This window comes from Dama dama, chromosome X, assembly GCF_033118175.1.
Source record: "Dama dama isolate Ldn47 chromosome X, ASM3311817v1, whole genome shotgun sequence".
Taxonomy (NCBI): domain Eukaryota; kingdom Metazoa; phylum Chordata; class Mammalia; order Artiodactyla; family Cervidae; genus Dama; species Dama dama.
Window position 1 is genome coordinate 109,250,886 of NC_083714.1, and position 72,089 is coordinate 109,322,974.

Consider the following 72,089-nt stretch of genomic DNA (forward strand, 5'->3'; position numbering starts at 1 on the left):
AGTAGGTGCTCATCTGTGGAACAAACGAATTAGTAAAAGAGTGAATAGCCTTCACATTCATTTCGTCAGCTACAAGATCTGTGTGAATGATCACATGTGTGTCCATGAGTGTGGTGGAGACCCCCAAGAAACAGGTCATGTTCAACCCCAAATTAATGGAGTGTGGGAAAGCTGAGAAACCTATATATTATCCAAGGCATTGCAGATTTATGGGAGGAGTGATAGGGCAGAAGACTAGAGAGCAGGTTTAAAGTCAATCTGTAAACTGTTTGGGCAAGTTATTTAACTCCCTGGGCTCCAGTTGTATCATCTTTAAAATGTGAAGTTCAGAATAAAGAATCACAGAGAAAAAGCATATAGCATGTTATGGTTAAAAACATTTTTTTTTTCACATGTATTATCTCTGAATTCTGTGAGGCAGCCAAGGAAGGTAGATAGATGTGAGAGAACACAAAACATTTTTATAGTTTTAATTGAAATCTGTCTCTGGACCCTAAGGAGAGGGGAATCCAATAAACAGAGGATCCTTTGCTGAATATATGATGGGGGATAAGTTTGGACTTTTGAGAGGGTTAAATTTCTTTAGTAAGAACCAACTGAACACAACTTTCTATTTCTTTTCGTGTGTGTATGGGATGATATATATTCACTAAATTTATTATGATATTCATTTCATGATGTATGTAAGTCAAATCATTATGCTGTACACCTTAAACTTATACAATGCTGTATGTCAATTATATCTCAATAAAACTGGAAGAAGAGAAAAAAGAAAAAGAATCAGCTGAGATATTAAGGACGGGGCAAGAACCTGGAGCAGAAGGCTGGAGAAACAGAAGAAAGGAGATGATAGAACCCTGCTGGGGGAGGTCAGGATGGGGTGATCTTGTGGTGAGGTGAACCAGTGGGGCATGGAAGTGAGGCGTAGCAAGATGGATTGAATTTGCTCTGCTGGGCATGATGTAATCCCTTTCTACATCTACCTCAGAAAATCCAAGTTGCTTCCGAATGCTTTAGCCCAACTGAATTATCTCAGGAGAACAGAAATTGGCATGGAACTCATGTGGAGGTTGCCAGAAAGGAGGTGACAACCAACATTTTGGCCACATGATGGTGAAAGGAGAGCTCAGACTCACTGGAGCAGGGCTGTGGTTCAGAAAGGATGACTACCATGGGCAGACCCTCCTGTTCTTGTACTGACTTCTGAAGATATGATATTACCAATTTCCCCCTGAATGTCATATAAAGTAAACATACAAACTAAAGATCATGGCATCTGGTCCCATCACTTCATGGCAAATAGATTGGGAAACAGTGGAAACAGTGACAGACTTTATTTTGGGGGGCTCCAAAAACACTGCAGATGGTGAGTACAGCCATGTAATTAAAAGATGCTTGCTTGGAAGAAAAGTTATGACCAAACTAGACAGCATATTAAAAAGCAGACACATTAATTTACCAACAAAGTTCTGTTTAGTCAAAGCTATGGTTTTTCCAGTAGTCATGTATGGATGTGAGAGCTGGACTATAAAGAAAGCTGAGTGCTGAAGAATTGATGCTTTTGAACTGTGGTGTTGGAGAAGACTCTTGAGAGTCCCTTGGACTGCAAGGAGATCCAACCAGTCCATCCTAAAGGAAATCAGGCCTGAATATTCATTGGAAGGACTGATGTTGAAGATGAAACTCCAATACTTTGGTCACCTGATTTGAAGCACTGACTCATTTGAAATGCCCCTGATGCTGGGAAAGACTGAAGGTGGGAGGAGAAGGGGATGACAGAGGATGAGATGGTTGGATGGCATCACCGACTCAATGGACATGAGTTTGAGTAAGCTCCAGGAGTTGGTGATGGACAGGGAGGCCTGGCATGCTGTGATTCATGGGGTCGCAAAGAATCGGACACGACTTGAGTGACTGAACTGACTGACAAACTGAATGTTTGTGTCCTCTCCAAGTTCATATGTTGCAACTTAACCCCTAAGGTGATGATATTAGGAGGTGGGGCTTTGGGGAAGTGATTAGGTCATGAGGGTGAAGCCCTCATGAATGGAATTAGTGCCCTTATAAAGAGACCCCAGGGCGTTTCCTGGACCCATCCACCATGTGAGGACACAGCAAGAAGATGGCTGCATATAAATCAGGAAGTGGGTTCTCACCAGACAGTGAATCTGCTGGCACCTTGATCTTGGACTTCCCAGCCTCCGAAACTGTGAGAAATAAATTTCTGTTATTTATAAGCCACACAGTCTATGGTATTCTGTGATAGCAGCCCAAACAGACTAAGACAGGGTCTTACTTGTTATTTTAATCTCTCATCAGTTTATTATGATGAGGCACTCTACTGCCTTGAGCTTGGTAATTGCTTTAAGCAGTAGAGCCTTCCTTGGCCTGATAAAATAGTCATCATGTTAAGAGTCATTAGGGTTGGAATCAAAGAAATCTAAAGCCTTTGCTTAACACTTTGACTTTGCAATTAAGTTTTTGATTTTGCACACTTAGGTAAATGGAAAAGCACTTTGAACTCACTTTTGGATAATTAGCACAAAGAGAAAATGGTTTTGCAAGTCACAATGTGGCATGGTTCAAACTGCGCAAATGAGAACAAAAATCAACACTTTGATATTCATACAAACCTGCCACAAAGAATTTTCATTTAATTTTGTGATAAATCTGGGAAATTATGTGATATGATTATTCATAAAACTGTTAATCAAACATATATACTTTGTAGCATCTTATATGTAGCATTGCAATTGGAATATTTTAGGAAAATATATTATCTGAATTTTAAAACAGTATTCTGTTGTAACTGCTTATCAGCAAAAATGGAAAAATGTATCTTGGCCAGTTCAGTTTAGTCCATTATTGCAATAAAAAGTGTTAGATGTATCCAAGAAATACAGTAATAAATAATACTGTGTGTATCTGCTTCCAATGTGTACTACTTGATAAACATCCAATATAAATAAAGAAATATAAATTGGGTCTAGAATGGATAGTGTGTGCATATGTGTGTGTGTGTCTGTGTGTGTATGTGTGCAACTCAATTATGTCTGATTCTTTGCGACCCCATGCTGTAGCCCGCCAAGCTCCTCTGTCCATGGGATTTTCCAGGCAAGAATACTGGAGTGGGTGCCATTCTCTTCTCCAGAGAGAATGGAAAGTAAAAATGCTTTAAAAGTAAAAGTTTGTCATGGACAGATACATAAAAACTTCTTTCTCCACTTTTGTTATTTTGTTAAATCTGTATGAAACTACTTCTTGAATACTTTTACTAGCCATGTCTTATTCAGACTTTTCCCATCTGACATAAGAAAGTATAAACAAAACCAAAATAAAAACAGAGATTTTGAAAGTGATATAAAAATCTGGATGTGTTCTAAATTGTATGACATGATAGCCTGTGCTGGTATGTTTGGAAGAATCTACAGACTGACTTTTAGACACTAAGCTTTGCTTATACTCAACTTCATTAAATGAAATTAATTCTCATGTGACTTAGGGGCATGTTTCAAAAGAATCTTCTTTTTTCAGTAGCATAGGAGCATTCATTTGCCTCACTTGGATTAGCCATATTCTTTCTCAGCTCAGCAGCTTCCAGCTCACTTTAGAAAGTCATTTCATCCTTGGGTGGAAGTGCGTTTCCAGATATATTGGGCACTTTTGATCCCTCTTGATTCAGAGGCTCTCTTTGAAGATCACAGTCAGTGAAAACATTTTTTTTCCTGTGAATGACAACAATTGAGAGAATTATGGGTAACTCTTAGAACCAGTGAAATAAGCAGTTCATTTTCAACTGGCATGGTTCTCTTGCAGATTAGCAGGTGGGTTGCCAATCAAGATTAAAGGAGAATATTGAGGATGGAAAGAAACAGAAACTTAATAACCTTCATTCTCCTTTCAATAGACACTTAGATTGTAATTTTTCAATATTACAAATAATGTTGCAATATTTATAGATATTAATATTTATAGACATTATTATGGATAATATTATTAATGTCTATAATATTTATAGATACTCAAGTATTTATAGATACTTGAGCCTATGTAGAAGATTTTCTCTAGAATATATTCCCATGAGTAGAATTGCTGGGCCAAAAGGTATATACATCTTCAAATTACTAGATATTATTACATTGCTCTACAAAATGCCTGAACCAATTTACACCCCCATCAGCAAGACATGAGAGTTTCTTTTTTTTAAATTTAATTAGTTAATTTCGTTTTCACCGTGCCAGGTCTTTGGTGCTGTGTGAGGGCTTTCTCTCGTTGCAGTGCATGAGTTTCTCATTGCAATGGCTTCTCTTGTTGTGGAACACAGCCTCTAGAGTACAGGCTCAGCAGTTGTGGCACACAGGCTTAGTTGCCCTGTGGCAGGTGGGATCTTCCTAGACCAGGGATCAAACCCATGTCCCCTGCATTGGCAGGGGGACTCTTAACCAACATGAGAGCTTCTGTTACTCTACATCCTCACCAAAACTCAGGAGTATCTGGAGTTTTAATTTTGTTGGTTCATTGGAGGTAAAATTGCCCTTCATTACTGTTTGTATTTCTCTGATCAGTAGCCATGTTGGACATCTTTTCACATATTTATTAGCTTTTAAGCTTTCTCTTATGTGAGTTATCAATTCATATTCTGTTGGCTTGTTTCCTGTTTTTCTCTGTTGATTTGTTTTTCCCTGAGTTTCTTTTTAAAATATGATTTGCAATTTTATGTCTTGCAAATGGCATCTCCTAGTCCATGAATTTTCTTTACACTGCATCTTTTGGTACATTTTATAGTTCAGAAGTTTGTCATTTTGGTATAGTTGAATTTATTAATCTTGCCTTTGGTATGTTAAGACATCCTTCCCTGTACTGTGGTCACAAATGTATTTTTCTGAATTTGGTTAAAAATTTGTAGAGTTTTATTTTTCACGACTGGAATTTATTTATTTTTTGATTGTGCACTTTCATTCTCTACTGCCATGTGATAAATTACATAGCAGTTTACAACAGCACAGATTTATCAGTTCACAGTACTGTAGGTCAAAAGCCTTGTACAAAGTAGCTGACTTCTTTACTGAGAATCTTACAAGGTTGAAATCTAGGTGTGGACTGTCCATGTGGTCATCTGGAACTTGGACTCCTCTTGAAAGATAACATGGTTGTGGCAGAATTTTGTCCCTTGCAGCTGTAGGACTGAGGGCTCCGTTTCTTTGCTGGCTGTCAGCCAGAGGCTGCTCTCAGCTCCTCTCAAAGCCATCTTCAAAGAATCTCCCTTGTTTGGAATCTTTCTCATGAGTCAAATCTCTCTTACTAAGAATTTCTTCTTCAGGAAGAGTCTTTTCAATCCCTCACCTGACCAGGTCAGGCCCACCCAGGAAAATCTTCTCCTTCCATCCCTCCCCCTTATCCCTGGTCCACACTATGCAGCTTGCAGGATCTTAGTTCCCCAACCAGGGATTGAACTCCAGGCCCTGGCACTGAGAGCACTGAGTCCTAACCACTGGATCACCAGGAAATTCCCAATCTCCCTATCTTAAGGTCAACTGATGTGGGATCTTAGTTACATCTGCAAATGCCCTAAACAGTACTACCTCCATTTGTGTTTGAATAAATAACTAGGAAAAGGTGTGTGTGTACCATGAGCATATAATCTTGGAAGACGTCTTAGAAATCTACCTACCATATCATATAAAGTAAAGATCCATAAAGTAAGGATTCATATCCATAAATCACTACTTATTTTCATTTTGGAAAGTTAAAAACATATACAAAAGAAGAAAAAATAATTTCATGAACCCCAGTACCCAGCTTCTGTGATTCCACATGGCTAGTCTTGTTCCACCTATCTTGTGATTTCCTCCTCCCCACTCTCCCAGACTATTTTTCAGTAAATCCATGACATACTAATTCATCTGTATATATTTCCTTATGTATCTTTAAAGACAAGAACTTCTTTTCTTTCTAACTGGCCTTCTGACACCAACTATGAGTTCAGTGTTTTCTCAAAACCATCCTCAGGTATGATAATTTGCTAGAAGGACACACAGAACTCATAGAAACCTATTATATTCACATTCACTTTTATTACAGGAAAAGGATACAAATTAGAAGAAATAGATAGGGCAGACTCTTGAATGGGGAAGGTTCCAAATGTAAAGTTCTCATGTCCACAGGGATGAGTTACCTTCTTGGCATTGTTATGTGGCAACATGTGCAAGGAGTATTGCCAACCCAGGATGCTCACCCAGGCTTTGATGTTCAGACTTTTATTGGGATTTCATTATGTAGGCATGATTGATTGAATCATCACCCATGTGGCTGAACTTGATCTCCAGCCCCCTTCTGGTCCCAGAGCTCAGGCTGAAACCATGAAACTCATAGTTGGTCTTTCTGGTGTGACCAGTCCCTACCCTGAGTCATCTCTTTGACACAAACTATCAGTCAGGGTCTAAAGGACCCGCCATGAATAATGAAGACATTCCTGTCACTTAGGAAACATCAAGGATTTAGAGGTTACTTCCCAGGAACTGGCAATAAAAGCCAGCCACATTCTTCCTTCCTCCCTTCCTTCTCTTCCTCCGTCCTTTCCTTCCTAACCACAATATCATTGTCACACCTAAAAATTAGAACAATTCCTCTTTTCATCAAATATTCAATAAATGGTCTAATTTTTCCCATTGTCTCATTAAAAAAGGTTGATTTCTACAAATTAGTATCCTAACAAGCTTCACACATTGCACTCAGTTGATATGTATCTTAAGTTTCTTTTAGTTTAGAGGTTTCCCTTCCCTCTTTTTCCTTCCCTGTAATGTGTCTGGTGGTGAAAATAAAGTCCAATGCTGTAAAAAAACAATATTGCATAGGAACCTGGAATGTTAGGTCCATGAATCAAGGTAAATTGGATGTTGTTAAGTAGGAGATGACAAGAGTGAACATCAACATCTTAAGAATCAGTGAACTAAAATGAACAAGAATGGGCAAATTTAATTCAGATGACCATTATATCTACTACTGTTGGCAAGAATCCCTTAGAAGAAATGGAGTAGCCCTCAGAGTCAACAAAAAGTCCGAAATGCAGTACTTGGGTGCAGTCTCAAAAACGACAAAATTATCTTGATTTGCTTCCAAGGCAAACCATTCAACATCACAGTAATCCAAGTCAATGCCCCAACCACTGATGCCGAAGAAGCTGAAGTTGAACAGTTCTATGAAGACCTACAAGAACTTCTAGAACTAACATCAAAAAAGATGTCCTTTTCATCATAAGGGATTGGAATGCAAAAGTAGGAAGTCAAGAGATACCTGGAGTAACAGGCAAGTTTGGCCTTGAAGTGCAAAATGAAGCAGGGCAAAGGCTTACAGAATTTTGCTAAGAGAATGCACCGGTCATAGTAAACACTCTCTTCCAACAACACAATAGATGACTCTACACATGAACATCACCATATGGTCAACACTGAAATCAGATTGGTTATATTCTTTGTAGCCAAGGATGGAGAAGCTATATAAAGTCAGCAAAAACAAGACCGGGAGGTGACTGTGGCTCAGATCATCAGCTCCTTATTACAAAATTCAGACTTAAATTGAAGAAAGTAGGGAAAACCACTAGGCCATTCAAGTATGACCTAAATCAAATCCCTTATGATTATGCAGTGGAAGTGACAAATAGATTCAAGGGATTAGATCTGGTAGACAGAGTACCTGAAGAACTATGGATGGAGGTTCATAACATTATGAAAGAGAAAGATATACCCAACTGTATGCAGAGTTCCAAAGAATATCAAGAGGAGATAAGAAAGCCTTCTTAAGTGAACAATGCAAAGAAATAGAGGAAAACAATAGGATGGGAAAGACTAGAGATCTCTTCAAGAAACTTGGAGATACCAAGGGAACATTTCATGCAAAGATGAGCCCAATAAAGATTAGAAATGGCAAGGACCTAACAGAAGCAGAAGAGATTAAGAAGAGGTGGCAAGAATACACAGAAGAACTGTACAAAAAAGGTCTTAGTGACCCAGATAATCACGGTGGTGTGGTCACTCACCTAGAGCCAGACATCCTGGAGTGTGAAGTCAAGTGGGCCTTAAGAAGCATCACTATGAACAAAGCTAGTAGAGGTAATGGAATTCCAGCTGAACTATTTCAAATCCTAAAAGATGCTGCTGCTAAAGTGCTTGCATTCAATGTCAGCAAGTTTGGAAGACTCAGCAGTGGCCACAGGATTGGAAAAGGTCAGTTTTCATTCCAATCCCAAAGAAAGGCAAAAATGCCAAAGAATATTCAAACTACTGTACAATTGCACTCATTTCACATGCTAGCAAGGTAATGCTCAAAATCCTTCAAGCTGGGCTTCAACAGTACATGAACCAAGAACTTCCAGATGTACAACTGAATTTAGAAAAGGCAGAGGAACCAGAGATCAAATTGCCAACATCCATTGGATCATAGAAAAAGCAAGAGAATTCCAGGAAAACATCTACTTCTGCTACATTGACTATGCCAAAGCCTTTGACTGTGTGGATCACAATAAACTGTGGATAATTCTTAAAGAAATGGGAATATCAGACCCCCTTATCTGTCTCCTGAGAAACAAGAAGCAACAATTAGAACCAGACATGGAACAACTGACTGGTTCCAAATAGCGAAAGGAGTATGTCATTGCTGTATATTGTTACCTTGCTTATTTAACTTATATACAGACTACATCATGTGAAATACCAGGCTGGATGAAGTACAAGCTGGAATCAAGATTGCTGGGAGAAATATCAATAACCTCAGATGTGCAGATGATACCTCCCTTATGACAGAAAGTGAAGAGGAACTGAAGAGCCTCTTGATGAAGGTGAAAGAGGAGAGTGAATAAGTTAGCTTAAAACTCAACATTCAAAAAACTAAAATCATGGCATCTGGTCCATTCAGTTCAGTTCAGTTCAGTCGCTCAATCATGTCTGACTTTGCTATCCCATGGACTGCAGCGTGCCAGGCTTCCCTGTCAATCACCAACTCCTGGAGTTTACTCAAACTCATGTCCTTTGAGTCGGTGATGCCATCCAACCATCTCATCCTCTGTTGTCCCCTTCTCCCACCTTCAGTCTTTCCCAGCATCAGAGTCTTTTCAAATGAGTCAGTTCTTCAAATCAGGTGGCCAAAGTATTGGAGTTTCAACTTCAGCATCAGTCCTTCCAATGAATATTCAGGCCTGATTTCCTTTAGGACTCTCAATAGTTGTCTCCAACATCACAGTTCAAATGCATCAATTCTTCGGCACTCAGCTTTCTTTACAGTCCAACTCTCACATCCATACATGACTACTGGAAAAACCATAGCTTTGACTAGACGGACCTTTGTTGGCAAAGTAATGTCTCTGCTTTTTAATATGTTGTCTATGTTGGTCATAACTTTTCCTTCAAGGAGCAAGCATCTTTTAATTTCATGGCTGCAATCACCATCTGCAGTGATTTTGGAGCCCCCCAAAATAAAGTCTGTCACTGTTTCCACTGTTTCCCCATCTATTTCCCATGAAGTGGTGGGACTGGATGGCATGATCTTAGTTTTCTGAATGTTGAGTCTTAAGCCAACTTTTTCACTCTCCTCTTTCACTTTCATCAAGAGGCTTTTTAGTTCCTCTTCACTTTCTGCCATAAGGGTGGTGTTATCTGCATATCTGAAGTTATTGATATATCTCCCAGCAATCTTGATTCCAGCTTGTGCTTCATCCAGCCCAGCGTTTCTCATGATGTACTGTGCATATAAGTTAAATAAGTAGGGTGACAATATACAGCCTTGACGTACTCCTTTCCCTATTTGGAACCAGTCTGTTGTTCCATGTCCAGTTCTAACTGTTGTTTCCTGACCTGCATACAGATTTCTCAAGAGGCAGGCTCTAAGGTGGTCTGGTATTCCTATTTCTATAAGAATTTTCCACAGTTTGTGATGATCCATACAGTCAAAGTCTTTGGCATAGTCAATAAAGCAGAAATAGATGTCCCATCACTTCATTGCAAATAGATGGGGAAACAGTGGAAACAGTGACGACTTTATTTTCTTGGGCTCCAAAATCATTGCCAATGGTGACTGCAGCCATGAAATTAAAAGACTCTTGCTCCTTGGAAGAAAAGTTATGACCAACCTAGACAGCGTATTAAAAAGCAGAGACATTACTTTGATGACAAAGGTGCACTAGTCAAAGCTATGGTTTTTCCAAGAGTCACGTACAGATGTGAGCTGCTGCTGCTGCTAAGTCACATCAGTCATGTCCAACTCTGTGTGACCCCATAGACGGCAGCCCACCACGCTCTTGTCCCTGGGATTCTCCAGGCAAGAGTACTGGAGTGGGTTGCCATTGCTTTCTCCAACAGATGTGACAGGTGGCCATAAAGAAGGCTGAGAGACAAAGTATTGATCCTTTTGAACTGTGGTGCTAGATAAGACTCTTGAGAGTTCCTTGGACAGCAAGGAGATCAAATCAGTCAATCCGAGAGGAAATCAACTCTGAATATTCCTTGGAAGGATTGATGCTTAAGCTGAAGTTCCAATACTTTGGCTACCTGATGTGAAGAGCTGGCTAATTGGAAAATACCCTGATGCTGGGAAAGTTGAGGGCAGGAGAAGGGGACAACAGAGAATGAGATGGTTGGATGACATCACGAACTCCATGGGCTTGAATTTGAGCAAATTACAGGAGATAGAAAAGGGAAGCCTGGCGTGCTGCAGTCCATGGGGTTGCAAAGAGCTGGACTTGGCAACTGAACAAAATAACTTATTTGTGGAAGAAAATGAGTCAGTTGTTCTATAGAGGCTACCATATTAAGGATTTTGCATAAATTACATAACGATAAAATTCACCCAGATACAGTTTACACTTGACATATTTGAATTCAGTTAGCTAGAGCAGACTGTTCAAACTTATCTTGTGCTACACATTTCACAGGTACAAATAAACACTCTAAAGGCCTTTGTGAAACAGTCACGAGTTTAGTGAACAGCTTTGTGGCTTGGGAAGTCTGCAATAGTTATCTGTCCTTGATCAGTCCTTCAAGCTTAATGCATGTTACCCTTATGTTTACATATCCTCCAGTGCTTGGAGAACTCCAGGACTTCAAGGCTTATTTCTATCTGACAGATACTTCATAAAGTTCTGTTACTATAGCCCCACCCAAGAGGATTTCTAAGAATAAAACAAACTGGGGTATCTATCTGTGGCTTGAATGAACTCTTCATGCGTTTGTTCATGCTCAGTTGCTCAGTCGTGTCCAACTCTTTGGGACCCTATGGACTGCAGCCCTCCAGGCTCCTCTGTCCATGGGATTCTCCAGGCAAGAATACTGGAGTGGGTTGCCATGCCCTCCTCCAGAGGATCTTCCTGACCCAGGGATTGAACCCACGTCTTCATCTCCTGCATTTGCAGGTGGATTCTTTACCACTGAGTCACTTGACCTCTGCCCATAAAGAGATGAAGATTTGACCAACAAGGGCTTTGTAGCCCGGGGGTTCACTTGTATAAACTCTGGGGGGAAAATAACTGGCACTCTGGCCAGGTTTGGAATAAATTTTTCTGGAATACATGTAAATCCATGGCTGATTCATGTCAATGTATGACAAAACCCACTACAATATTGTGAAGTAATTAGCCTCCAACTAATAAAAATAAATGAAAAAAAAAAGATAATCTTTTAAGTCAAGATTGCACAAATTTACAGAATAACTAAAAAGCTCAACTCAGTAAAACTGGCTTGTCTCAAAAACAGACATGTCTTTTTAAAAAGGTCTTTGAGAAGTGCTCAGAGGACTGAAATGGAGGATGTGAGTTATGTAATTTTTCTTCACTCTAAAGGCACTGAAATTATGTCTTCCCATAAGGTGACATGCCATGAACAGTCCTATTCTGTCCAATGCATTTAATGGTAATGGTAAAAGCTGAACCCAACATAAGTGTCTTTAAAAGACCTATCACAATTGTCTTGCAATTGATGGATCTACCGGTCTCTAGAAGAGCTTCATTGTCAGGTTCAGAGGAGAAACTGGCCTCCTACAATTAGTATGTATTAAATAGCCCATAATATATTTTCAGAGACAAAACTACTTCTCTCAGTTGTGGCTTTAGGCCAGGTTTTTGTCCTGTTGAACACAGCATCTGAGGATGAGATGGATACCATGACCATCCCGTGAATCCTCTTGTGGCTAGAAGGAGCCCTTGGCCTATGGGACTACATAAGCTACTCTGACCAAATGCCAAGATGTTTAGCAGATTTAAAATGTAGTTGTACCAACTGATCTGCCATAGTGAGGGAACTCAGAACCACATATGCCACTCCAAACTCAGAATTCTCTCCATCCCAGGATCTGTCTTTCCATGAACTATCTAGCAACATGCATAACATATGAAGTTCAGAGCACCAGGAAACTTCCTTTTGAGGAGTACATGTTTCAGGGACAAGGTCAGTAGCTTTGTTCCTCCCTAGCTCCCATCACTAAAATCTCCATTTGGACCCCCAAGGCCAGCTTCCACGGGCTTTCCCTGGTGGCTCAGATGGTTAGGAATCTGCCTGCAATGCAGGAGACCTGGTTTGATCCTTGAGTCAGGAAGATCCCCTGGAGGAGGAAATAGCAACCCACTCCAGTAGTCTTGCCTGGAGAATTCCATGGACACAGGAGCCTGGTGGACTACAGTCCATGGGGTCATAAAGAGTTGGACATGACTGAGCAGCTAACACACTTGGCCATCTTCTACGGAACTGAGGATTGTTCACTGTGGACTTGGGACATGTCCATTGGCAGACTATGCCATGCAGGGAGGATGTATTCATGGGAACAAGTTGTTGGGAAGAAGGGGAGCTCTGGATTGTTGTTCTTCCATAGGACAGCTGCTAGAAGAAACTTTGTGTTGGCAGCTACAGCCAGCGAGGGGAGATGTGTAAGGTAGCCCTGAAGAGCTGGTGGACTGACATTTTGCCATGTGGCTCAGGGAAGCGTAGGATAAAGCTGGGTTCTTAGGCGAACTGCTGCTGGGGATGGAAGTGCCTCCTAAAGAGGTTGCTGTGGAAGAATGGATGCTGAAGGAGGAAGAAGATTTGGGGAGGCTGTTGACAAATGGAGCTAGGCGAGGTATGGCGTGAAGCTTCGCAGTGCGCGGGGACTGCATGCAAGATTGACTTGGGCCTGGGTTCTAGGGTGCTGCCATTTAGACCACTGTTCTAGAAACCTTTGCAGAGGGGAGCCTGGCAAGAGAGTGCTTTGTAGCTAGAACTCTTGGGGTTTTCCTCCTCAAATTGCTTCAGTACCATGGTCCATTCAGCTGGAGAATTGAGGGGGTGATTACAGAGTGCTAGAGAGTGGTGGTCTGGAAAACTGGGTTTTGGAAAATTTCTTTTTTACTTTTGTATGTACCTGTGAGTTTTACACAAAGCAATGGGGCTGCCCATTCTGTCTGATAAAATGAGAACCTTTCCACTGCTTTTTTAAAACCTTGTTCTGGTTCTTTATTTATTTATTTGGCTACCCCAGGGTCCTAGTTGTGGCATGTGGGATCTAGTTCCCTGACCAGGGATTGGACCCAGGGTCCCCACACTGGGAGCCTGGAGTCTCAGCCACTGGACCACCAGGGAAGCCCTGAATGAGAACTTTTTAGGAGGCTTAGTTTATGTTTCCTTCACCCTGACTTTGTTCTATTTATTTATTTGGCTGCACCGGGTCTTCATTGCAGCATGTCAGAACTTTAGTTGCAGTGTGTGAGATGCAGTTCCCTAACCAGGGTTTGAACCTGGGCCCACTGCATTGGGAGTACAGAGTCTTAGCCCCTGGACCACCAGGGAAACCCCACCTTTGCCTTAACTGTGTAGGAGCCTTTACTTTCTTCTCGGTCAGTATGGATGTCAGGGATCCGCGGTATGGTCCTTTCTCCTTACACAGAGACCTGGTGTGCACCCAGCCTTGGGGCCAGAGAGTTTGGACTTCAACATCCAAACCATTCATGCAGAAAAACATTCATGCAGTTCTCCCTAGACTGGCTCTCCTCTCATTCCAGATCATAATCCTCTGGTCCCATCTTTCCCACTTGAAAGAGTACCTTCCTGATGCCAGCATTCCACTGACCTTTCTTCTGGGCTCTGCTCCTCTTTTCTTCTTCGTTTCCAGGACAAATCTGTTCTCTCTGCTCCTTGTCTTTTTCCTCTTGCAGCATCTCTGCAGTCTTTGCTTGTGTGTGTACCTGGCATTCATCCTGGTACTGGGCCATCTGCTATGCCATTGCCCTGCCAATAGCTTCTTTAAATTTCTGTAGAGGCTCCTCCAGATGCGCCCCCACCAACAGGTTCCCAGAGATGAAGTCTTGGGGCAAGTGTGACCAGGCTGTCCTTTTGCTTCAGCGCAGGGATGAAGTCACGTGGCCACGTGCCTCAGAACAGATCTGCCTGCTCAGGTACCAGGTTTGTACCTCTGCGCCCAGTTGGATCCCATTGATATCTTGGGTGAAGCACTGCCTTTTGCACTGTCCCTCAGCTTCTGGCAGCGTGAACCGGCTCCTCAAGGCACTTCTCCAGGGACACTGGCAGGCTTTTGAAAAGAAAAGAAAACTGAATTCTCCATCCAATCCCACCCCTTGGGAATCTCTCTCATCATCCATATCACAGAAGGGGCTTCCTTCTGGAGACTCACTGAGCAGCTGCTTCAGGTCCAAATCAGACAGACCATAGCAGTGACCTACGGGAACAAACCACTGTCAGAGGCTGAGCAGAAGATTAACAGTGAGGGGTGCTACCCTGTTCCCACAGCCTTATGATCCTCATGCGTGTTTTTCCTGGGCCAATTTCTCATTTTGAAATGTTTTTACATTTCTTTATCACTTTGAGCCTCACGAACACATCTTCTTTTCCTTACCATCATGAAGAGCTGTGAAGCCCATTTGGGAAAAGCTGGGCTTTGTTCATTTCTTCTGCCACACCCAAGCAGAGCCCCCAGGAGCAAAGGACCAGCCCCAGGCGCATTACATGGGCCTCTTGACCTTAAGGGAGAGGGAAGCGGGGTCTCAGGAGGTGGGGCAGTGCTGACTGGTCAGAAGCCCAGGGAGGGGGAAAGGAGTCCTGCTCTCTTTGAATGAATGTTATGCCTTCACTGGTCTCCTGGCACATCCCTAACATAATTATTTTCAAGTATTTTTTTTTTATTCCATAGCATTGACTTCACCTATATTGAATTAATATCCAATTATTTTGTTAAATGTTTTTTTTCTGTAGCATGAGATTTCTTCTTGCACTCTAGGATTTTTTGTTTGCACATTCATTTGGAGTGCCTTTTCCTTTGTTTTATTTTCACTTACATCCTGACTTCGTTGAGTGGTTTAGCAATTGCCTCCACTCGGTATCCATTTTGCAGCAGGAAATTGAATACAAGTGGCACCCACGCCCTCCGTTTCCTAAGCTTGTAATTCCCTATACTATTGAAGGGACTTCCCAGATGGTGCTGGTGGAAAGAATCCACCTGCCAATGCAGAAGACATAAGAGATGAGAGTTTGATCCCTTTATTGGGAAGGTGGAAACAGCAACCCACTCCAGTATTCGTGCCTGAAGAATCCAATGGACAGAGGAGCTACAGTCTGTAGGATCACAAAGAGTTGGACATGACTGAGGCAACTTAGCATGCTCACATACTATTGAAGAACCCCTGTCTGTGGAAAATGAGAACACCACTTCCACACTGCACCTGTGGCATCTCTTGGATGGTGATTCTGCACCAGCTCAGCCTTCTCTCTTATTGGGTCCTCAGCCATGGTTTCTTTCTAGGCTGAGGCTCCTGCCTCTGTGTGCGTTGACTGCATTCAAATTTTTTGAGAACTTGATCCCAGTAAAGGTTTGGAGCAGGAGACTGGCCCTCTTTCTATCTCCAGCTGCTTCTTCTTCAGAAACCACTCTAGAATCTGTGCTTCCATTGGCTTAGGAGAGAGAAAACCTTTCTGAAGTAAAAGGGAAGAACAAAGCAGAAATGCAGAGACAAGCAAAAAAGATGAAGAGAGAGAAATTCATAAGTTTCCCATTTTCTCTGCCTTTCCTGAAGTTTGACTTTTCCTTTAATTCCAGGACACACCTCAGTATCCTTCTACCTCTCCTATATATATATATTTATATGTTACAAATATATATATATATGTGTATATATATATTTTCTGAAGCTAGCTCCAGTGGGTTTTTGATACTAGAAATTAAGAGGTTCAGTGAGGGACTTTGCTGGTAGTCCAGTGGCTAAGACTCCATGCTCCCAGTGCAGGGGGCCTGGGTTCCATCTAGATCAGAGAACTAGATCCCACATGCCGTAACTGAGTTTGTATTCCACAACTAAAAAATCTAAGGAAGATGGAAGATACCATGTGTGACAACTAAGACTCAGTGTAGCCAAATAAATAAATAAATATTTTTTAAAAAAAATTGGTGCGGTGAATACGTGTCTTTTGGGTATGCCTTGATCCAGTGTGTTTGTGATTCCTGTGCCAAGCAACACTTCACCCTTGCTCTGGGATTTCCTCCTTCCAGAACTCCCTCTTTGAAGTATCAATCTTGGCTCTCACTACTCAGGGGGAGAGTTTGTACATCTCTCTATACAAACTTTGTCAGGAAGATGGGATTTGGTCAGGAAAACAGAACCACTCTATGGACTGCAGGAAACCAAGAAGCTGAAGGCTTGCATGATGTGGGGAAGCTGAGGGAGTGAGGGTCTGTGGGCTGAGGCTGGAAGCTTGGAGAAACAGTCACTGAAGCCTCCAGTACAAAGCACTGATGATTCTCAGAAGTCCTCCAGGATATTAGCACAATTGCTACACTTCTCAAGCGAAAATGGCTGAACCAAATGATCTCTAGGGTCCTTTCCAGTTTTGAGGTATGCTGAGTCTTTAACAAGGTCCAGAGAGCATCCTGGGTAGAATCATCAATAGCAAGGAAAATGTGAAAGGCTGGGGAGCTTGACGACTCTTAGTTGAGTGACAAGAGCCCCTGGCATACTGGCCTGTGAATGAGAAGGCAAAGACCAGTGTTTCTACAGTTTTTCTCATAACTCTGGCTTTCCTGATCAAACCATCCCTCCATGCAATCATGAGCTGTCTTTCATTGGTCCAGCCTCCTGATATTTGTGCTGTGACCTGCCAATGAGGATGTGTTCTCCTGCCCCAGCTGACTGCTCAGTGCTGATTCGTGAATGGTGGCATTATTCCCTGCGAGCCTGGAGGGGACAGAAACATTTTTGCTCCCTGGGTCTCCTTGACCAATTGACTTAACCAAATGCACAAGGATCTGGGACAAAGACCCATACCTTCCTTTCCACTTAGAAAATTAGCCCATCTTTTTCATACCTCTTCTTCAGTCAGCCTGTTTTACTCACCTCACTGAATCTGTTAAATCTCCCTTGTACATCAAGACATTGTGAAAGGCTTACTTGCCTTCAGTCATGTGCTTTTCAAAATGTGTTAATTATGTATTACTCACTGAGCATGCTCTGAGCTGTTGCTGCTAATGTCATCTTATTGGACTGGGGAGAAGTTACTTGTAGCAGTTACGTAATCTTCAGACTTGCTGACAGGGAGTTTCACCACCATAATATACTTAATTGGGGGTCCTCAATTTTGATTTATTGTCCTGATGAAATCAAATCCTTCTGGTATTTTCATCCTTTAGTCAGATAGTAAAGGAAGTCAGCATTTTCTTTTATTTAGATGTTCAACTTCTCTTCCGCAGACAAATACCATTGAAATATTGAAGTAATAATGATGGTCTAAACAGAGAACTCAACGTTCTTATACTAAAGATTAATGGGTTTTAATATTTTATTTGTCAAAGTAAACCATAGAGCATTATTTCATCTTCTCAAATTTTAGTCTCAGAAAGGATGCAGTTTCAGTACTCATATACATGGTGAAATTTATTGATCAGAAATGCTATCATTTCTTCATAGTTGCCATAAAAGGTTTGATTATCAAATAGACTGACATAGAACACTTGACAGTTCTTTTTTTATTATACACTGTAAATAATCTTGCAACCAGTCTTATTTGTCAATTTAAAAAAATGAGTCAGTGAAACATACAGTTAAAACATGGTGTGATTCTATGGCATATAGTCATGACTCACAGTCCAGAACAGGTCCATGCATAAACCAACTTTGCTTTTGATTAAATGCCAATGCATGTTTATATAGCATCCTTTAAGTACCCAAGGAAACCCTGTATTTGAAGCTGAAATGGGTATACTACCACTTTGTCTTTTCAGCAGCATGGGTCAATTGCTTTTGGTCAAATACATTTTTGGTCCCAACTGTATAATCAAAGCAATAATGAAATGAGGCAGTTTTAAAATATGTCCATGAAGCATTTGGCACCCTTCCCAGGTGGGTTCTATGACCTCTCCACCCGAATCTGTACCGATGTTAGAGACTCATTTATAATCTGGAGAATCAGAAAAGTGATTCACATAACTTTTGAGGCAATGCAATGTCTACTTGGTTCTCTTGGGGCACTTGCTGTGGCGGAAGCCAGGTGCCATGTAAGCAGTCCAACCCCTCCTGCTGTTGAGGCCACTTGGAGGTGCTTCAGCTGACAACCCAGCCGAACTCCCAACCAACAACCAAACAGCCAGATGTATGAGTAAGTCATTTGGCACATCTAGCTCAGTTGAGCCTTTAGATGACTCCAGTTATTGAGACAGTCCAACTGAGCCCTTCTCCAATTCTGTGGTCAAATAGTTTTGAAGAGAATTCTGCATCTTAGGAGATTGAAAATGCACATTGTAACATTAAAGGCTCTGATAAGTCCTGCAATACATAAATCTAAGTAAATTTAGTTCAAAGTTATTTAGCCATGGAACCATTTTGTCTTGAGACATCTATTAGGATTTGATTGATAAAATTAACACTCTAATTAATACAGTTTTCAATTATAAAATTTTTCAGCTATGTGCTTAGTCATTCAGTTGTGTCCAACTCTTTGCAACCCCAAGGACTGTAACCCACCAGGCTTCTCTGTCCACAGGGATTCCCTAGGCAAGAATACTGGAGTGAGGTGCCATGCCCTCCTCCAGGGGATCTTCCCAACCCAGGGATCAAACCCAAATCTCTTGCATTGCAGGCGGATTCTTTACTGTCTGAGCCACCTATAGCTTGGGACTATAGCTTGGCTCAGAATTTAGCAATAGAGCCTGTTGCAGTTGCAATTGTTAATTAACTTCATCTTGATGAAGAAATCAAACTTCCATGGGGAGGGATGAATAACAGGGATGAGTTAAGGATCTGAAATATTCTATCAGAAAATAAGTCTACTGGTTCAACTGGAAATTACACACAAGGCAGGGAATACATCAGTAATCATCAAGAAGGAAGTTCCTTCTGGATAGGAAAACAATTGGGTTTTAAAATGTCCCTTTGTTCTGCTTCTTTTAGTGGTCAGAGGAGTGGCAGAAATTCCTGGCTGGGTCTTCAGTTCAGTTCAGTTCAGTTGCTCAGTCGTGTCTGACTCTTTGTGACCCCATGAATCGCAGCACGCCAGGCCTCCCTGTCCATCACCAACTCCCGGAGTTTACTCAAACTCATGCCCATCGAGTCGGTGATGCCATCCAGCCATCTCATCCTCTGTCAGCCCCTTCTCCTCCTGCCCCCAATCCCTCCCGGCATCAGGTTCTTTTCCAATGAGTCAACTCTTCGCATGAGGTGGCCAAAGTACTGGAGTTTCAGCTTCAGCATCAGTCCCTGGGTCTTAGAGCAAATCAGTTTATCCATCTGCTTACCTACATTCCTATCCATCCATTTTCATTCCTTTCACTTGAAGAGGTAATATTCATATAACATAAAATTCACAAAGAACAGAGTGATATACACTGACAACTCTCCCTCCCACTCTGTCTTTCAATTACAGTGTTTCCAGTTTCTTATCTCTCTTTCCCAGGATTAACTTAAGCATATAGAAGCAAATACATATATATGTCCTTAAAACATATAGTACATACTATACATATTGTGTTCTGCGCTTTGCTATTTTTCAAGTAAATATACATATTTACAGTAAACTAAAAAGCCTCTTGATGAAAGTGAAAGAGGAGAGTGAAAAAGTTGGCTTAAAACTTAACATTCAGAAAACGAAGATCATGGCATCCAGTCCCATCACTTCATGGGAAATAGATGGGGAAACAGTGGAAACAGTGGCTGACTTTATTTTTAGGGGCTCCAAAATCACTGCAGATGGTGATTTCAGCCATGAAATTAAAAGACACTTACTCCTAGGAAGGAAAGTTATGACCAACCTAGACAGCATATTAAAAAGCAGAGAAAAAAAAAAAAAAGCAGAGACATTACTTTGTCAACAAAGGTCCATCTAGTCAAGGCTACAGTTTTTCCAGTAGTCATGTATGGATGTGAGAGTTGGACTATAAAGAAAGCTGAGCGATGAAAAATTGATGCTTTTGAATTGTGGTGTTGGAGAAGACTCTTGAGAGTCCCTTGGACTGCAAGGAGACCCAGTCAGTCCATCCTAAAGGAGATCAGTCCTGGTGTTCATTGGAAGGACTGATGTTGATGCTGAAACTCCAATCTTTTGGCCACCTGATGCAAAGAGCTGACTCATTTGAAAAGACCCTGATATTGGGAAAGATTGAAGGCAGGAGGAGAAGGGGACGACAGAGGATGAGATGGTTGGATGGCATCAGCCACTCAATGGACATGAGTTTGGGTAAACTCCAGGAGTTGGCGATGGACAGGGAGGCCTGGCATGCTGCTGTTCATGGAGTCACAAAGAGTCGGACACGACTGAGCAACTGAACTGAGCTGAACTGAAAGTAATTCCATATCCATACACGGTGAGTTTCCTTATTCTTATTTTTCCCATCTCCACTTAATATTTCATTGTATGGATGTACCATAATATAATTAACCAGTCATTTATTGGTGTCTTTTCCTGTTATAAACAATGTTGCAATGAATAAATTTGGACATGCATCACTTTGCCTGTGTGCAAACGTATCTGAGGATAAGTGACTAGACATGGACTCACTGGGTCAAATGTTGGCAGGTGTTGTTGGCGCCTGGCCCTGATCTCTTTTATGGGACTGGTGTATCCATTCCTTAGCTGCTTCAGGTGTTGGCTTCTAAAAATCTCACCTGTGCTTCCTTTTTCTTTCTTAATGTTAACTGAATTTTATTTTTTTTGGCCACATGCAGGATGATCTTAGTCCCCTGACCAGGGGATCAAACTCACATTCCCTGCAGTGGAAGTGCAGAATGTCAACCTCTGGACCACTGGGGAAGTCCCTCACATGTGCTTTCTTTTCTGGGGAACTGCTGTTGACTGACAGTTGCTACCAGGCCCACAGATGTCCTGGAAGTTACAGGTCCTTCTGGGGCCAGCCCCTGGCCAATGACTTACAGATGTGTGATTATCACAAGCCAGTCTCCTTGTCTCTGGGCGGAATAGACTGTGGTACAATTTCACTCAAGAGCCTCTTGTGGGATGGGGCTGAGGCTAGGCAGATCTTAAGCCACATCTCACCCTATCCCCTTCCCCTGCCATCCTGCTTCCCTTACTCCTCTGCAGATTTCTTCTGAGAACATTCCCTTAATAACTCATCTGTACAAGAAGCCCTGTTCCTGCCTCTGTTTATAGGGAGCCTAGTCTAAGACAAATGCTATGTGCACATCTAATTTTTTTGTTGTTAAATCACATTTAAAAAAAATTAAGGTGAAATTCACATAACATAAAATTTGTCATTTCAAAATATACAATTCATTTAGTGTATTCACAACAACTTTATTTCACCATCATTTAGTGTATCCACAACATCTTTATTTCATTGGGTATAGTCCCAAATGATACTATACCCAGTAAGCCATCATATCCCTCAGCCCTTGACAACCAACCACTCTGTTTCTGTTTCTATGGATTTGACATTCTGAACATTTCATATAAATAAAATCATATAATCTGTGATCTCTTGGTGCACATGTAATTTTTTAAATAAATTTCATAGATATTGTTCAGTTGTCTCATAGAGGTTGGACCAATTTAGATTCATCCTAGCAATGTAAGAAAGTGTTAGGGAAAATTTTATCATCTTAATTGCTCATCAAGTATTAGTGAAAGAGTGAATATATGCTGTGTCTTGTTTTGGTGTTAGTGTATTTGGAGCAGTGTGTACATTCTAAGTCGCTTTGGCCGTGTCCGACTCTTTGTGATGCTATGGACTGTAGCCCACCAGTCTCCTCTATCTATGGAATTCTCCAGCCAAGAATACTGGAGTGGGTTGCCATGCCCTTCTCCAGGGGATCTTCCCCACCCATGGATTGAACCCATGACTCTTTTAAGTCTCCTGCACTGGCGGGTGTGTTCTTTACCACTAGCGCCATCTTGGGCTTCCCTGATGTCTTGGTGGATAAAGAATCTCCCTGCAGTGCAGGAGACACAGGAAAGGTGTGTTCAATCCCTGGGTCAGGAAGATCCCCTGGAGTAGGAAATGGCAACCCACTCTGGTATTCTTGCCTGAAAAATCCCTAGGACAGAAGACCCTGGAGGGATACAGTCCAAAGGGTTACAAAGAGTTGGAGGTGACTGAGCATGAGCACATCCTATTACCATATTTGGAGCTGCGTATCCCTAGTTTTAAAAATGTGTTTGTTTCCAGAGGAACTGGGACACCTGTCTGTGTAAAAGGTTGTTTCCATCTCGATGGCCATGTGACCACTGATCTCATGGCCCTTTCACTTGCTGTGGGTACCAGGGAGTGCTGAAAAGTAGATGATGGGGAGGGCCATGGCCACAGGGAAAGGATAGGAAGGGTTAGTATTTTCTAATATATAAGAAAATGAAAGGTCTCAATTTTTTAAATCAAAAAGCACAGAATACCTAGATGGGAGGGGAATATCTGGGATTCACAGGGAGATTCTGAGTCCAAATTTGACCAATGCTTTTAGAGATTATGTGGTCTAACCTACAGTGTGGTTTGCATAAGCCAGAGGAAGCCTGCTGTGGGCTTTCAGGTCAGCACACTTGAGATCCAATCCCAGCTCCACTGCCTTCTAACTCTATGCCCTTATCTTTCTGAGTCTTGGTTTCATTTTCAGTAAAACAACAGCAACAATAATAATACCTATCTTGCAAAGTTATTATGAAAATTCAGTGTGGTTGGTCCCAGGTAGGGGTTATATAAAGAGTATTGAAAAGGTAGTAGAAATTGTGGTTACTATTATCACTGAAGAGCTCTCCTCAATTATAATGCAAGGTTTCAGAACTACAAAATGTATTTAGTATATGAGAAGCCCCAGGAGAAGGACTCTTGGGTCTACACTTTTCAACAGCCCCACTTTTCACTACTTATTCACATCATCCTATTCCAACTGCTTTTATAAAAAATTTATTTATTATTTATTTTTTTGGCTGCACAGCAAGTGGGATCTTAGTTCCTCAACCAGAAATTGAACTTGCATCCCCTGCAGTGGAAGTGCAGAGTCTTAATTACTGGACTGCCAGGGAAGCCCCCCAATTCTTTTTCACTAATGAAGGTTGATACTCCCCTCTCACTGTCTTCATCTCCCATTTCATTCAGGGACTGGCATAAACAGCCAATAAAAGAAAGCCAGAGTGCATGGGTGGCAGGGTTTTCTATGCTGGTAAATGTTTGGGAACCCAATGACCTGTACTCAAGAGGAAAGGATGACCACCTATATAGCAAGCGGTTTCAATGGTGGAGAGTTTTCCCATTTCCACTGAGGACAACATAAAAGGAAATGGAGATGCTGGAACAGAGGGGGTTAAGACGGACTTAAGCTAGCTCTTCAAAGACCCTCAATGCTAGAAGTTTCCATTCTGTGAACACGTTGCCTCTGAGTTTATTTGAATGTACTCCAGCTTTATGCTTCAGTGTTGGCTTTGTATTATCTAAGCCACCCAAAGGAATTCCCACACAGGATACAAAATGCACACATTATAGAACAAAGCCAAGGATTTTTTTTTTTTTTCGCTGCACCTTGCAGTTTGCAGGATCTTAGTTCCCTGACCAAGGATTGAACTTGGGTCACAGCAGGGAAAGCACTGAGTCCTAACCACTGAACCATCAGGGAATTTCCAAGGATTACTTTTTTAAAACCCTCATTATGTTTAAAATAAATTTGGGGGTACATTTCAAATGCTCCTCTTTCATTATATTCCCCACTATTGTCCTGCTCATAAATGTTGATGTTGTATAATGAATAGGGTTGTGAACCACTTTATTTTGGCTTGTTTTGGTGGAATAAGGGGTGCTTTTTGAGAAAAGAACATTGGAATATTTGTTTAAGAAAAGTTTATGCTGAAAGAATTTTCTTTGCTTTGGAAAAATAAGAAAGCCAGATCTGTTTTGAGCCTTTTATGTTAGGTAATAGTTTGAGAGTATGTCTTCACATCTTGTAAAATAATCATTGCATAAATTATTTATCCTCTTTTCCAGAATAAAGTACTTCTGGGTACCCACACTTGAGAGAACTTACAGATGCCAATTAGGGTGGAGTGTGCTTTTAGCTTTTTTTTTCCCCTTTCTTCTGCAGTAGGGAAGGCAGATTGGGTAAAGGGCATGTGCTCCAGGATCTAGGCTGTCATGTTGCACAACTCCAAAAGACACTAGTAATTACATGGTATCCTACATGAATAGCTCCCCCTGGAACTCAACATGTAATGTAATGATGAGCCCTGGAATTGTGCACCGCTTAGTAAAGTCCACATTTTGCTTCCCAATGCCACTTTTGGAGTCTTGCCTCATCTCGTGTCTCTGGGAAGCATTGTCTACAGTCGAAGCTACAACAACTTGAGGTCAATGTTGTCAGAGCAGAAGCTGGCAATCAAATCCAGCTTTAGATACTATCCTTCCTCTGAGCACCACTGGTGTGTGGACATGATTAAGGTTCAGTCCCTCATGGTCCTCACAGTACAGGGGGTGACCCTTCAAAGGCAGGAGATTTTGGTCCTCTGGTCTATGGATATGGTGACCACATTTTTCCAAACAAAAGTCAGGACAAATGGTCTGGCAAAGGATTATTTATGGTCTGTGAATATATTTTAAAGGAGTCTTATACACAGAAATACAGAACAGACTTTTGAACTTTGTGGGAGAATGTGAGGGTGGGATATTTCAAAAGAACAGCATGTATACTATCTATGGTGAAACAGATCACCAGCCCAGGTGGGATGCACGAGACAAGTGCTCCGGCCTGGTGCACTGGGAAGACCCAGAGGAATCGGGTGGAGAGGGAGGTGGGAGGGGGGATTGGGATTGGGAATACATGTAAATCCATGGCTGATTCATATCAATGTATGACAAAACCCACTGGAAAAAAAAATAATAATAATAAAAAAATAAAAAAAAAAAAGGAGTCTTATAAATAGCTTTTAGTGATTTATGTGACAAATCATTGTGTAGAAAAGAATGAAACTCTGAGATGAATGTCGTCTCAGGAATTTTAATGTACACTTGCTACCTGTAATATGAACAGCTACCATTTATTGAAGGGTTATTATTAAAGCTTCAAACTAAGTGCTTTACAGAAGTTATCTGATTTTTCTCCTCAGGAGAACTCTAGTCAGTGGGCACTATCAATCCATTTTATAGAAGGGATAACTGAAATCCTGAGATGCGAAGTAGCTTACCATGGTTATGTAGGTAGGAAGTGGTGGAGCTAACATTCTTACTCAGCCTGGCAGGACCCATTCTCTTCAGTGATACAACACAACACACCACTGCTGCTGCTGCTGAGTCGCTTCAGTCGTATCCGACTCTGTGCGACCCCATAGACAGCAGCCCACCGGGCTCCCCCGTCCCTTGGAGTCTCCAGGCAAGAACACTGGAGTGGGTTGCCAGTTCCTTCCCCAATGTATGAAAGTGAAAAGTGAAAGTGAAGTCGCTCAGTCATGTCTGACTCTTAGCGACCCCATGGACTGCAGCCTACCAGGCTCCTCTGTCCATGGGATTTTCCAGGCAAGAGTACTGGAGTGGGGTGCCATTGCCTTCTCCAACACAACATTAGCTCTCCTATTTAGCTCTTCTATTTAATGAGGGCTTTTTACTCTTTATATGATGGCTTTATATGAGGGCTTTTTACTCTTTTTACTCTTCTATTTGGGTCTGGAATGTCGCAGAGGACTGTAGTTCCATCAGGCCATGAGATTTATAACTCTCCCTTGTTGGTGGAGAATAAGCTATTCCTTATCTCCTGAATTTAGTTCAGGACAGCAAACATTTATTAAGTATCTACTTGATAAAACCCATAGGATTAGTAGTTCCAGAATATAAAGGTTAATAATACCAATACCACACTCTTCCTATGCTCAAGATGACTGGATTAGCGGGAAAAGGCAAGCACACAAACAACTTTAATATGAGGCCAACCATAATAAGTGAAATATTTGAGAAACTAATTGCTGTGAGAGTTTCAGGAAGATAGAAATTAAATTGGACTAGGGAAGATTCCTATAGGAATTGGCATTTAAGTAAGGCATTGAAAGAGTGTAAGGCTATCATGGTTACTATGGTTGTGTCACAATTTACCCCCAAACTTAGTGGCATTAAACAATCATTTTACTCTGTTAAAAAATCTTACGTTCAGGAATTCAGGAAGGTGTCAGCTGAGCAGTTCTTGCTTGGTGTCTCTTAAGTGGTTACAATCATATGTGACTGGGGCTGCAGTCATCTAAAGCCTGGAGTGGCTGGATATTCAAGGTGGTGCACTTACTGGGCTGGCATTAATGCCATCTGTCAGTGAGAATGCAGCTGGGACCTCCACTGGGCTGCCACTGGAGTGCCTACACAGGGCCTCTGTAGCATGGTAGTCTCAGGCAGATGTTGTGTGGACTAACCTTGGAAGTCACCTTCTATTGGTAATGAGCAAGTCACTATGGTCAGCTCAGATTTAAGGGAAGGGGTCATGGGCTCCATCTTTTGATGGGAAAAGGATCAAGGTCAAGTTGTCAAAGAGAATGTGTAAACTGCCATAAGGGTGTGGTGAGTGGAGGTGTGGGCAAGGGGGCCTTCTAGTCAGAGAGAACAGCAGAAGTAGGAAAGAGATATGTTTAAGGAATGGCAAGCTGTCTTGTGTAGCTGGGGTGCGCAGGATAATGAATTGGGAGAGATAAATTTGAAAAACTATTTTGGGTCCTGTCCACAGAGTATTTTATAAGTCAGAATGCCAAATCAGGATTTATTGAGAGGTAAACAAATAGTTGGACATGACTGAGCAACTCAGCTGAACTGAACTGAACCTAGTGATGACATTTGGAGCATGGCTTTGGAGTCAGGTAGAACTCTTTCTAGATCAACCCTTTACTAGCTGTGTGACCTTGGGTGAATTCCTTACCCTTCCAGAGACTCAGTGTTCTTAGCTGTGAAAGAAGAAAATTCTAATGTTGTTGCAGTTTTGCTTTATAAGATAGGAAGATGAATGTTAATCACTTAGTATATAATCAAGGGTGACAATTATTATTGCACTGATAATAATAAGTTAGCCTATGAGATTGTTGGGCTTCCCAGATGGCACTAGTGGTAAAGAACCCACCTGCCAATACAGGAGATATAAGAGACACGGGTTTAATCCCTGGGTTGGGAAGATCCCCTAGAGAAGGGCTTGGCAACCCTCTCCAGTATTCTTGTCTGAAGAATCCCATGGACAGAGGAGCCTGGCAGTCTACAGTCCATAGGGTCACAAAGTGTCAGACATGACTAAAGCAACTTAGCATGCACATGAGATTGTTTGAGGATAAAGTAATATGATTAAATTTGTCATTCAGAAAGATTCCATCAGGTAGCTCATAAGCCTGAAGTCAGGAAGACCAGTTGGGAAGACAAGATACTAAGCTGGTTAAGAAGCCATGAGAGGCTAAACCAGGGTGGTGATTGGGGAGGGCTTAGAATGACAGGATGTTGTGGAGATAGAGGTTTTATTTGCTGGCTCATGGACTACAGGGTGAAAGAAAGGGAGAATCTGACTTGGGTCAGAGGTCAGAGTGCAGGTCCTGCTAGTGGTGAGGCTGGAAAGATATCCTTGGTGACAACCTGGCTGTGCTGTCTCCTTAGCTCAGGGGTCTTTTGAATTGAGAGTAAGTGAAGCCAAACCCTGGCTTGCCAGGTGGTGCTAGTGGTAAAGAACCCACCTGCCAATGCAGGAGACACAAGAAATGTGGGGTTTGATTCCTGGGTTAGGAAGATCCCCTGGAGAAGGACGTGGCAACCTATTCTACTCCAGTATTCTTGCCTGGAGATTCCCATGGACAGAGGAGCCTGGTGGGCTACAGTCCTTGGGGTTGCAAAGAGTCGAACATGACTGAAGCAACTTGGCATGCACACACACGAAGACAAACCCAGCCTCTGTATCCCAACACTGAGATTTAAATCTTGAGACAAGAGTTTTGGGTGAAGCAGAAAAGTGCTATTGCTTTGCCAGGCAAAAGGGGCCACAACAGGCTAATGCCCTCAAAACTGTGTGTCCTGCAACCCAGAAGAATGGGATGGGGAGGGAGGTGGGAGGGGGGTTCAGGATGGGGGTCACATGTGCACCCGTGGATGAATCATGTCGATGTACGGCAAAAACCACCACAGTATTGTAAAGTAATTATCCTCAAATTAAGATAAATAAATTATTTTTAAAAATCAAAATAATTACATATACAAACAAACAAACAAACAAACACTGTGTGTCCTGACCTGGGGGAGGTAGTGAGGAGTTTTACAGTAATAGTTCAAAGGGAGCATGACCAGCTCGTGGACATTCTTCTGATTGGTTGGTGGTGAGCTAAGAGGGAGTCAGCATCATCAGCCTTCTGGTTCTAACTGGTGTGGGGTCTGTGTGATCCTGGGGCAGCATAGAGTTGACTTCTCCCACCTGGTGGGGGTTTCAATATCTGCAAAACAGCTCAAAGATATTGTTATGCATATCCCTTGAGGGAGAAGACTCTTGAGAGACCCTTGGACTGCAAGGAGATCAAACCAGTCAATCCTACAGAAATTAGTCCTGAATATTCATTGAAAGGACTGATGCTGAAGCTGAAGCTCCAGTACTTTGGCCACCTGATGCAAAGAACTGACTCAATGGAAAAGACCCTGATGCGAATGATTGAAGGCGGGAAGAGAAGGGGACGACAGAGGATGAGTTGGTTGGACGGCATCACCAACTCGATGGAAATGAGTTTGAGTAAGGTCTGAGAGTTGGTGATGGACAGCGAAGCCTGGTGTGTTGCAGTCCATGGGGTCACAGAGTCAGACATGGCTGAGTGACTGAACTGGACTGAGGGGAACCAGGATCCTGCCCAAGGCTGCACTATTGTTTCTTGACTGCTCCTCCCTTGTTTCCCATCCAACTCCCATCTCTCCCTAATTAGTATGTTTGAACAACTCAGGGAAGGTCCAGGAGGCTGAAGGAAGCCTATTTCCTGTAATCAAGAAAAGCAGGAAGTCTTTTGTGCCCAGGAACCCCACAGAGTCCTGCTCGGTAGCATTTCCTGCTTTCTAGGGATTGCCCTTGCTCTCCACATAAAAGATGTACTTTCAGCAAGGGTTCTAGAAGCAGAACCTGAGACAGAGAATCTTGGGCAAGTGGTTTACTGCGGGAGAGTTGTCAGGAGAAGAAAGAGTGCAAGAGAAGGATGGAGCAGAGGAGAACGTTAAGAAAGGAGATAGTCTCACCTGCCCACCAGCTTCAGCTGGACCCCACAGGAAGCTCTGCAGCTTGACTGCCCCACACAGTTCGCTGTGCCTTGAGGCAAGGGATCTGCCTTTTGTACTTCTCCTGCAGCAGTGAGTCATGAGTCTGGGCTGCCTGGGGGTGATGGGGTAAGGTGTAATCTTCTTTCCAGATGATTCCATTAGGCCAAGAGCAATTCTCTGGAGAAGGGGGCAGTTGTGAGTTCTCAGCCACCACTGTTCCCTGCAGCTGGGGAAGTGGTGTACTGGCCCAGAAAAGAGGATGTGGGCGAGGCACCACTGGTGTCCATTATAAGGGTCAGTGTTGTGATCGGTCTGCTTAACATCTTTCCCCAGCCAGGGAACCGGTGCAACTGAACTTCTGCTCTGCATGCGTAAATGCCTTTAGGCTATGAGCTCTGGTAATTACTAACAGGCTAGTGTTTGAAAGTGAAAGTGTTAGTTGCTCAGTCATGTCCCACTCTTTGCGATCCCATGGACTGTAGCCTACCAGGCTCCTCTGTCCATGGAGATTCTCCAGGCAAGAATACTGGAGTGGATAGCCATTCCCTTCTCCAGGGGATCTTCCCGACCCAGGGATCGAACCTGGGTCTCCTGCACTGCAGGCAGATTCTTTACTGTCTGAGCCTCCGGGGAAGCCCCTAGTGTTTGGGAGATCTTGTTTTCTTGTTAGGGCATCCCAGATGGCTCTAGTGGTGAAGAAACTGTCTGCCAATGCAGGAGACATAAGAAATGTGGGTTTGATCCCTGGGTAGGGGAGACCCCCTGGAGGAAGGCATGGCAACCCACTCCAGTATTCCTGCCTGGGAAACCCCACGGACAGAGAAGCCTGGTGGACTACAGTCCATGGGGTTGCAAAGAGTCAGACACGACCGAAGCAGCTTAGCACACAAGCATATTTTCTTGTTAAAGGATCCTAGGATATGGCATTGTGCACATGTGGACTGCTGAAATGGAGGCCAGAAGGAAGTCCATAGAGCCTTTGACCTACAGAGAGACAGAAAAAGAGAAGGAGAGATGAATAGGAAAAGCAAGAAAGACCCATAGGACAGGTAGCACACAGAGATGTGCCTCACACCATATTTACTGAAGACCCCACCTCATAATTTATGTACTTCTCAAAGGACCCAGTTGGTGCTATTTATTTCATCTCTGGCTCTGTGATCTTCTGTTCCCTGCACACTGGATTTGATTGAGATTAGACAAATTACTGTTTCTTTGAAAAAGGAAACTTCTGAAGCAATCACTGAATGTCACACATGATAAATTTAATTTCTCACATAGGTACTGTTTACCTCTTTAAAGTCAGTATAAATGATTAAATGGGAATAACTTATATAACTCAAAGCAAACACATACACACATACCAAAACTTTAGATGAATGGCTTGGCTGCCCGCCACCAGAAATCTATTTCCCTTTTATTATTTGAAGCAAACACAAAATTAAATCAACACCATCAAGGGTTTGCCCACTTGGAAAGGATATTGCATTCCAGAGCGGTCCAAAGGTTACACTACTCATCACAATTGTATATTGTTTTCTCTAAAGTCCACGGAAAGATAATGGTTATTTTCTTCCTTCATACCAGCTTTCCAGCACTCCTTTTTCTTCTGAAAGGGAGAAGCACATCTTTTGTGCATTTTGCAAACTATCCCTCTTTGGGTAATCCTCCTACTGCTAAGCCTATCTATTTGCTGCTGTGGTTCTACCATGTTTTGTCATTGCAGCCTGAATGGACTAAGGCATCCTCCATTTCAGAAATAGAGAAGACACTCATGAAAATCATTCAGACTATCGCCATTCCTATACTGGACAGATAACTACATTAAGAATGAGCTACTGGAGGTCAGAGGTTATGTGTTGACCAGATGACCACAAATAAATGATTTCTAAATATGTGTTGGGTGCCATCCCATTGAGTGAGCTAATTAAGTCCTAAAATTAAATGCTAGTGGAGTTTCTCACTTCTATCAAGATTAATACTCAAGATGCTCCCATGTATATATGTTCTGTATATATTTAAAACTTACAAAGTCACCCTCTGTTATCTGAAGTGTAATGAAAAAAATGAAGATACAGGAAATCCTGCCTTGTAGTGATAGATTTTTAACCCATGTTTGAGCTTCAGTTTCTGTATTTCTAAAGTGATAATTGTTAGACTTGTCACACAGAATCTCTGGGAGCATTTAAGGAGGTATAAATGAAAAGAAATTTTGTAAACTTCTGAGTGATGTTCAAATATTAAAAACTAGGAGACTTTAAAGAATTATACGTTTAAGGTATCTTTTATACCATCATCTAGGAAATATATACTTGTAACAAAAATACAGCAAAGTAAACAAAAATGAAGGGGGAAACAATGATAGATTTTAAGTGTTTCTTAGATTAAAAGTGATACTCTTTGAGTGGGATGATATAGTGGATTGAATGGTGGCACCTCAAAAGATAAGTCTGAGTCCTAGCCCCTGATTCCTTGAATGTGATCTTATTTGGGAAAAGGGTCTTTGCATATATAGTTAAGTAAAAGATTTTAAGATGACATTGTTCTAGATTAACTGGGTGAGTTCTTTTTTTTTCTTTTTTGCATTTATTTTTATTCGTTGGAGGCTAATTACTTTACAATGTTGTAGTGGTTTTTGCCATACATTGACATGAATCAGCCATGGATTTACATGTGTTCCCCATTCCGATCCCCCCTCCCTCCTCTCTCCCCATCCCATCCCTCTGGGTCTTCCCAGTGCACCAACCCTGAGCACTTGTCTCATGCATCCAACCTGGGCTGGTGATCTGTTTCACCCTTGATAGATTAACTGGGTGAGTTCTAAATTCAAAGACAAGCACCTTTATTAGAAGAGGAGAAATAGTGGGGAAATGTAAGGGAAGGCCACGTGAATATGGAGGCAGAGATTGGAGTGATGTGTCTATAAGCCAAGGAATGCTAGTAGCCACCAGAAGCTGGAAGAGGCAAGAAAGGAGTTTTTCCTAGAACCTTTAGGTGGAGGATGACCCTACTAACACTTTGATTTCAGACTTCTGGCCTCTGAAACTGTGAGATAATACCTTTTTATTGCTATAAGCCACTCAGTTCATGGTAATTCATTCTGGCACCCTAGGAAACTAATAGAGATGCTCACCATAAAGAAAGCCCTATGAATTTCATCATGTCAGAGAGTGAGCAGAGCATTGAAAGACAAAGGAAGTATGTGCTGGCAATCTGCAGTGCATGGTTGTTTTTTTTTTTTTTTAATGAAAAAGCTTATTTTCTGTCTCTTTTAAAGGAGAATAGTCACTTTAAATGAATCAAAAGAAAACAGCAATAAAAACTATAATAAAGCCAAGTTAGGAGTAGGTTGAGAAGCAAAGTAATCACAGCAAATAATAAGATTAAGTCAGTTGAGTGGCCTTATAGAATTAAGTAGGTGAGCATTTCCTCTTTAAAGTGGAACATGGGAATAAAAGAAGAAAGGGATTAGGAATGCAAACAGTTAAGGAATAGAGGACAAAAACCCAATAATTCAGAATTTATACCACCTTTGGCTCAGACTTTGTTCTTTTTCTTTCAACTTAACATTTACGTGCTCAGTCGCTTCAGTATTGTCTGACTATTTGTGACCCTATGTACTGTAGCCCGCCAGCCTCCTCTGTCCATGGGATTTCCCAGGCAAGAATACTGGAGTGGGTTGCCATGCCCTCCTCCAGGGGATCTTCCCAACCCAAGGATCGAAGCCATGTCTCCTGTGTCTCCTGCATTGCAGGCGGACTCTTTACCCACTGAGTCATCATGGAATTTAAACATTTTAATAAAGAAATTGATTCTTATCAGGTAAAGTTGAAAAAAATTCACTGATTTGAGTGAGTCTAGGCAAAGGAAATCCTCAGCTATTTGAGCAGTCTTATTGTAGTACCTGGCACCTACAGCTTAACCAGTAGAAACCCAAACTTATAATATGGATTTTTCCCTGTTCTGGGACTAATCTCTTGGCCAGAGGATATTTAAAAGAAGTCCTGCCCAAAGGCAAAAGTCACCTTAAAGTCTGCCTGATTTCTATTTTATTAATCCTCAGTCTTCAATGTCTTCTTTTGTATTCATTTGGTACATTATTATGGTTGTTTTGTTCTTCAAAAGAATAATAAGCACTGATTATCTCTTAGGCACTTATGTTTTCATAGATACCATTTGATCTTCATGATAATCTTGGGATCTTGATAATCTTGATTTTCAAGAAAATTCCTATTGTATACTCTTAGAAACCAAGAAACTGTGACATTGGAGGTACAGTGTTTTGAGTGAAAGTCAAATGGACTTGGATTAGATTTCTGGCTCCATGCCCAGAAATAAGCTGCATGACTTTGGACAGATAAGTTATATAACCTCTCTAGGCCTCAGGGTTCTCACATGTAAAATGGGTCATACTCCATTTTATTGTGTTCTAAGGAGCCTTTTGTTTTCACTTCTAATTTTAATGTTTGAAATGGAAGTGTATCTTATAACTGCCATCTTATATTTTTCACCCTATAAAACTGCTATTAAATTGATCATGTCTTATCATTGATGGGCTTTCCAGGTGGCTCAGCAGTAAAGAATCTGTGTGCCACAAAGACAGAAATATAGATCAAAGGAACAGAATAGAAAGCCCAGAGATAAATCCACGAACCTATGGACACCTTATCTTTGACAAAGAAGGCAAGGATATACAATGGAAAAAAGACAACCTCTTTAACAAGTGGTGCTGGGAAAACTGGTCAACCACTTGTAAAAGAATGAAACTAGAACACTTTCTAACACCATACACAAAAATAAATTCAAAATGGATTAAAGATCTAAATGTAAGACCAGAAACTATAAAATTCCTAGAGGAGAACATAGGCACAACACTCTCCGACATAAATCACAGCAAGATCCTCTATGACCCACCTCCCAGAATATTGGAAATAAAAGCAAAACTAAACAAATGGGACCTAATGAAACTTAAAAGCTTTTGCACTACAAAGGAAACTATAAGTAAGGTGAAAAGACAGCCCTCAGATTGGGAGAAAATAATAGCAAATGAAGAAACAGACAAAGGATTAATCTCAAAAATATACAAGCAACTCCTGCAGCTCAATTCCAGAAAAATAAATGACCCAATCAAAAAATGGGCCAAAGAACTAAACAGACATTTCTCCAAAGAAGACATACAGATGGCTAACAAACACATGAAAAGATGCTCAACATCACTCATTATTAGAGAAATGCAAATCAAAACCACAATGAGGTACCATTACACGCCAGTCAGGATGGCTGCTATCCAAAAGTCTACAAGCAATAAATGCTGGAGAGGGTGTGGAGAAAAGGGAACCCTCTTACACTGTTGGTGGGAATGCAAGCTAGTACAGCCACTATGGAAAACAGTGTGGAGATTTCTTAAAAAACTGGAAATAGAACTGCCATATGACCCAGCAATCCCACTTCTGGGCATACACACTGAGGAAACCAGATCTGAAAGAGACACGTGCACCCCAATGTTCATCGCAGCACTGTTTATAATAGCCAGGACATGGAAGCAACCTAGATGCCCATCAGCAGATGAATGGATAAGGAAGCTGTGGTACATATACACCATGGAATAGTACTCAGCTGTTAAAAAGAATTCATTTGAACCAGTTCTAATGAGATGGATGAAACTGGAGCCCATTATACAGAGTGAAGTAAGCCAGAAAGATAAAGAACATTACAGCATACTAACACATATATATATGGAATTTAGAAAGATGGTAACGATAACCCTATATGCAAAACAGAAAAAGAGACACAGAAATACAGAACAGACTTTTGAACTCTGTGGGAGAAGGCAAGGGTGGGACATTTCAAAAGAACAGCATGTATACTATCTATGGTGAAACAGATCACCAGCCCAGGTGGGATGCATGAGACAAGTGCTCGGGCCTGGTGCACTGGGAAGACCCAGAGGAATCAGGTGGAGAGGGAGGTGGGAGGGGGGATCGGGATGGGGAATACGTGTAACTCTATGGCTGATTCATATCAATGTATGACAAAACCCACTGAAATGTTGTGAAGTAATTAGCCTCCAACTAATAAAAAAAATTAAAAAAAAGAAAAAAAAAGAATCTGTGTACCAATGCAGGATATGAAAGAGATGTGAGTTTGATTCCTGACTTGGGAAGATCCCCTGGAGAAGGAAATGGCAGCACACTCCAGTATTTTCCCCTGGAGAATTCCATGGACAGAGGAGCCTGGTGGACTACAGTCCATAGGGTCACAAAAGAGTTGGGATAGCATTTGAAGGATTTAGTAATGCATACCCTCCAGGGTTCTTAGAAAGCCTGAAGATTATGTATGTAAAGTGCTTGGTACTGACTCAGAGCTTAAGAAATGTTGGTTTTTATTATTTAAGCAACTTGACCATAGACTGTATTACTAGTAAGTGGCAAAGCCTAGATTGGAACCAAGTTTGTAATAGTAGTTATGAGCTTCTTCTTTTCTAGGCCAAAATTCTAGCCCCAGATAGTGAGGGAACCAGCTCATTACATTAGCTTTGAGTCTGTCCACCATATTATGATCCACACTCCCTGATTCTCATTACTTTGCCTGTTCTTCTTAATTCCTAATATCTTCACCAAGCATAAATTATGTTGACCCATCACCATTTAAAATTTGAAATTGTAATCTTTAAATCAATGTACATGACTTGCATAATTATAATATTAAATGATTATATTAATAATTAAATTATTATATTAATTGTTATATTAAATTGTCATATTCTTTTCTGAATGCTGAGTTCTAGGATAATAAGAACTAGGTGATAAATAAAATAGGCTAAAAGGCAAATAGATAAATCTTAAAATTATTGAGAGGAAGTTAAGCCTATAGCCTATTCCAATGTTCTCTTTTTGTGTTTTTGCTTTTCCTCCCAGAGGGAATCAACAATTCATCATTGCACTTGTGATAGGTGTCCATGTTCTTCTACTCACTGAAAGTGACTCTGAGCTGAGGAGGGGAGTGTGGCCAAAAATCTCAAGTACAAAGTTGTTGTAGTAGACATTTACTGTTGTTATTATTTTTATCAATTGCCTGCCCAGCATCCAATCTTTCTTCTTTTCCATTGGAGAAACTCTGTCCTCCCTCAGTCCTTGTGATTTGTTACAGGTAGGATTCATCTTAGGGTTGATTGAGAAACTGAGGCCTAAACAATCAGCATATTTTATCCCTTTGGCCACTACATTTGGTTCAGGGATGAGCAATTTTTTTTTTACCTAATCTAGTTTGACTTTTAACTTTCTAATACTTTTAATTGAAAGAGTCACTCTTCACTAACATAATTGGAAATCAAGACCAATTGGTATTTGGGGACACACCCAGTAGCTGCAGGTAAACATTGGAAATAAACTCTTATGAGGACTAAACTAAACCCAATGAGGAATTGATGGGAAGAGTTTTTCAGGGTCCCCTGGCACCATCAAGGAAGAGGTTTGTTCTGATAGACTGACCCAAGTGTAAAATCAGCCAGGCAGGTATTTTTATTAGCAGTGAGGTGATTGAGGTCCCATAAATCAATAACCTTTATTTAAACCACACAGATCCCTCTTCTTGAATCCAGTGTTTTCCAACCAGTCATTTGGACTTAATTTAGCCTTTCTTTTCTTGGAAGGGAGTACGTATAGCAAGTGACACCCTGCTCTGGGAGGTATTTGGTAGGGTAGTGTGCAGGAATAAATGCATGGTCTGGTTTACAAGCGAACCTTCTGTGAATCTGATTGTCACAAGCCAGTTCAACTGGTGAGCTCAACCTTGGATAATTTTAACTCATTTGAATTTCTGAACCTGCACATTTGAAAATCACATCCAAAACAGAAATGTCTAGTGGCAAGCAAAAAATCCCATTAAAGTTTGCCTAAAAATAGCAGATCTAAAAATTACTTTTGTTGTCTTCTCTTGAGGGAGGAATGGGCTTGATATTTGTTCTTTGAAATGTGTTTCACTCATCTAAGATCCTGGATACATGGTGTGGGGTAACAGTGGGGGTTTGGGAGCTGACTGATTTATTTACTTTTCCCCCAAGACCTCAGCCACTAAACAGTGATCCTTTGTGTGGCTGCTGAGATGTCAGTTATGAAAAATAGCCATTCAAGCCCTGGTAAGATGTTCTAAGATCTTACTTGATAAAGTGATTCACTCTTTCAGAAAGTTTGTATCGGTGACTACCCTGATAAGACATGAGGTTTTAGAGAAAGAGGTGGAATGTTGAATCTCTAATTTATTTTACAGTAGAGCTTGTTGCAGCATCTTCAAGATAAAAAATGCCATTTAGAAGATATTTCTCTTCATTAAGATGATATTCCTATGCAATTTGGAAATACTAAGCTATTCATAGACTTGCTCATATTTTTGCTTATTAAGTACAACAAACACTTTAATATTTACTATGTACATAGCATGGGTTAAGTAAATTTTCCTTTTTACACAACCTAAGTGCAAGATACTGTCAAAGTAATTTCATAATCATTTCATAAGCCAGATAAAGGCACTTACCATAAAGGTTGTAAAGTTTTTTAAATGTCAGAGCAGAAACTGAACAATTATAAGGGGGCACATTTTATTAATTTATCATTCTTACTATGACATTAACTTCCTTCCTCCAAATTGCTCATTTGACATTTTTCCAATCTGGACTGTGTGAAGAACTTCACAATGAATATTGCCTTATTTTTCCTTCTTCCTTTTTTCAGTGTTTTTTTTTTTTTTTATTAGTTGGAAGCTAATTACTTCACAACATTTCAGTGGGTTTTGTCATACATTGATATGAATCAGCCATAGAGTTACACGTATTCCCCATCCCGATACCCCTCCCACCTCCCTCTCCACCTGATTCCTCTGGGTCTTCCCAGAGCACCAGGCCCGAGCACTTGTATCATGCATCCCACCTGGGCTGGTGATCTGTTTCACCATAGATAATATACATGTTGTTCTTTTGAAATGTCCCACCCTTGCCTTCTCCCACAGAGTTCAAAAGTCTGTTCTGTATTTCTGTGTCTCTTTTTCTGTTTTGCATATAGGGTTATCGTTACCATCTTTCTAAATTCCATATATATGTGTTAGTATGCTGTAATGTTCTTTATCTTTCTGGCTTACTTCACTCTGTATAATGGGCTCCAGTTTCATCCATCTCATTAGAACTGATTCAAATGAATTCTTTTTAACAGCTGAGTACTATTCCATGGTGTATATGTACCACAGCTTCCTTATCCATTCATCTGCTGATGGGCATCTAGGTTGCTTCCATGTCCTGGCTATTATAAACAGTGCTGCGATGAACATTGGGGTGCACGTGTCTCTTTCAGATCTGGTTTCCTCAGTGTGTATGCCCAGAAGTGGGAGTGCTGGGTCATATGGCAGTTCTATTTCCAGTTTTTTAAGAAATCTCCACACTGTTTTCCATAGTGGCTGTACTAGCTTGCATTCCCACCAACAGTGTAAGAGGGTTCCCTTTTCTCCACACCCTCTCCAGCATTTATTGCTTGTAGACTTTTGGATAGCAGCCATCCTGACTGGCGTGTAATGGTACCTCATTGTGGTTTTGATTTGCATTTCTCTAATAATGAGTGATGTTGAGCATCTTTTCATGTGTTTGTTAGCCATCTGTATGTCTTCTTTGGAGAAATGTCTGTTTAGTTCTTTGGCCCATTTTTTGATTGGGTCATTTATTTTTCTGGAATTGAGCTGCAGGAGTTGCTTGTATATTTTTGAGATTAATCCTTTGTCTGTTTCTTCATTTGCTATTATTTTCTCCCAATCTGAGGGCTGTCTTTTCACCTTACTTATAGTTTCCTTTGTAGTGCAAAAGCTTTTAAGTTTCATTAGGTCCCATTTGTTTAGTTTTGCTTTTATTTCCAATATTCTGGGAGGTGGGTCATAGAGGATCTTGCTGTGATTTATGTCGGAGAGTGTTGTGCCTATGTTCTCCTCTAGGAGTTTTATAGTTTCTGGTCTTACATTTAGATCTTTAATCCATTTTGAGTTTATTTTTGTGTGTGGTGTTAGAAAGTGTTCTAGTTTCATTCTTTTACAAGTGGTTGACCAGTTTTCCCAGCACCACTTGTTAAAGAGGTTGTCTTTTCTCCATTGTATGTCCTTGCCTCCTTTGTCAAAGATAAGGTGTCCATAGGTTCGTGGATTTATCTCTGGGCTTTCTATTCTGTTCCATTGGTCTATATTTCTGTCTTTGTGCCAGTACCATACTGTCTTGATGACTGTGGCTTTGTAGTAGAGTCTGAAGTCAGGCAGGTTGATTCCTCCAGTTCCATTCTTCTTTCTCAAGATTACTTTGGCTATTCGAGGTTTTGTGTATTTCCATACAAATTGTGAAATTCTTTGGTCTAGTTCTGTGAAAAATACCGTTGGTAGCTTGATAGGGATTGCATTGAATCTATAGATTGCTTTGGGTAGAATAGCCATTTTGACAATATTGAATCTTCCAATCCATGAACACGGTATGTTTCTCCATCTGTTTGTGTCCTCTTTGATTTCTTTCATCAGTGCTTTTATAGTTTTCTATGTATAGGTCTTTTGTTTCTTTAGGTAGATATACTCCTAAGTATTTTATTCTTTTTGTTGCAATGGTGAATGGTATTGTTTCCTTAATTTCTCTTTCTGTTTTTTCATTGTTAGTATATAGGAATGCAAGGGATTTCTGTGTGTTAATTTTATAACCTGCAACTTTACTATATTCATTGATTAGCTCTAGTAATTTTCTGGTAGAGTCTTTAGGGTTTTCTATGTAGAGGATCATGTCATCTGCAAACAGTGAGAGTTTCGCTTCTTCTTTTCCTATCTGGATTCCTTTTACTTCTTTTTTTGCTCTGATTGCTGTGGCAAAAACTTTCAACACTATGTTGAATAGTAGTGGTGAGAGTGGGCACCCTTGTCTTGTTCCTGATTTCAGGGGAAATGCTTTCAATTTTTCACCATTGAGGGTGATGCTTGCTGTGGGTTTGTCATATATAGCTTTTATTATGTTGAGGTATGTTCCTTCTATTCCTGCTTTTTGGAGAGTTTTAATCATAAATGAGTGTTGAATTTTGTCAAAGGCTTTCTCTGCATCTATTGAGATAATCATATGGTTTTTATCTTTCAATTTGTTAATGTGGTGTATTACATTGATTGATTTGCAGATATTAAAGAATCCTTGCATTCCTGGGATAAAGCCCACTTGGTCATGGTGTATGATTTTTTTAATATGTTGTTGGATTCTGTTTGCTAGGGTTTTGTTAAGGATTTTTGCATCTATGTTCATCAGTGATACTGGCCTGTAGTTTTCTTTTTTTGTGGCATCTTTGTCTGGTTTTGGAATTAGGGTGATGGTGGCCTCATAGAATGAGTTTGGAAGCTTACCTTCACCTGCAATTTTCTGGAAGAGTTTGAGTAAGATAGGTGTTAGCTCTTCTCTAAATTTTTGGTAGAATTCAGCTGTGAAGCCATCTGGTCCTGGGCTTTTGTTTGCTGGAAGATTTTTGATTACAGTTTCGATTTCCTTGCTTGTGATGGGTCTGTTATGATCTTCTATTTCTTCCTGGTTCAGTTTTGGAAAGTTATACTTTTCTAAGAATTTGTCCATTTTATCCAAGTTGTCCATTTTATTGGCATAGAGCTGCTGGTAGTAGTCTCTTATGATCCTTTGTATTTCAGTGTTGTCTGTTGTGATCTCTCCATTTTCATTTCTAATTTTGTTAATTTGGTTCTTCTCTCTTTGTTTCTTAGTGAGTCTTGCTACTGGTTTGTCAGTTTTGTTTATTTTTTCAAAAAACCAGCTTTTAGCTTTGTTGATTTTTGCTATGGTCTCTTTAGTTTCTTTTGCATTTATTTCTGCCCTGATTTTTAAGATTTCTTTCCTTCTGCTAACCCTGGGGTTCTTCATTTCTTCCGTCTCTAATTGCTTTAGGTGTAGAGTTAGGTTATTTATTTGGCTTTTTTTCTTGTTTCTTGATGTAAGCCTGTAATGCTATGAACCTTCCCCTTAGCACTGCTTTTACAGTGTCCCATAGGTTTTGGGTTGTTGTGCTTTTGTTTTCATTCATTTCTATACATATTCTGATTTCTTTTTTGATTTCTTCTATGATTTTTTGGTTATTCAGAAGCGTGTTATTTAGCCTCCATATGTTTGAATTTTTAACAATTTTTTTCCTGTAATTGAGATGTAATCTTACTGCACTGTGGTCAGAAAAGATGACTGGAATGATTTCAATTTTTTTGAATTTTCCAAGACCAGATTTATGGCCCAGGATGTGATCTATTCTGGAGAAGGTTCCGTGTGCACTTGAGAAAAAGGTGAAGTTGATTGTTTTGGGGTGAAATGTCCTATAGATATCAATTAGGTCTAGCTGGTCCATTGTGTCATTTAAGGTTTGTGTTTCCTTGTTAGTTTTCTGTTTAGTTGATCTATCCATAGTTGTGAGTGGGGTATTAAAGTCTCCCACTATTATTGTGTTACTATTAATTTCCTCTCTCATACTCGTTTGTGTTTGCCGTACATATTGCGGTGCTCCTATGTTGGGTGCATATATATTTATAACTGTTATATCTTCTTCTTGGATTGATCCTTTGATCATTATGTAGTATCCTTCTTTGTCTCTTTTCACATCCTTTATTTGAAAGTCTATTTTATCTGATATGAGTATTGTGACTCCTGCTTTCTTTTGGTCTCCGTTTGCATGAAATATTTTTTTCCAGCCCTTCACTTTTAGTCTGTATGTGTCTCTTGTTTTGAGGTGGGTCTCTTGTAGACAGCATATATAGGGGTCTTGTTTTTGTATCCATTCAGCCAATCTTTGTCTTTTGGTTGGGGCATTCAACCCATTTACATTTAAGGTAATTATTGATAGGTGTGGTCCCGTTGCCATTTACTTTGTTGTTTTGGGTTCACGTTTATACAACCTTTCTGCATTTCCTGTCTAGAGAAGATGCTTTAGCATTTGTTGAAGAGCTGGTTTGGTGGTGCTGAATTCTCTCAGCTTTTGCTTGTCTGTAAAGCTTTTGAATTCTCCTTCATATCTGAATGAGATCCTTGCTGGATACAGTAATCTAGGTTGTAGGTTATTCTCCTTCATTACTTTCAATATGTCCTGCCATTCCCTTCTGGCCTGGAGGGTTTCTATTGAAAGATCAGCTGTTATCCTTATGGGATATCAGCTGTTATCCCTTTGTGTGTTATTTGTTGTTTCTCCCTTGCTGCTTTTAATATTTGTTCTTTGTGTTTGATCTTTGTTAATATGATTAATATGTGTCTTGGGGTATTTCGCCTTGGGTTTATCCTGTTTGGGACTCTCTGGGTTTCTTGGACTTGGGTGGCTAGTTTCTTCCCCATTTTAGGGAAGTTTTCAGCTATTATCTCCTCGAGTATTTTCTCATGGCCTTTCTTTTTGTCTTCTTCTTCTGGAACTCCTATGATTCGAATGTTGGGGTGTTTCCCATTGTCCCAGAGGTCCCTGACGTTGTCCTCATTTCTTTTGATCCTTTTTTCTTTTTTCCTCTCTGCTTCATTTATTTCCACCATTTTATCTTCTACCTCACTTATCCTATCTTCTGCCTCCATTATTCTACTCTTGGTTCCCTCCAAAGTGTTTTTGATCTCATTCATTGCATTATTCATTTTTAATTGACTCTTTTTTATTTCTTCTAGGTCTTTATTAAACATTTCTTGTATCTTTTCAATCTTTGTCTCCAGGCTATTTATCTGTAACTCCATTTTGTTTTCAAGATTTTGAATCATTTTTATTATCATTATTCTAAATTCTTTTTCAGGTAGATTCCCTATCTCCTGCTCTTTTGTTTGACTTGGTGGGCATTTTTCATGTTCCTTTACCTGTTGGGTATTTCTTTGCCTTTTTATCTTGTTTAGATTGCTGTGTCTGGAGTGGGTTTTCTGTATTCTGGAGGTCTGTGGTTCCTTTTTATTGTGGAGGATTTACCCAGTGGGTGGGGTTAGACGATTGGCTTGTCAAGGTTTCCTGGTTAGAGAAGCTTGCATCAGTGTTCTGGTGCGTGGGACTTGATTTCTTCTCTTTGGGGAGCAATGGAGTGCCCAGTAATGAGTTTTGAGATGGGTCTATGTGTTAGGTGTGACCTTGGGCAGCCTGTATGTTGACGTTCAGGGCTATGTTCCTGCATTGCTGGAGAATTTGCGTGGTATGTCTTGCTCTAAAACTTATTGGCTCTTGGGTGGTGGTTGGTTTCAGTGCAGGTATGGCGGCTTTTGGACAGTCACTTATTACTTAAAGTTCCATGTAGTCAGGAGTTTTCTGGTGTTCTCAGGTTTTGGGCTTAAGTCTCCTGCCTCTGGATTTCAGTTTTATTCTTCCTGTAGTCTCAGGACTTCTCCAACTATACAGCACTGATAAGAAAACTTCTAGGTTAATGGCCAAAAGATTCTCCCCCGTTAGGGACACCCAGAGAGGTTCACAGAGTTACATGAAGAAGAGGAGAGGGAGGAGGGAGATAGAGATGAGCAGGAGGAGAAAAAGGGGGACTCAAGAGGAGAGAGACAGATGTACGCAGCTGTCTGTTCCCAGAGTGTTCTCCGTAGCCCAGTCACCTACAAAGATTCACAGAATTGGATTGGGAAGAGAAGGGGAAAGGAGGAAATAGAGGTGTTCTGAGGTAGAAAACAGAGAGTCAAGATTGGGAGAGAATAATCTTCGGTTTAAAAATAGGGCTTCTCTTCTTTTTTTTTTTTTGTAAGGTTATAGTGTATTGAAAATGAAAATTAAGGAGTAGTAGAGGAGTACTAGAGGACTTTAAAAGAAATAAGAGAAAAAGAAAAATAGAAAATAAAAGAGAAAAAGGAAAGAAAAAAAAGAAGAAAAAAGAAAAAGAAAAAAAAGAAAGAGAAAAAATAATTTTTTTTCCCCTAATTAAAAAAGTTGTGAAAATCTATGAAAATGAAAGTTAAGGAGTAATGGGGGAGTAATAGCGAATTTTAAAGGAAAATAAAAGAGAAAAAATAAAAAAGAAAAAAAAAAGTAAAAATATATCTAGGAGTTTCTCTGGAGCTGTTGTGGTCAGTGTGGGTTCGGCTCAGTTTCAGATAGCTCGTCGTTCCAGCTTACACTTCTCGATATCTACAGGCCCCTTACGGTGTAGTCGGTGTTTTCTACAGGGATTTTAATCTGTTGCACGAGTCCCTTCTGAAGTGGTTCCCTTTGTTTATTTGACATCTGTTTGCCGGTCTCTTCAGAGCCTCATTTCCGCCCTGACACAGGCGGGCAGAGGTGGACTCTTATTCAGGTAGCTAGTTCCGTCGCTCTGCGGGGAGGGGCTGGCTCTGCGGGGAGGGGCTGGTGCTGTGGGGAGGGGCTGGCACTGCGGGAAGGGGCTGGCGCTGCAGGGATGGGCTGGCGTTGCGGGGAGGGGCTGGCGCTGCGGGAAGGGGCTGGCGCTGCGGGAAGGGGCTGACGCTGCGGGGAGGGGCTGGCGCTGCAGGGAGGGGCCTGCGTTGCAGGGAGGGGCTGGCACTGCAGGGAGGGGCTGACGCTGCAGGGAGGGGCTGGCGCTGCAGGGAGGGGCCTGCGTTGCGGGGACGGGCTGGCACTGCAGGGAGGGGCTGACGCTGCAGGGAGGGGCTGGTGCTGAGGGGAGGGGCTGGCGCTGCGGGGAGGGGCTGACGCTGCAGGGAGGGGCTGGCGCTGCGGGGAGGGGCTGTCACTGCAGGGAGGGGCTGACGCTGCAGGGAGGGGCTGGCGCTGTGGGGAGGGGCTGGCATTGCGGGGAGGGGCTGGCGCTGTGGGGAGGGGCTGGCCCTGCGGGGAGGGGCTGACTCTGCAGGGAGGGGCCTGCGTTGCGGGGACGGGCTGGCACTGCAGGGAGGGGCTGACGCTGCAGGGAGGGGCTGGTGCTGAGGGGAGGGGCTGGCGCTGCGGGGAGGGGCTGACGCTGCAGGGAAGGGCTGGCGCTGCGGGGAGGTGCTGGCGCTGCGGGGAGGTGCTGGCGCTGCGGGGAGGGGTAGGCGCTGTGGGGATGGGCTGGCGCTGCGGGGAGGGGCTGGCGTTGAGGGGAGGGGCTGGCGCTGCGGGGAGGGGCTGGCGCTGAGGGGAGGGGCTGACACTGCAGGGAGGGGCTGGCGCTGCGGGGAGGTGCTGGCGCTGCGGGGAGGTGTAGGCGCTGTGGGGACGGGCTGGCGCTGCGGGGACGGGCTGGTGCTGCCGGGGTTGGGCTGACGCTGCTTTCTCCGTCTGCGCTGCTCAGGCTCCCGGCTGTTCTATATGGAGCGCACCCCACGCTGCGCGAGGTTCCAGCCCTCGGGTGTTCCACAAAAGCGCGGAACGAAAAGCTGCGCCTGCTCTCTGTGCCTTCCGCGTCAGAGCGGTCCAGGCAGCCAGGGGCTTGGTGGGCACACTCTCCTCAGGTGTGGCGCGCCCCCTCCCTTCCGCGGACCCAGTCTCAGTTTCCTCTGGCGCCAGTCGGGTGCGTGCGCCTTCTGCCCTCCGCGTCCCCAGCCCCAGTCCCCGCCCGCGCCGGTCGGGTGCCTGCGCCCTGTGTCTCTCCGCGACCTTCCCCTCCCCCCTGCCTCCTGCCTCCGGCGGGGCTGGGCCGGTCCGCAGCCTGCGAGCTCTTCTCTGGACTTTCTCGGTCTCTTTGTTCTGCAAACGGCCGGCAGTGTGTTCGGGCCGGTTTATTTTCTCTCTCTCTTTTGGTCTCCCACAGTTCAAGTTGGCAACTCACAGAAGCTCCCTCCGATTGTCCTCAGGGCACTCAGGCCCGGACCCTACCCCAAGCAATGCCGCCTAAGACTCCCTTCCTGGGACGGATCTCCATCCTTAGCTCTTTTGTCTCACTTTTTATCTTTTATATTTTGTCCTACCTCCTTTCGAAGACAATGGGCTGCTTTTCTGGGTGCCTGATGACCTCAGCTAGCGATCAGAAGTTGTTTTGCGAAGTTTGCTCTGCATTCAGTTATTCTTTTGATGAATTTGTAGGAGAGAAAGTGGTCTCCCCGTCCTACTCCTCTGCCATCTTGGCTCCTCCCCCAGTGTTTTTTTTTTTTTAAACCATACAAAGTATAAATACTTTCTTGTCATAAAAAGTTTTCAAATGATAAAAAAACAAATAACCCCTTTTATTCCTACCCAATTTTGCACCCATTTCCAGAAGTTACACAGGTAACTGTTTAGTGTATCTACTTTCAGCCCCTTCTCTATGCAGTTATGAATAAATATGTGCATATATCAGTGTATGATTTTATTTTTGGCATGTGTGTTTGTAAATTGGATCATAGTGTATGTATTGCTTTGCAACTTGCCTTTTTCACTCAACGGGCTGTGTTAGATAGGGATTTTTCCCTATCAGCTCACATGGATTTATTCATATAATCATTCAACAAATATCTATTGAGCACTCCTGTGGATTTTATTGCTGTTCAGCAAATATGCACTCTCCTTTCCCCAACTCCTCAGGGGAGCAGTCTATTTCCCTGTCCCATTGATGTGGAGCTTGCTCATATGACTTACTTAGGCCGATGGAATGTGGATGATAAGAAGTGACAGCATGCCAGATCCTATGAGATGCTTTTAGAGGCATTGCAAGCTTTTCTAGCCTTCTTGAGCTCCTACCTTCAATTAAAAGAATAAAACATTTCCCATATTCTTCAGTTTGGTCTCTAGCATAGGAAGATACTTGGAGTAAATATGAACCCAGGCCACAGCCTGAAACAGAGTTAATATAGCTGACTATAGATGCTCAGTTGTGTCCAACTCTTTGCAGTCCTATGGACTGTAGCCTGCCAGGCTCCTCTGTCCCTGGAATTTTCCAAGCAAGAATACTGGAGTGAGTTACCACTTCCTACTCCAGGGGATCTTCCTGACCCAGGGATCAAACCTGCGTCTCTTGCTTCTCTTGCATTGGTAGACAGATTCTTTACCACTAGGGCCACCTGGGAAGCCCTGGAGAACCTTAAGCAATACATAAACATTTGTTGCCGTAAGTCACTGAGATTTTGGACTTTTTATAACTCGGCCCAATCACTGCAAAATCTGACTGATATAAATACTTGCTGTTTGCCAGGTATTTCTTTGGATCCTGGGAAAACAAAAATCCCTGCCTACGTGGACTTTACATTGAAAAGCTGGTTAGTACAGCAAGTCCCTTACATATGAAGGAGTTCTGTTCTGAGAGTGCGTTCATAAGTCTAATTTGTTCATAAGTCTAACCAAGTTAGCTGAGGTGCCCAGCTAACACAATCAGCTATTTATTGCTGCTTTTATGCTTGCTTCAGGGCATCCTGGACTTGAACTAGAGATACTGTACTACTGTACTCTACATAGTAGAGTACATCAAAGTACACAGAAGCACACACACACTTGTAGAGGATGAGTGTGCGTGTGTACTCCATACATGTGAACTGACTGACGTGATTGGACAGGTGAGTGCACCTTCGTGTTTTTGCAAGTCCGCAACTTGAAGGTTCATGTGTAGGGGACTTACTCTATTCCATGGAATGGTTGAGCCAGGGTAGTAGGCCTTTTTCAGTCTCAGAGGCCTTTTGTAAAAAGTGCTTAGCATGCAATGTCTGTGCATCCTCAACACTGCTGCTGTCCCCATCCCCTCCTTGCCATCACTATTGCCACCTGGTTGTTCCTCCCCTCTTGACCTTCCGCCTTGACTATGGAAGAACCCATGGCTCTCCTTTAGGTCCGGCCCATTCTCAGATGTCTCAGACATTATGATAAGTGCATTTTCTAGCCATGACCTTGCCTCATGCAAAACTCAGTAATCCTTTTTCCTGCTTTCCAAAACACAAAGTCTGGCTTTCAATGTTCACCCCCTCTCAACTTTCCAACTGCATTCTTTCCTTAGTCCTGCACCCTCATGTTTTGTCAGAGCAGCCCGCTTACAGCCCAGGGCACATATCTTGTAGTGAACTTTGTGGTGAGTCATTCAGAATTTCCATTCAGGACTGGGGTATCCCCCTACCCCAGCTGCCGGGAGTGTTGGTGGATGATGGTTCCCATCTTGTCCTTCAGATGAAGAGACTCACGTCATCCAAGGTTCATATTCCTTTCCCAGGGACAGTCCACATCCAACAACTGGTTAAAAGTGGGCAGAGGATGCTATAAAGACCCATCCCCCTTGTTGCAAGGCAAGGCAACTCTGAAATGTCATTCAAGTTTCAGAACAATCCATGACATTGACTCAGGCCTTTTATATGTGTGACTATATTGCAGCCCTGGGCTTCCTAGGTGGCTCAGTGGTAAAGAATCTGCCTGCCAATGCAGGAGATGCAGGTTTGATCCCTGGGTCAGGAAAATCCCCTGGAGGAGGAAATGGCAAACCACTCCAGTATTTTTGCTTGGAAAATCCCATGGGCTACAGTCCATGGGGTTGCAAAGAGTCAGACACAACTAAATAACAACAACATATTGCAGCCCAACACCTTCTTTTACTTAATCCTTCTTCCTTGACTCCGCCACAGGATACTCCATAACATATTTTCAGAATGCTAAACTACATCCCAGAGTCCGCATCCTGGGAAACCTGACATAAAATACACCCTGTAGGTCCTTGAAACTTTCCCATACTTTGGGGCCTTTGATCACATTATTCTCTTCGCCTAGAACACCCTTCCTATAATCCTCAGCTAGTTAAAACTACCCAGACTTATGACCTCGTCCTCATGTCATCTATTCCAGGTAGGTTTTCCTGACTGTTGAAACCAGAAGCCATTGGTCTCCCATTGAAAGGCCACCAGCAATGTTCTTTTCATCCTTCTGTTATGGTGCTACGGGAACTGGCAGGTTGTCAGGGAAAAGCTTGGACTTTAGAGTCAAGCTGACTGGGATTCCTTTACTTACTACCTGTCTAATCATGAGCTCCTTAGTTTTTCTCATCAGTAAAATAAGAAAAAAAGACTACCTCATAAGATTGTTGGCATTAAATGGAATAACGCAGATAAAGTGCCTGGTGCATAGGAGATGATCAAGTGTGAGATCTTCCCATGTTCTCTTTTCTTCTTCCCTTTATCATATCTTGCATCTACATTGATTATGCCCATCATTGTCATTTGTGGACTTGTCTCATCTGCCTATGGGCTTGCTAGGGGCTGGAATATGCCTTGCTTATCTTTGTATTCACACACTGTTTAGCACAAAGAGCTTCATAAACGTTGTTGAACTGAATGCCACTCCTGGGCAAACATTTCAGGTTTGTTTTTGGAACCAAGAATTTCCGTGTTGTATCCCAGAATTGATCACACAAATAAGGTAGTCCAGAATTTCTATTTATGGATCCTCAATAGGAACTATAGCTGCAGAGAGTTCTACCAGCCCTTTGGTTGGCCCTGTCTCTCACAGCAAGCACCATATGAGAAACCAAACCTCAAACAAAGGTGCTTTTTGAGAGTCTTGACTCAGATAACAGCTAAGGAATTTCAAGGCAAACCATACACATCCGTGTTCCTATGACTAGCATTTCTCTCAGCCTAATTTTTTTTAATGACCACAGTTGAGAATTCTAAAATAATTTTAAAGATGAGCTCCAGAGCAAGAAGTGACCAAGTTAGCAAGCACCTAGCATAATGGTTTAGTCGATAAGTCATGTCCGACTCTCTGTGACCACACGGACTGTAGCCCACCAGGCTCCTCTGTCCATGGGATTTGCCAGGCAAGAATACTGGAGTGGGTTACTATTTCTTCCTCCAAGGATCGAACCTATGTCTCTTGCATCTCCTGCATTGGCATGCAGGTTCTTTTCCATTGAGCTACCAGGGAAGCCGGTCTAAAGCTAGATGACCCTTCAAAGTTGTCCCCAGTTGGGCTAAGGTGATCAAGCTTTTACACCCTTTCCTCAATCAGTCACTGTATGTGAGATGTCCCCAGAAATAGTGTGATTTTGGATGAGGTGGTTCTCTGCAGCTGAGGCAGAGCCTAAAGGGGCTGAGGGTTGTTTGCTCACTGCACTCACACAACTAGGGTATTAAGTCCTTCCTTGTAGGGGGACTGGGAGGTGCAGCACAATATTCTCAGCCCTTTGCGCCCTACCCCTGTCCCCCATTCCCTCTCCTGTCATCTCTTTATGTCCCTACAGTAGGGCTTCCCTGCTGGTCCAGTGGCTAAGGAGGCCTGGGTTCAATTCCTGGTCAGGGAACTAGATCCCATATGCTGCAAATAAGAGTTTGCAGACAGCAATTAAAGATCCTGCATGCTGCATCTAAGACCTGGTACAGACAAATAAGTTTTTAAAAAAATAGATATACCCCTAAGCAGTAAAGTGCTTGTAGTCGCCATGTCTTTACTCATGCTACATTTTCTCTTAGAATGTTGCTCCTCTTCTTTCTTGTACTAACTTTCATTCATTCTTTATGATGAATCTCTGGGCATCATCTCCACTAAGATGTTTTTCTGGACTCCTCAAAACAAGATCAGATGTTTCTCCATAGCATTTACAAATTATCTCTCACCTCATACTTTTTTGCTGTGCTGTTGCTGTGCATCTCTTTATGTGTCTGCCTCTCATTCCAAACTGGGAGCCCTATCCAGGGCCCAGCACCTGGGAATGTCTGACTCTGATAACAGGGGTTCTGTTCATGTATGTTAAATGAATGGTTGGGTAGAAGAATGATAGCGCTGGGATGTGAGTGTGTAGTCCTATTGGCTAAGAAATTACTAAGTAGGTCAGTGATAACATCACATGTGTTTATTCAGACTATTACACTTGCAATAAACAGTCTCTTAAATCCTCTGAATCCTCTTGAATTTGGCTGACTGACTGTTTTGCAAAATGAACAGCAGATATAGTGCTTTCTGAGCTGCTGTTTCCCAACCTACCAGTTGGTACATTTTGATGGGTCACAAAGATGTTCTTGGTGTGTCACAATACCCTTGGTTTCCTCATTCGTTGTTATCAATTTTTGACCAGCAGTGTGGGATTAGTGGTAATGTCAGAGAGAAAAGATGGGACAGCACAGGCACATGTGTGAGTGGCTCAAGGTCAGGTGTTTGGGATGTGGGTGGCTATAAAGCTGAGTCAGCAAAGGGCTGGATAGGATGGAGTAGGAGGCGAAAGGTAGTGCACTCTGCCTGTCTCTATATCCTACTTTGCACAAGGTTGGTGAACATAGATAGAGATTTCAAATGACTACAAACGATGTTGCAATGGAAATCTCCTAGTGTGGAACCAAGTACCATCACTGAGTCAGGATGAGCTGAGGACGGAAAATGAAGCACAGCATGAGCTGAGGATGTAGACCACTCAGAGAGGCTTTTACTTAGTAAAAGGGAACATTTGCTCTGTATATGTCTGCGCAATGAATGCTCACATGTTAGAACCCTCGTGGTCGCAAATGATAGAAACTTGCCTGGAATCACCTTAGGCAAGTGGGAATTTATTGGCTCATGTAGAAAACCCTGGTAAGGGCAGAGAGGCAGCTGACTTCTGGGAGTAGAGTGACAGAGGCTAGTCCACCATTAGGGTGGAGACTGCTGGTTTCTCTGTGTCTGCTTTCCTCTTTCAGACAGGTTTTCCCGAAGATTGGATCATTGATGACAGCAACTGCCAGCTCTCATTGTTCTGTATTTCATTCATTCAATTCATAAAACAAACATCCATGGAGCACCTATTACATGCCAGACATTATTCTAGATTCTGGAATAGCAGGAGAAGAAAGATAGAGAAAAAACCCTCTTTATATTCCAGGGGAGGAAATTCAGACACTAAACAAAAGTAAAAAGGGATATTTGATACTATATGAGAAAGGAATAAGGGCTATGGAAGGATAAACAAACAGAGAAGGGGATAGGGTGTTCTAGGGGTTGGGGGGGATGTTGTAATTTTTTAAAAAAATTGTATTTTGTTGAAGTATGCTCAGTCGCTCAGTCATGTCTGACTCTTTGCGACCCCATCAACTGTAGCCTGCCAGGCTCCTCTGTCCATGGGATTTCCCAGGCAAGAATACTGAACTGGGTGGCCATTTCCTTCTCCAGGGGGTCTTCCCGACCCAGGGACCCAACTCATGTCTCCTGCATCTCCTGCATTGCAGGCAGATTATAGTTGTTTTATAATTAATTTCTCCTGTGTTAATTTCTGCTGTACATCAGTGACTCAGTTGTACATATACATATATATTCTTTTCCACATTTTTTCTACAATAGTTTATCACAGGATATTGAGTATAGTTCCCTGTGCAATACAGTAGGACGTTGTTGTTTATTCATTCTATATATTGATATAATAGTTTGTATCCGCTAATCCCAAACTCCCAATCTATCCTTTTCCCACCTTAATCTGCCCCTCCCCCTTGGCAACCACAATTCTGTTCTCTATGTCTGTGAGTCCATTTCTGTTTTGTAGATAAGTTAATTTGTGTCATATTTTAGATTCCACATATGAGTGACATCATATGGTATTGTCTTTGTTTCTGACTTACTTCTCTTAGAACTATACTCTCTAGGTCCATGATGTTGCAGTTTAAATAGCGCAGTCAGGGAAGCCTTCTGAGGGAAATGACATTTGAACAAAGATTGGAAGGAAGAGAGGGGGTGAGCCATGAAGGCAACTGGAGTTGGAGATAATGCCAAGGGCAAAGGACATGAGGTGGTTGTGCACTTGGCATGTGTAAGGAACACCAGTAAGTCCACTGAGACTGAACTGGAGTGAACCATAGGAACAGGAGAGGGAGATAAAGCCAAGGAGGTAAGGCAGATGACATGGGGCTTTGTGGGTCATTGTAAAGACTCTGACTTAGTGTACGAGGTGGGCAACCACTAGAGGGTTTGGTAAGGAAAAGTAACATTATCTAATCTTCATTTAGCCCTGGCTTCTGTGTTGAGAATGAGCTATAGAGAGACAAGTGTGGAAGTAGGGAGACCAGTTGCCTATTATAATAATCCAGGTGAGAAATGATAGGGGCATGGAGCAGGTTTGCTTTCTGAGAGGGACTGCTCCAATTAAAGGGGAAATGGGGGCGTGAGGTCATCTCTCTGATCACAGGTATGGCTGGTTGCCGGAGACCAGTTGCCTATTATAATAATCCAGGTGAGAAATGATAGGGGTATGAAGCAGGTTTGCTTTCTGAGAGGGACTGCTCTAATTAATGGGGAAATGGGGGCGTGAGGTCATCTCTCTGATCACAGGTATGGCTGGTTGCCACCATAAGAGCACCTGGGCTGAGCAGGAGAAGGAGTTGTTTACCTTAAATGTGGAGAGCTGTTTCTAGAAGAAGGAAAAGTGGGAGGCAGACCACAGTAGCCTACTTTAGCCATTGTTTACTCAAGATTGCCTCAACGTTTTAGAAGCAGTCTCCTGCCTTTGCCTATGTGTTTGACTAGATCTTGGAAAAATTCATTGCCTGTAACTCACAAATATGTTCCACTATACCCAGGGACTGGTCTATGGAAAGCAGAGCTAAGGCTTTTGTGGAGAACTGAGCTATGAGTAGATTTCATCCTGGTACAATGTCTTTTAGAGTCCTTATTCTCTTTGTTAGAGAAGTTTACCTTGTTGAAGTATAGCTTACTCAATTTCTTGTTTACTGTCACAACAAATGACCTAAATGGTTTCATATACGTGTGCCTGGTTTTCTCAAAAACTACCTCTTTAGAATGCCATCCCGATTCTCTGAAAAGAAATGTGTGACAAACCGTGTTGCTTCAGAGTGAAACTTGAAAATGCTGGAAGGAAATTTAGAAATCTAAAGAGTGAAATAGACTCTTCCAAAAGTGCTGTTATAATTACAATGAAAGAGTCTAAATAAATAAATGGTCTCCCTTTCACATGCCTGGGTGGTCTTTTATATTTAACTATGATACAAACACAATGAATGATCCTTGAACAGTGGACTCTTTTATCTCATTTTTTTTTCCCACAGAGGTATGATATGATGACATCTGCAACCATTTCATTTAAGATGAAATTCAGTACAAAACATATATCTCATCATTTGAATGCCTTCCCACCTCAACTTTTATATTTATTATAATATTTTTGGTTTAGATTGAATTTAACACTATCATCTTAAATCCTGGAGGGAGAAGCTGAGTATTTCTCCTTTGTTTACAAGCTTACCTACATATGTCCTTTCTAGAATAAAAGTTTAGACTTTGTCTCTATTGCTGTACTCTCTGGGTACCACAAAATACAGCCAGATGAGAATAATTCTTGTTAAGGCACCATTCTGTTCACTGCTGATTCTGTGATCTCCATCTTCTGACAGCCACAAACAAAAGAAGATGTGTAATCTATGTATAAGGTATGAAGAAAAACATGACAAGTACTCACCAAGTTAACTTTATAAATACTACTACATCTCCTGTATATCTTTCTCTTGTTGTATCCCTTTCCTTTATTCCGGAGGCTACTACTATCCTGAATTCATCTCTATTTACTTTTCCTATTGTTTTGTGCCATTTGTTTTCCATCTTAATTGAGTGTGGATTACTTTGTGTATACAAAAATGTTATATAGCTGACAAACACTTGTGAATCTACCTTCTAGCTGAAGCAACAGACTATTACCAAGACCATTCGGTTTCTGTGTTCTTCTTTGATCTTAAAAACCACTTCCTCCAGCCCTTCCTTAATTTTTGTGTTTGTCATTTCCTTGCTTGTCTTTATAGGCTCACTCTATTTTTATGTATCCTGAAATAATACGTTCTTCAGTTTGACATTTTAAACTTCATGTAAATGTTGTAATATTGTATATATTCATCTGTGACTTGTGTTTTATGATCATTTGTGTGTGATAGTCTAGGACTGTGGGCACCAATTATCCTGGGTACTGTACAACTCTGCAGGGGGGTAGCTATTTACATTGCAGTCTGGGCAAACAATAACTTTTGAAACTGTAATAGCATACAACTTGTATCTACTGCTAGATACAAGCATCTAGATGCTAGATACAAGCATCTAGATGCTAGATAGCAAATTCAACCCCTTCCATCCAACTCTATACTCTTTTTCAATATATCTCTTTGTTTATATTTTTAATGGTTGCACTAAATATTATATTATACATATATAAGCCATCACAGTCTACTACTGTATACATTTTACCAGTTTGAGTGTAGAATCTTATATCACTGTTAAATGTTTTCCTCTCTCCATTTATAACTATCTTAAATATTTCCTCTACATACATGGAGACCCACATCATATAATATTATCTATTTTTGCTTCAAAGTCAAACTTTACAAAACTCAAGAGAAGCAAAGTTTATTTCATTTGCCTTTGTTTTTACTCATTTCCCTTATTTTTTTATTCCTTGCTGATGTTTTCAGATTCCTTCTTCTACCATATCTTTACTTTCCAAGAATTTCCTTTGGTTGTTCTTTTAGAGTGGGTCTGCTGGTGACATTCTTTATCTGAGAATGTCTTGATTTCCTCTTTATTCTTAAAGAGTGTTTTAACTGGATATAGAATTCTAGTCTGACTATTATTTTCTTTTAGCAACTGAAAAATTTTATGTAACTTTCTTATGGCCTGCATAATTTCTGATGAGAAATTCACTGCCATTTGAATTGTTTTTGCTACAGGTAAAGTGTAATTTCTCTTTCATTGATTTCAAGATTTTCCCTTGTCTTTAGTTTTCAGAATTTTTATCTCCAACCCCCCTTTTGTTGTTGCTGTTGTTGTTCAGTCACGAAGCCGTGTCCAACTCTTCATGACCCCATGGACTGCAGCACGCCAGACTTCCTGGTTCTTCATTATATCCCAAAGTTTGCTCAAATTCATGTTCATTGAGTTGGTGATGCCATCCAACCATCACATCCTCTGCTGCCCTCTTCTTTTGCCTTCACTCTTTCCCAGCAATAGGGTCTTTTCCAATGAGTCAGTTCTTTGCATTAGGTGGCCAAAGTATTGGAGCTTCAGCTGCAGCATCAGTCCTTCCAGTGAATATTCAGGGTTGATTTCCTTTAAGATTGATTGGTTTGATCTCTTTGCAGTCCAAGGGACTCTTGAGTATTCTCCAGCACTACAATTCAAAAATGTCAATTCTTCAACACTCAGCATTCTTTAGGGTCCAACTCTCACATCCGTACGTGACTACTGGAAAAACCATAGTGGACCTTTGTTGGCAAAGTGATGTCTCTGCTTTGCAATACATTATCTAGGTTTGTGATAGCTTTCCTTCCAAGAAGCAAGTGTCTTTTAATTTCATGGCTGTGGTCACCGTCTGCAGTGATTTTGGAGCCCAAGAAAATAAAATCTGTCACTGCTTCCATTTCTCCCCCATCTATTTGCCATGAAGTGATCGGACTGGATAACATAATTTTAATTTTTTGAATGTTGAGTTTCAAGCAAGCTTTTTCACTTTCCTCTTTCACCATCATCAAGAGGCTCTTTAGTTCCTCTTCAATTTCTGCCATTAGAGTTACATAGTCAGCCCCCAAAACATGTGGATTCAGGTACATGTATTTGTTTGGAAAGTAGGTTTTTGCTTTGGGGTTTTTCCCCCTACTTAATAACGTCTCTTAGAAAAAAATAAAATTACATGAGAAGAAACACAACCTTTAACAATAATTATCTGTTAACAAGACAATCAAATATATGAGGATAAGCCTATCTGGGTGTATCTAGCATGTTATATTTGTCATCGTCATATTCATATAAATAGTGTTTTATTTTGTTGATCCTATTTAATTTGGCTTGATATCCTATTTCTTTGATTTCTATTCTTTCTTTTTAAAATTCTTTCCTTCTACTTATGTCATTCCTAACTTTAAAAACATTATTTATTTATTTTATTTCCAGTTGCACTGGTTGTTCACTGCTGCGTGGGCTTTTTCCCGCAGTGAGCGGGAGCTACTCTTTGTTATGGTGCATGGGTTTCTCATCGGGGTGGCTTCTCTTGTTGCTGACCATAGGCTCTACAACACAGGCTTCAGTAGTTGCTGCATGAAGGCTCAGTAGTTGTGGCTCACGGGCTTAGTTGCTTCTCAGCTTGTGGAATCTTCCAGGACCAGGGATCAAACCTGTGTCCCCTGCATTGGCAGGCAGATTCTTATCCACTGTACCACCAGGGAAGTCCCTACCTTCTTGAGTTACTTTTTAGCCTTTCGCCTTTTCTTTTTTTGCCCCCAGCCTTATTGAGATATATTTGACATATTGTGTTAGTTTAAGGTGTATAATGTGTTGATTTGATACACTTATATATTGTAAAATGATTAGCACCATAGCATTAGCTAACACCTCCATCCTGTCACATAATTACCATTTCTTTTTTGTGATGAGAACATTTAAATTTTCGTCTCTTAGCAACATTCAAGTATACGATACAGTATCGTTAGCTATAATCACCAGGCTGTACCTTAGATCCTCAGAATTTGTTAATCTAATAACTGTAAATTTGTACTCTTTGACCACTATCTTTTCATTTCCCCCACCCCCAACCCCTGGCAACTGACATTCTACTCTCTGGTTATATCAGTTTGGCCTTTTTGAATTTCATGTATAAGTGATATCATACTGTATTTGTCTTTTTTCCTCTTTGACCAGAGAATAATTTGTAATGGTTCATAATTATTAGAAATGTTGATAAAATTAACTGTGACAAGTGTAGGTTTCTGGTTTTGCCAGAGAACATTTCTTTTTACATTCCTCCTCTCCACCTCACACATATCCCACATAATACTGTAACCTCCACCCACATACTTTAAAGTAGTTCAACTCATGAGCTGAGTCTGAGTTGGCATAGAAGTTTTTGTTACTGCTCTAAAGCAAAATGTCCACAGTCTCTGAAATCCTTACTCTTGGTGAACTCACCCCATCCACTCCAACTGTGACAATACTCCTTCATATATAAAGAGAAGACTTAGAGCAGAGGAATGCACTTTGGTGCCCTACAGAAAATGTATAATCTCAAAGCAAATGTGTTCAAATAAATAATTCTAGCCTAGAGAATGCTTGTAAAGAAGCTAAGAAAATGAGAAATAAATTAGGCTATTTGTCAAATCTGAGACTGGGAGGACAAATACCATTTTGTGAATCAGAAGTTGGATATAAGACATTCTAATTATGTGAGCTTGGATATTTTAAAGGACAAATCTTTTGGCCTGAAACCAAAGCAAACCTGCTCTAACATGGTTAGTTTATGGAATGGGCGTCACTCTTATCCTGTATCTATATTAATATGGAGAAGGTCCTGCTCTATGACTGAATAAGAATATTCTCTCTGGAGCATACAGAGTAAAAAACCCATATGCTTCCCTGGGGAATTTCCTTCCCATTCGGGAACTGTTTCTTGGCTCTCAGTAAACAATAGAGTCTTCAGTTAGTTCGTGTATATATCTGACTTTATTAGTTTCTTTTTTTCCATTTAGTTATCTTGCACCATCATTTATTGTAGTATTATATGTCCATCCTTAGTGGCAATTTTTACAGTCTCTAACCTATAGATCTTTATATAGATCCTTCTTCTTCAAAATTGCTAAAACCATAAAAAAAAATCAGAATGTAGGTATTCATATCACACCATAAATCTCTACTTTTTTAATTCCTAGGCGGATAGAATTCCAAACTACTTTAGAAGGCAGTTTGGTATCTGAAATGATTAATCTACCCGTTCTTTACACATAGTTATTTATCTGAAATGTAGTCTTGAAATAGACAAGTTATCAATAGGTGCAAACCTTAACACATGAAAATCTCATTGCAACAGGGCTCCCTTCTTTGGATCTGTGATCTTATGATCTTTCGGACACTACTCTCCTCATCCAGAAAAAAATTGTTCACTTGCAATAAGCCCTTGGGCATAACATGACATTTATGATGTATAGAGTGTGTATTTCATGTTTATTTCTCATGTATTTCCTTTAGTTAAAAACTAATATGGAGTCCACAACATCCAAATAAATGATTTGACATATTTTATACAACACATGTTCAAGTAATTAATTTTCTCATGGGAATGTCATACCATTTAACTCATAGTTATTACCCAAGTATTTGTGCAGTAGTTTGTAATGAATATATGCATAATCACAGATTGCCCTATTTTCTTTGTACTCAAATATAATTTAAAGGGACAGAATCAGGGTGCAGCGGACTTCACATTGTTTAATGCTGGTTGCATATTAGGCTTTCAATAATTCCTTGTTGGATGAATAAACTCACGACTGACCAGTCTGGCAGATTTGATCAAGTTCTGTGAGTTTAGGCTTTTGGTTAGTCTTATTGGAGGCTTATAATTATATTAACACAACTGACTGTGTATGATATGTTTTGAAAATGTTTGGTTGCCCAAGTGTAGCAAATAATCATGGATATATGTGAGCTAAAGATGATGTAAAAACCAATTTACATGCATCAAGTAGGGAACACCTGTACTGGTCATATTATTCCCAGTAGCAGGTAACAAAAATAAGGTAAAACTGCTTTAAAATTAAGGAAATCTATTACCATGCCCAAAGGTAATGCAAGCTCCAGGCACCATTCTCCCAGTTCTCTTGGCTCTGCTTTCCTTTGTGTGTTTCTTTTGTTTTCAATCGGACTTTCCTCATGGTTGCAAAGTGGCTGCCAGTGCCAGCAGCACCTGGGGCACTGTGCTTCTTTATTCATGTTCAGTGGAAGAGAGCAAGAAAGAGCATCTTTCTCAACCATTTCCTAAAAGTCCTTTCCTACAGTGTGATTGGGTAGGCTACGGTCATGTGACCACAGTCACTCAGACAATGCCATGCACTGATTGTCTTTAAGCCTGGATTTCTGAATCAGTCACTGGTAAGAATGATGGGATTACCTTGAATAGCTGAGACTAATCAAGACCTACTCCTGGAACTGAGGAAGAGTCAGTTTCTCCTGAGTCAACTGGGCTCTGGGAAATTGAGGAGGATGCTTGAACAGAATTGGATTCTGTTAGGATGGAAGAAGGGGGAAATGGATACTGTGTATGTGAATAACAGTGTCTATTCCAATACCACACTTCTTTAAAAATTTTATCAGTATTCTTTTTTCTTCTTTAAAATTTCTTTATTAAAGACTCAATTTTCCTACAGCAGTTTTATGTTCACTGAAAAATTGAAAAGAAGGTACAGAGTGGTACTTTTGATTGATTATTATCACCCAAAGTCCATAGTGTACATTAGAGTTCATTCTTGTTGCTCTATATTCTATGCATTTAGACAAATGTATAATGACATGTATCCATCATTATAGTATCATACAGAATAGTTTCACTGTCCTAATAATCCTCTGTGCTCCACCTATTCATCTCTCCCTCCATCTTAACCTCTGGAACACCACCCTTCCTCACAAGAGAAGCTAACTGAACTGGTCAATCAAGGAGTAGTCCCATATTGCCACAAAAATGAGAAGTGATTCTCTCCTAAAGATACATTCATAAGTACATTAACAAAATGAAGAGAGAATGGGAAAACAGAGTCAATCCTTCCCAAGTTTTGATTCTTTTTTTTTTCTTTTAAATTCACTTTCCCCTTGATTGGTATCTATCAAGGCTTCATCATGTTTTAGTTCTTTTTACTTGCTGCTATTCTCTCACTTTGTCTTTTCAAGAGTGATAGCTTCTTTATATCATCTCTGAAAAAAATAAGTCGAAGAATCACCAAGGTAACCCATCATCACCTCTTAAAGGTTTTGCACTTTCTTACCTAAATTGACCTAAAAAAAAAAGACCTGCCATCCCCATCAGTGTTTATTGAAAACTCACATGGCTTATCACTTGCCTTCTGTCAGGATCTCAGCTTTCTCAGTCATTTAACTTTTTCTGAAATTGCTTAGATTACTGACTTAATATTTATAAAAAAAAAAAAAAACCTTATGCTGACAGCTTTGTAACAACTTGGATGGACCTAGAGGGTATTATGCAAAGTGAAATGTCAGACAGAAAAAGACAAATGCTATTTGATCTCACTTATACATGAACTATAAAGAACAAAACAAAGGAACATAACTAAATAGAAACAGAGTCATAGATACAGAGAACAAATGGTTGCCAGAAAGGAGATAGTGGGGAGTGACTGACCATGTCTGGTTTAAGAGGCAAAAAAGTAGTGGGTCATTAGCCCACAAGAGGGTAGTCTTACAGGATTCTGGCCACTAAGACAAGAGGACAGAAACCAACTGAACGATCTGCTGCACCAAACACAGGGATATTGGGAAGAAAACAAAGCAGTCTTCCAGGATCCATTCACTTTCTGTGCAACCTGGGGCAAACTTTGAGGTGACTTATACTAGAAAAGGAACTACAGCCTGTGGTATTGCCTTTTTTTTTTTTTTCAGATCTATTTTTTTTTCATTTATTTTTATTAGTTGGAGGCTAATTACTTTACAATATTGTAGTGGTTTTTGTCATACATTGACATGAATCAGCCATGAATTTACATGTATTCCCCATCCCGATCTCCCCTCCCACCTCCCTCTCCACCCGATTCTGGTATTGCCTTTTAAGTCCCACTTTGCTTAACTGTCAGAATCAAACAGGGAAAGCAAAATCTCTTATATGAAAAGAAGAGGAATGCTACTGACTATTAATTGTTTTTAAACTTCTCCACTGTACCCTATGCATGTACTATATAAAACATTTCCTATGAGAAAAGATGCCATTCTTATGTACGATTTCACATCTTGCCTTTTTCACATTAAGCATTTCCCCATATTATTAGTCTTCAGAAAAATTATTTGGAAGAAATATCTAATATTCTCCTTATTTGGAAGAGGGAGAATATTGGATATTTCTTTTTTTTTCTTCCAGTTTTATTGAGATGTAATTGATATACAGCACTGCATAAGTTTAAGGCGTATGGCATAATGATTTGACTTACATACATCATGAGACGTTTATCACAATAGGTTTAGTGAACATCCACCATCTTGTATAGACACAAAACAAAAGAAAAAGATAGAAATTTTTTTCCTTGTGATTAGAACTCTTAGGATTTATTCTCTCTCTTCTCTCTCTCTCTTTTTGGCTTGTGGTATTTCACCTATTTCAGATACTCCCTACTTTCTCATTTCTGGCAACCATCTGTTCTCTGTATCTGTGACTCTGTTTCTGTTTAGTTATGTTCCTTTGGTTTGTTCTTTACAGTCCATGTATAAGTGAGATCAAATAGTATTTGTCTTTCTCTATCTAACTTATTTCACTTTGCATAATACCCTCTAGGTCCATCCAAGTTGTTACAAACGGCAAAATTTCATTCTTTGTGGGGTCGGGGAGGGGGAGCTGAATAACATAAAAAATAACATTCCATTGTATATATACACACTACATCTTCTTTCCTATTCATCTATTGATAATCTCAAATTTGAATGCATTCTGACAATCCTGCATTTTTACTCCCTCCCCACCACAATGAATGTTTTTGGTGTCCTACCTCACTTTGTTTTGTGTTGTGTATCCCTTAACTATGCATTGTCGATCTAGGTGATTTTACTACTTTTGTCTTTTAACCTCTCTACTAGCTTTATGGGGGCTTCCCAGGTGGCACTAGTGGTAAAGAACCCATCTGCCAATGCAGGAGATGTAAGAGACGCAGGTCTGATCCCCAAGTCGGGAAGATCCCCTGGAGGAGGGCATGGAAACCCACTCTGGTATTCTTGCCTGGAGAATTCCATGGATAGAAGAGTCTGGCAGGCTACCATCCATAGGATCCCAAAGATTCGGACCCAACTGAAGCAACTTAGCATGCATGCATGTGCTAGCTTTATAAGTGGTTGATCTGTCAACTTTATTGCATATTGCCTTTACCAATGAGACTTTTCCTTTTGTAATTTTTATATTTCTAGTTGTGACCTTTTCTGCTTAGAGAAGATCCTTCAACATTTCTTGTAAAGTTGGTTTAGTGGTCCTGAACTCTTTAACTTTTCCTTGTTTATAAAACTCTTTATCTGTCCTTTAAATATGAATGAAAACCCTGTCAGGTAGAGTATTCTTGGTGGTAGCTTTTTTCCTTTCATCACTTTAAATATATTGTGCTACTCCCTTCTGGACTGCAAAGTTTCAGCCTAAAGTCTGCTGGCACTCTTATGGGGGCTCCTTTTTATATAACTAGTTGCTTCTCCCTTGCTGCTCTTAAGATTCTCTGTTTAATTTTTGCCATTTTAATTATAATGTGTCTTCATGTGGACCTTTTTGGGTTGGTCTTGTTTGGGACTCTGTGCTTCCTGGATCTATATTTCTTTCTTCTTATCCTCTATTTTTGACTGCATCTCACAGCTTGCAGGATCTCAGTTCCCCAACCAGTGATTGAATCTGGGCCACAGCAGTGAAAGCCCAGAATACCTAACCTCTAGGCCACCAGAGAACTTCCTGGATTTCAATTTCAATTTCTTTTCCCAGATTAGGAAAATTTTCAGCTATTATTTCTTCAAATAACTTCTCTGCCCTGTTGTTTCTCTCTTTTCCTTCTGGGACCCTTGTAATACGAATGTTAGTATGCTTGATGTTATACTAGAGGTCTCTTAAACTGTCCTCATTTTTAAAAATTCTTTTTTTCTTTTTTCTGCTCAACTTTCATGATTTCCACTGCTCTGTCTTCCAGGTCACCAGTTCGTTCCTTTGCATCATCTAATCTACTGTTGATCCCTTCTAGAGTATTTTTTAATTTCAGTTATTTGGTTATTTATTTCAGCTCCATTTGGTTCTTTATATTTTGTTAAACTTCTCACTGTATTCATCCTTTTTTCCTGAGTTCATTAAGCATTTTTTAAAAAAATTTTTGATGTGTAGCATTTTATTGAAATTGTTATGACATTGTTTTTGTTTTTATATATCCTGCACTACTTTTATTTTTATTCATTTTTTAAACTTTTTATTTTGTATTGGAGTATAGCCAGTTAACAAACAATGCTGTGATAGTTTAAGGTGAATAGCAAAGAGACTCAGCCATACATATACATATAGCCATTATCCCTCAAACTCCCTCCCATCCAGGCTGCCACATAACATTGAGCAGAGTTTCATGTGCTATATTTGTTCATGTAATTGTTGTGTACCTCCTGCATAGAAAGGCAAAGTCTTAACCACTGGACCATCAGGGAAGTCTCCACTGAACATTTTTATAGTTATTACCTTGAACTATCTATAAGGTAGAGTGATTATCTCCATTTTTCTTTGTTTTTCTTTTGGGGTTTTATCTTGTTTCTCTGGAACATATTCCTATGTCCCTTCATTTTGTCTAATTCTCTGTTTATTTGTATGTATTAGGTCAGTCAGTTATATTTCCTGATCTTGGAGAAGTGGCCTTATGTTGGACAGATCTTATGGAGCCCAGAATCACACCAGAGCTATATGATCTACCAGTGTAGATCTATGTGGGCTGAGGGGCACTTCTCTTGAGGTGGGACTCAGTTCAGTTCAGTTCAGTTCAGTAGCTCAGTCATATCCGACTCTCTGCGACCCCATGGACTGCAGCACGCCATGCCTCCCTGTCCATCGCCAACTCCCAGAGTTTACTCAAACTCATGCCCATTGAGTCGGTGACGTACTGTGAAAGTACTGGTATGTGGGGCTGGTTGGCTGGCAGGCCCTGCCTTGTGCTGACGGTGTCATCTGCTGGTGGGTGGGGCTGGGGCCTGGGCATCTGGCTTCAAGCCTTGGGGGAAAGGATGGGGAGAGCAGGTCTTAGGCTGGTCTTAACTGGTTAGCCCAGGTAGGAATAAGCTACAGGGAGGATTCCAAAATCGTACTTGTCAGCGTCAATGTCTTCATGATATAATGAGCTCCCCAAATGGCTGCCACCAGTGTCTGCTTCTCCAGGGCGAGCCCCAGTTGCCTCCTGCCTCTCTGAGAGGCTTTCTAAGGCCAGCAAGTAGGCCTGACCCTGGGTCCTTTCAAATTACTGCCTCTGTGCTGGGTCTTGGAGTATGTGAGATTTTGCAGGCACCTTTTAAGAGCAGTCTCTGTTTCCTAGAGCCTTCCATCTCTCCTATAGGCAAATTTCACTGGCCTTCAAAGCCAGACATTTGAGGATTTATCTTCCCGATGTGGGACCCCCAGGCTGGAGAGCCTGATGTGGGGCTTGGACCCCAACTCCATGGAGAGAATCTCTGCAATTGTGACTGTTCTCCTGTTTGTGGGTAATTTGAGGGAAATGTATCTTGACGATACTGCATTTCTACTTCTATCCATCTTGGATTGTTCTTTCTTTATATCTTTAGTTTTGGAAAATATTCTCTGCTAGTCTCCACGTTGTTCTTAGAGACAGTTGTTCTGCAAATAATTGTAATTTTAGTGTGTCCGTGGAAGCAGTTGAGCCCAGGGTCTTCATACTCTGACATTTTGGCCACCCTTCTGATACTCTTCAGGTATTGGATCATAAAAATGATTTTTAAATAGTCACATTATAAGCCATATTATTTAACTACCACAATTAATAGTTATCTACTTTTTAAAAAATCTTTAAAAGATTTCTTTTAAAATTGAGATAAATTTACAGACTGTAAAATGCACAGATCAAAAGCATACAGTTTGATGAGTTTTGACAAATGTGAACACACCCTAATCAAGATAAAGAAAATTTCCATCACCTCTAAAAATGCCCTCATGTCTCCTCCTATTCAATTCCCTATCTCTCTACAACAGCTGAGAGGCCTTACAAATAGCTATGAAAAGAAGAGAAGCGAAAGGCAAAGGAGAAAAGGAAAGATATACCCATTTGAATGCAGAGTTCCAAAGAATAGCAAGGAGAGATAAGAAAGGCTTCCTTAGTGATCAATGCAAAGAAATAGAGGAAAATAATATAATGGGAAAGACTAGAGATCTCTTCAAGAAAATTAGAGATACCAAGGGAAATTTTCATGCAAAGATGGGAACAATAGACAGAAATGCTATGGACCTAACAAAAGCAGGAAATGGCAACCCACTCCAGTATTCTTGCCTGGAGAATCCCGTGGACAGAGGAGCCTGGTGGGCTACTGTCCATGGGGTCACACAGAGTCGAACATGACTGAAGTGACTTAGCAGCAGCAGCAACAACAAAAGCAGAAGATATTAAGAAGAGGTGGCAAGAAGACACAGAAGAACTATACAAAAAAGATCTTCATGACCCAGATCATCACAACAGTGTGATCACTCACTTAGAGCCAGACATCCTGGAATGTGAAGTCAAGTGGCCCTTAGGAAGCATCACGATGAACAAAGCTAGTGGAGGTTATGGAATTCCCATTGAGCTATTTAAAATCCTAAAAGATGATGCTGTGAAACTGCTGCACTCAATATGCCAGCAAATTTGGAAAACTCAGCAGTGGCCACAGGACTGGAAAAGGTCCGTTTTCATTCCAATCCCAAAGAAAGGCAATGTCAAAGAATGCTCAAACTACCACACAATTGTACTCATCTCACACGCTAGCAAAGTAATGCTCAAAATTCTCCAAACCAGGCTTCAACAGTACATGAACTGTGAACTTCCAGATGTTCAAGCTAGATTTAGAAAAGGCAGAGGAACAAGAGATCAAATTGCCAACATCCGTTGGATCATCAAAAAAGCAAGAGAGTTCCAGAAAAACAAAGACTTTGACTCTGCGGATCAAAACAAACTGTGGAAAATTATTAAAGAGACAGGAATACCAGCCCATCTTACCTGCCTCCTGAGAAATCTGTTTGCAGGTCAAGAAGCAACAGTTAGAACTGGATGTGGAACAACAGACTGGTTCCAAATAGGGAAAGGAGTGCCTCAAGGCTGTGTACTGTCACCCTGCTTATTCAACTTATATGCAGAGTACATCATGAGAAACGCTGGGCTGGAGGAAGCACAAGCTGGAATCAAGACGGCTGGGAGAAATATCAATAACCTCAGATACACAGATGACACCACCCTTATGGCAGAAAGTGAAAAAGAACTAGTTTCTTGATGAAAGTGAAAGAGGAGAGTGAAAAAGTTGGCTTAAAACTCAACATTCAGAAAACTAAGATCATGGCATCTGGTCCCATCACTTCATGGTAAATAGATGGGGAAACAGTGGAAACAGTGACAGACTTTATTCTTTTGGGCTTCAAAATCACTGCAGATGGTGACTGCAGCCATGAAATTAAGAGTTGCTTGCTCCTTGGAAGAAAAGCTATGACCAACATAGACAGCATATTAAAAAGCAGAGACATTACTATGCCAACAGTGGTCCGCCTAGTCAAAGCTATGATTTTTCCAGTAGTCACATATGGATGTGAGAGTTGGATTTATAAAGAAACCTGAGCACCAAAGAATTGATGCCTTTGAACTGTGGTGTTGGAGGAGACCCTTGAGAGTCCCTTGGACTGCAAGGAGATCCAACCAGTCCATCCTAAAGGAGATCAGTCCTGAACATTCATTGGAAGGACTGATGCTGAAGCTGAAACTCCAGTACTTTGCCACCTGATTTGAAGAACTGACTCATTTGAAAAGACCCTGATGCTGGGAAAGATTGAAGGCAGGAGGAGAAGGAGACGACAGAGGATGAGATGGTTGGATGGCATCACCAACTCAAAGGACATGAGTTTGAGTAAACTCTGGGAGTTGGTGATGGACAGGGAGTCCTGGCATGCTGCAGTCCTTGGGGTTGCAGAGTCTGACACGACTGAGCAATTGAACTGAACTGAACTACAACAGCTGTCCTGATTTCTATCACTATAGCTTCATTTTGCCTATTCTTGAACTTCCTATAAATTACATTATGCAGTATATACCTCTTTGACTTCTTTTTTGCTCAACAATTTTTTTAAATTTATTTTTTATTGAAGTATAGTTGATTTACAATGTTGTGTTCGTTTCTGGTATATAGCGAATGATTTAGTTATATATACATATTTTTTTGTATTCTTTTGCATTTTGGTTTATTACAGGATATTGAATATAGTTCCCAATGCTATATAGTAGGACCTTGTTATTATTAATATCCATTATGTATATAATAGTTTACACCTGCTAATCCCAAGTTCCCAATCCATCCCTCCCTCACCCCTTTCCCCCATGGCAACCACAAATCTGTTCTCTATATCTGTGAGTCTGCTTCTGTTTCATAAATTCATTTGTGTCATATTATAGATTCCACAAGTAACTGATATCATTGTCTTTCTCTTTTTGATTCACTTCACTTGGTATGATAATCTCCAAGTCTAGCCATGTTGCTGCAAATGGCATTTTTTCATTCTTTTTTACAGCTGAGTAGAATTCCATTATGTATATATACTGTATCTTCTTTATCCATTCATCTATTGATGGACATTTAGGTTGTTTCTATGTCTTGGCTATTGTAAATAGTGCTAATATGAACATAGGGGTCCATGTAACTTTTTGAATTAGTTTTATCTGGATATATCACCAGGAGTAGAATTGTTGGGTCATGTGACAACTTTATTTTTAAATTTTTGAGGAACCTTCATACTGTTTTCCATAAAGGCTGCATCAATTTACATTCCCACTAACAGTGTAGGAAGGTTCCCTTTTCTCTACATTTGTTATTTGTAGACTTTTTAATGATGGCCATTCTGACTGATTTAAGGTGGTATCTCATTGTATTTTTGATCTGCATTTCTTTTATAGTAAGTGATGTTGATCATCTTTTTCTGTGCCTATTGGCCATCAGTTTGTCTTTTTTGAAGAAATGTCAATTTAGGTCTTCTGGCCAATTAAAAAAGTTATTGATTTTTGGTTGTGCTGGGTCTTTGTGTGCAGACTTTCTCTAGTTTTGTCAAGTGGGCTTCTCTTTGTGGTGGCTTCTCTTGTTGTGGAGCATAGGCTCTAGGAAGTGAGAGTTTATTTGCTCTATGGCATATGGGATCTTCCCAGACCAGGGATCAAAGTGGTGTCCCCTGCACTGGCAGGCAGATTCTAATCCACTGGACTACCAAGGAAGTCCTGGCCATTTTTTGACTGGATTGATTTTGTTTTTGTGTTTTGTTTTGTTTCTTTGTTTTTGTTTTGGCTCAACAATTACTTTGAAATTCACCTAAGATGATGTGTTTATCAGTGGCTCATTCTTTATTACTGCTAGTAGCATTTCATTGTATGAATTTCACCAGTTGATGGGATACTGGTGTTGTTTCCCATGAGTTTACTTTTTTAAAAAATCAATTTTAGGGGCTGAAAAGTGGTAAGAAATAATAACTAGGTCAGCAATTCTCTATTTTCTTTTTGTAGAGAAGGTACAGTGAAGTAGGGGATGTAGTTGAAAGACTGAGGATGGAGGGATGGTGAAAAATGAAGCAAATGGGGCTTCTGAGAAAGAAAATCCAAGAGGGAAATTAATTTTTTAAAAAAGAAGAATGCAAATGGACAAGGATAAGAAGAAGCAATCAGTCAAACAATAAATGAGAAACAAGAAAAGCCTATAAAATTAGAATAAGTAAAAAGAATTAGAATCATGAAACACATTTTTAATCATGTTCTTTGAGAACTCCTGGAATGAAGAAAAACAAACTTTTGAGATTTCTCCACGTGAACTTCTGCCCTTCACATCTTCCTGATGCTCTAATGCTTTCTTTATATGAACATTTTCCACAAGCAACACTCTTTCCTTTGCTTGCTAGAGCACAAGAGTGTTCAAAGTGGCTTTGATCAGGGCAGCATACTCAGGACAGTCTGTAGGGAGGAAGCCAGGAGGCTTTTTAATTTAAAAATAAGTGCTGCTTTGTCTCCCATATTTCCTTAATTGAGGCAGAAGCTGAATCTAGGACACAGCCTGGTGGGAGATTGGCCATGACCAGCCACGTGGAGAATGGATTCTGAGTGAGGATGGGATGGTGAGCAGCAGAAAGATGGAATGGTGCAGATGTGTGTGTGCGTGCGTGTGTGTGTGTGTGTGTGTGTGTGTGTGTGTGTGTGTGATCAGTTACAGGGGAGTTTTCTCAACTGTTAGGCCTGTCAGATTAAGATGTCCGAATGGGCTATGAGGGAAAAAAAATAACTGAATCCACCTTAGTTATATTATTTCATTTTGTAGACATGGTGCTGAAGGATTTAAGTGCCTTCATCTGGGAAAGAAGAAAAGCAAAGAAAGACAAGAAAGTCCAAGATGACTGGAATTGTTTTTGTCTGAAAGAGACTGTGAAGGCCTGACAGTTGAAAATTTCTTTTCTACTGTGATGTTGCTGAAATTTTCACCTAACATATATATTTTCTCTTGAAACCAGAGAAAAGGCACAAAAATAATGATAAGAAATGGCAGGCCAGAAGGATGAGGAACTCTATAAAGTATGTTGAAGACATGGCTGATGGAGTTTTATGGTGCTTAATGCCATTCTTTAGCCCTACCCCCAACTTTCAAATGGATTTGAAGTGATTTTGATGGATAAAAGCATGAAAGGGGGAGAGGAATGGGCTATAGCTGTGATATACAACTATTGAAAGGTGCTAACACAGAGGTTTTTATTTGGTCTATAAATCTCAAAGGGACATTGCCATGAGAAATACGATGTGGTTTACAAAAATTCTGACTCCAAAAGAGGAACAATTTCTTGAAGTCAGAACTATTGCAATACAAAATGAAGCAAACTACTATATATTAACACACTTGAAGGAGTAAAAGTGCTGTGTAAATTCAAAACATCATTATTATTCAACCCTTAAAGAAAGTGGTGGTATGTCTATCATTAAAACACGCCAGAGCAATTCCGAAATACAGTCTCCAAATACCCCGATGACCAGATGAGACCACAGCATATCCTGGAGTCCCTTGGGACAGTGAAACATTTTGTCTGCTTCCCCAAATTTCCAGAAGGCTACCACTTCCATTGGGTGGGCTTTGTTGCTCCCCTGATGTAAACGGCTGCTTCTGTTGAAAAATCGCAAGTGATGTATGTGGCTGAGGACCATCTGCTTGCTTTCAGGTAATGAGTTAGGGCAGATGTTAACCTTTCAAGGGCTTCCCTGGTGGCTCAGACAGTAAAGAATCTGCTTGCAATACAGGAGACCCAGATTCCTTCCCTGGTTCGGGAAGATCCCCCGGAGAAGGAAATGGCAACCCACTCTAGTATTCTGCCTGGAGAATTCCATGGATGGAGAAGCCTAGTGAGTTATAGTCCATAAGGTTGCAAAGAATTGGATACAACTGAGTGACTAACACTTCTTAACCTTTCAAGAAACTTGGTGAATTTTCATCTCTTATGTGTTAAAACATTTTTCTTGCCTGAATCAGGCTGGAGTAAGGGTCATTTCCACATTCCATGGTGTTTGGGAGAAATTGGAACTGTGCATTTGAGTGTGGAAAAGAGTTCTCTTTGGGAAGCTACTTTAAAACAGAAAGTACAGTTTTCTGTTCCATTGCATAGCCCAGGGGTGGGAGTTGGGAGGTTTGAAGTAATAATAATCTCATCCACTTTCTTTTTTTAAATTAATTTTTATTGGAGTATAGTTTCTTCATAATGTTGTATTAGTTTCTACTGTACAGTGAAGTGAATCAGCCATCTGTATATATATATATATCACCTCTTTTTTGAATTTCCTTCCCATTTGAGTCACCACAGAGCATTGAGTAGAGTTCCCTGAGCTATATAGTATGTTCTCATTAGTTATCTAATTT

At 40.9% G+C, this 72,089-nt stretch overlaps 2 non-coding genes and 1 pseudogene across 2 annotated transcripts; all 3 read right to left on the bottom strand.

Moving 5' to 3' along the window:
• Positions 1-12,793: 12,793 nt before the first annotated feature.
• Positions 12,794-30,036, bottom strand: LOC133052802 (ubinuclein-1-like; annotated as a pseudogene).
• TRNAG-CCC (transfer RNA glycine (anticodon CCC)) lies at positions 13,730-13,802 on the bottom strand. The gene has a single exon. It is a non-coding gene; the product is annotated as a tRNA-Gly (tRNA).
• TRNAE-UUC (transfer RNA glutamic acid (anticodon UUC)) lies at positions 23,993-24,064 on the bottom strand. The gene has a single exon. It is a non-coding gene; the product is annotated as a tRNA-Glu (tRNA).
• Positions 30,037-72,089: the final 42,053 nt, after the last annotated feature.